Genomic DNA, 72,089 nt, shown 5'->3' on the forward strand with positions numbered 1-72,089 from the left:
CGACTATTTTAGAGCTTAGATTTGGCTGTGAAAACATACTCAAGTTGCAGGTTAATCACGTGTCATGCGCGACCTATTTTGAAGTCAATGTCAAAGCAACTTCAGACAGAAAATCCAGCATGTCACCTGTCGCTGTGACGCCATAGACATACATTACGTGAAATGACGCCATTTAGCCCTAGCCTTAGTATTATTAAATCTGCACCAGTGTGTATCTGTAATCAGGTTTGTACCTATGACACTGGCTGACTTGTTACTGTCACGGATGGTGTTGCAGAAAGCTGGAACTTATAAATAAACATCCGACTGGCTTGATCCCAAACTAAGGAGCATATGGGTGAGCCCTATAAAACCCCTAGAGCTCTCCCTGACTGCTATGCCCATGCAAAGGTCTTTATGGTAGACGATTGCATGTCCACGTACCTAATACTATGTGACACCTGAAAAACCCTATAATAGTGAGGGGACATGACCACCAGCTCCCTGCACTGAATAAGGATGGAGTCAGGGTCACCTAGAATCAAGCCAGCAAGGAAACACAAATAAAGGAAACAGAATTATATGAGGAATCAGCAGAAGTAGACTCCAGCAGTGAACAACTCATCCAGGAAGAAGTATAAACCGCAAAGTGAGGCAGTATGGGAGGGAATATAAAGGGAGACAATTAGTGTAAATAGGTGACAGCTGGGAGAAGGAAAGGAGATGACAAAGTGAGACCAAAACAAAGAACGTCATGCAAGAGGTAGAGAAGAACGTCTAACAGACCTTCTCACAGACCTGGCGGTGACAGTTACATGTGCTCTTGGCAGCTGAAGGCACCTGTGTTGGTCCCATGTTCATATGTGCCCGCACTGCTGAGAAAAATGATGATTTAATGAGCCTCTAGGAGCAACGGGGGCATGAAATGTCATCATGCCTGGCCCCGACTTCTCCTAAAGTCTTGCTCTGCGCCGTTCACTTCAATAGCCGGCTCGCCGGCAGTTCTCTTCTGTACTGCGAGCCTCTTTCCTGCACTGTGTCAGATACTGAAGTGCACAACGCACCTCAAGACTTTCGGAGTAGTCAGAACCAGGCATGATTGGGTTTACACTGCTTCGCCCTGTTAAAGTGCTGAGAGCACAGACAGAGCAGAGCCTCTAGGTGTAACGACAACACCCCCGTTGCTCCTAGAGGCTCATTTGCAAACATTTTTCTCAGCAATGTGGGCACATATGAACATGGGACCAACACAGATGCCTTCAGCTTCCGAGCGCACATGTAACAGGTCAGCCAGCGTCATAGGTGCAAATCTGGTGACTGATGCCCTTTAATCCTCTAGTTGATCTGTATTATTTATTTATTTTTAGAGGCAAAAAACTGTGTCAAAGGAACATGTCTGATCAATTTTCCCAACGAGAGCAAAGGCCTAAATATGTGTGGCAGGAGTCCATATGCATGATTGGGGCTACATGAAGTATTAATCTGTTTAATGCTCCAAAGTGCATCATTCCAACATATTTTTAGCTTCACAAACACAGTCAGAATAAACAGCTGTTTTGTTTGCTTATTTGCTTTTCGTTAAACTTTACTAAATACTGCTGTTTGACCACAATTTAGAATTAGATAAGGCGACTGGCAAGCGCAGAATGGTTTCATTAATTATGTACTATACAAGAAAAGTCATTATGTGGTGCAGAACAAAATGGTTCAAAATTAGACAGAGTATACTATTTCAAATACATTTTCTGGCGATACATGAGGCTAAAATCTTAAGCCAGAGGAAATGTAGCTTGATTGCTCAATTAATTCTAGCATCTCAGAAGCAATCATTTATATTGCAGACATGAGAATTCTTCATTCCATAGTTCTTAAAGGGATATACTGCAGTCGGGAAGCATTCCATGAAAGCTTGCATTGTTCTTGGTACCTATTAAAGTAATTTTGCACTCTTCTAAACATATGGTAGATATACAGTTATATGTAATACAGAAATATGATAATGCCTAATCGACAGAACCAAGTGGGTAAAGGATGAAACATAATACATTCCATGAAAAAGTATTATTTCTGGTTGCAAGGTGGAACTTAAAGAAACACTAAAGCTTGTAGGGCCCCACTCAAGAAAGCTTCCTGTAACGTTCAACAGGACCTTTCAATTTCTTTTTTTCCAGGTTACAGCTACAAAAGAGATGTAGTTAGCGGGGTGGGCAGGCAGCAGCACCAGGCTCATAGTGGGTTCACTCAGGGACGATTGGTGTGGATGAGCATCACTTCATACTGCATAGAGGTCCTTAGGGGACTGATACAGTTTAAGCCTGTAGTAGAGCAGGGAACCATCGGCTTACTGCCTTACTGTTTCCCTTCTTGTAGGCTTCAGGCCACTTGTATTCTGAAGGGCCGTCAAAACCTGCTAAACCCTTGGCTGTGGATAAACATCACTGTAGGTGTGGGCATTTAGTATGCAGTAGTCCGCACAAAAGTGAAGGGCACTATCCTTCTTTTGCACCAGTTCCTTGGGAGCAACCCATGAGCTCATGCACTCCCTTGTCACATGCCCTGCAAGAATCTTGCTAAAAAATTCCTTGAAGGGGTTCTCCAGGATTTTGATCTTGAATGCTTATGCTCGGGGTTGGTCATCAATATCTGATCAAATGGGTGTCCGACTCCAAGCACCCTCGCCGATTAGCTGTATGAGGAAGCAATGACGCTCACCGAAGTTATCAATATCAAAATCTCAGGGGAACCCCATTAACTTAGAACATGGGAGGAATAATACAACACAGGAGAAGTGTTATGATATCTCTTGCAAGGAAGTTTTACCTGTGCAGATAGTATGCTTCATCTAATCCATACATCTATACTCTTTGAATAGTCAGCAAACATGGTTTTGAGTAAGGTCAACAGCTGCTACAGAGTCTGCTTCAATTCTCCAAGACCCAACTTCTCCCAAACTCCACTGATGTCCCTTGGGTCCTCTTTTTCGCTAGTAATTGGACCTTCAGGCAGGTTTATGGTGGGCATTCGAAATAGCAATGTCACAGTTCCCAACCACTTGCACTTCTACCAGTACTGTCTGGGGTTGTATGGACACTTCTCAAGCACTCAGGTTCACTAGAAACACAGCTGCACATTCCCCATTGCATTGTGCAGAGCATACTACAGACAGCTCAGGTCACATATGCTTCAGGGGTAGCAGCAGGCTCCACCAGGACAGGGACCCCCTGTTAAATTGTTGTGTGTATTAACTGACAAGTGCCCAGTGATCTGTTGTCATGGTGGTACCTGTACTCGACTCCGACTGGAGACTCTCAACACCCCACCTTACAGGAAGTATTAGCTAGCGTGCTATGGTAACTGCACCAAAGTCTTTTGGACAGACTGCTCTTCCTTGAGCCCATCACCTTAGTCAGTTCCCATATCACTCATGAGTAGACCATCCAATTCCTGTAGCCCGTTCATTCCCATGATCATGTGGACTTCAGCCATCACACAGTCCCTTGATACCACTATCCCCTTTTGCCAGAACATTCTTCCAAAAAGCTTCCATCCAGGTAACCCCTACCACAGGAATGGGAAGATAATTTGCAGCTTTGAAGATTAATGGAATGACCTCTGAGCCTGTGTTAATGAAACATGTCTTTGATAGTCCATTGACCTATGCTTGGACTACCAGACAGCACTCAACGATCATCATCAAGGTAGATTGGGAACCTTTGAAAGGGCTTCCTGCCAGTTGGCCCTCACTAGCCGTGTGCCCTAAGTTTAAAGACATCTGCTCAGTAGTATTGGACTAGGCATCAGTGAAGTTCCAGGCTAGGTGACCTGGCTCACCACATCTCCAGTAACTGTGCACTCCATCCAACCCGGGCCGTTACCATGTCTCAGCCGTTGAACATGTGCACTAGGATTCAGAATCAGTGCAATCTCCTCCTCAGTTCACTATTTCAGTCATAGAGGTCTGGGGCAAATCCCTGAAAGATACCGCCAGCTATCTCTGTTACAGCTACTGAGCAAACTTTGTTCAGATTAAGGATCCGTCATGGATGGATCCGTTCAGATAATACAACCATCTGCATCCGTTCAGAACGGATCCGTTTGTATTATCTTTAACATAGCCAAGACGGATTCGTCTTGAACACCATTGAAAGTCAATGGAGGACGGATCCGTTTTCTATTGTGCCAGATTGTGTGCCAGATCTGTCCCCATTGACTTACATTGTGTGCCAGGACGGATCCGTTTGGCTCAGTTTCATCAGATGGACACCGTGTCCGTCTCCAAAGCGGAATGGAGACTAAACTAGTGCATTCTGAGCAGATCCTTTTCCATTCAGACTGCATTAGAATGCAAACTGATCCGATTTGGACTGCTTGTGAGAGCCCTGAACGGATCTCACAAACGGAAAGCCAAAAGGCGAGTGTGAACGTAGGCCTAACCCTCTTGAGCGGTGAGACATTGTCTCTCTCCTTCATCTCTCACTAACTGCATGGCTCCCTACACCACTTTTTGCAGAGAGATGTCATCCGCATAAATAGTCCTCTGTGTGGTATGGCTCCAGAACCCTGCCATGTATTGATCACAAAGTAGACGATTTACATCAGACATGGCTGTGCATCCTTCCTAGTCTTTCTTCAGCAATCAGTTCTATAGACTATTGAATGACAATAAGGAAACTGTTGCACACATTCTCCCTCTCTCTGTATTCTGGTGTAGAATTTTTTTTAAATAAAAAAAGCGATGGTTGTGGCATCACTGTACAGCTCTCAATGATGGCATCCATAGTATTCTGCTGCTCCAAGGGAGATATTCCTACTGTTTTCCTGGCAAGTTCAGATTGAGATCAGCCTGATGCTGACTGGTACACTTGGCTGACTTGCCATCAAACTTAGGCACATTCTTGCTCTCGAGGGGATGAACACAGCAGTTCATGGTCCAGAGCTGAAGTGGCCTCAGGGGTCTCTCCTCTTCAGCTCATTCCGCTAACTACACCACAGTGTAAAAGGGTCCATTCACATGTCCGCAATTTTGTTCCAGAATTGCGGACCTATTCATTTCTATGGGGCAGCACGATGTGCTGCCTGGATACGGAATTGCGTATCCCGAAAAAAAATAGAACATGTCCTATTCTTGTTCGCAATTGCGGACAAGATAGGCATATTCTATTAGTGCCGGCAATGTGCGGTCCGCAAAATGCAGTTCATGGCCATTAGGAGCCTCATTCTCCTATTGACTGGCTGACATAATTTTGGAGAAAAACCACCAACGCATTTTACAACCAACATAAAATAAACATTTAGCTAACAAATTAACCATTCCTAGCTGGAAGAAACATGCATTGCTAACCACAATCGGTGGGGCACATTTACTAAGCCTATAGATGGGATAAATGATACAGGCTGTCTAAACATGCACCAGATGTATCTCAGTGGCTCAGGGTGGAGAATAACTTTAGTACCTGGCTAGAGATTTGTCTAAACCTATTCCAACTATGGATTGGCTTAGTTTGAGACAGAATTGTGACACAATTTTGGTTCTAAATGTGGATCATTGTGTGAAAATCATTTAAAAATGTAGGTGGGTGCCTCCACTTCCCCACCAAGGTGGCCATACACAATAAATGAATGTCAGCTGAACCCTTTGATTATGGCGGGACCCCATTCAAGTCAATGGGTCCGCCCAAAAAATGGAACACATACGGAAATGCATCAGTATGTCTTCCGTATCCGTTCCGTTTTTGCGGAACCATCTATTGAAAATGTTATGCCCAGCCCAATTTTTTCTATGTAATTACTGTATACTGTATATGCCATATGTAAAACGGAACGGAAACGGAACGGAAATGGAAACACAACAGAAACAAAAAAACTGAACAACGGATCTGTGAAAAACGGACCGCAAAACACTGAAATAGCCATACGGTAGTGTGAAAGAGGCCTAATGCAGGCATCCTCAAACTGCGGCCCTCCAGCTGTTGCAAAACTACAACTCCCACAATGCCCTGCTGTAGGCTGATACCTGTAAGCTGCTTGGGCATGCTGGGAGTTGTAGTTTTGCAACAGCTGGAGGGCCGCAGTTTGAGGATGCCTGATCTAATGTGTATGTGCTGCCCCCCCCGGACTCTCCCTGACAGCAAATGTCTTCAAAATTCAAAGAATAGGAAGAATATAATATGCAAATAATTGTATCAATAGTCACCATCAGGATTCTGTGTATCTGAGATCTGTTATAGAGCCATAAGGCATACAAGACACGGTCTGATTGTAAGAAGTATGTGCAATCTCTCTCTAAAAGTATTTATTTTCTCATGTGGCTCTATAGCTGAATCATTTGCTTTCATAGTTTTCTCCCATTGTATTCCATTTTAAGCCACTATAGAGCAGTTTCCACTACTCCCAATGTCTGCTTTTTGTCAGAAATTGAGGAAAATGGGAAACAACGCAGCTAAATCTCTGTACATAAGGCATTCCTGCCACCATTAGGCCTCGGCAGAATGAAACCCTTGGCATTGTTTTCAGTTTCATAAAAAATAAATGGTGTTTATGTTGCTACAATGTGGATAATTGAATAAAAAGGGACAATTTCCACACAGTAATGTAGCAAACAAATCATTTTGCCTCCCGGAGAGAAAAACAGCATCTGCAAGAACTAGATTTTTCTGGCTCCCTGTAAGGAATGCTTTGTATTGTACTTTAGTATTCTGTACTAATTCTGTATGGTACTATTATTTGAAATTGGATTAAATAATTAGCACAACTGCAGGGATTTATGCCCAGGTCAAGTGGGATGGAAATTTTGTCTGTAAAAGTTTAGAAAGTCATTGATTTGCACAATTCTAAATGCTGTATTTAAAGGGACATTTCCATTCCTATTTTTTAAACCCAATATTAATCAGAAAGCCATTTTTAAAAGAATTTTTGCTGATTTTATTTTTCTCAGTTTGGCATTGAAAATTAGACACAAAGGGGGTCATTTATTATGCTGAAATACGCCTATACTAGGGGATGGGCCGGGAAGCCGTCTCATTCATCATTTTCTTCACCTGTTTTAGGCGTAGTAAAGGGTCTAAATGTAAGTCAGCTCAGAGTCTTATGGAGAGGCCTACGTCTCCTAATATCTTCGGCAGATACTCATCCAACTATGGGGCTTTATTAAGACCAGCGTCTAAAATGCTGGTCTTAATAAATGTGCCCCAAAATATTTTAATTCTATAGCAATCAGCACAGGGAGATAAAACTATTATATAGATAGACAATACATTGTCAGGTTACTGCTGATGGAAAGATGTTATCTGTTAGTAAAATAGTACATTAGTAGAAATAGGAAAACAGTATGACAGCTCTGTTGTTCTTTTGATAGGCCTTGATAAACATAGAAGAGTATTCTATATTATCGGTGTTATGTCCTAATTTGGTCACTCACCTGCCTTCCTTCTCTGGTCAAAGTGAATGGTCTGTCATGCAAGGCTGTTTAACATGATAAAATTCCCAACAAAATAGGAAGTTAGGGAATCATCATAGGAAGTAGAATACATGTAGTTACTTAAAAAAATGCTATCCAGAAAACCAACCACCCTTTTGTTTGTAAAAAAAAAAAAAATACTTCATATACTTCAATATTCACATATCGACTGTTAATATGTGATAAAAATTTGGATGGTAAAGTCCCTTTAATAAATTATATATGGCAAACCAATTGGTGCCTGCTACACATATAAAGAGAGAAATGCAAGTTTAAAGTGGTTTCCTGAGACTTTTGTACTGATGACCTATTCTTTGGTCTTTAGTATCTGATCGGTGGGGATCAGACACCCGGGACCCTGCTGATCAGCTGAGAAGTAACAGGTGCTCAAAGTAGTGCCATGGCCTTCTCTCAGTTTAGCTTAGGCCATCAGTTACATGGTCATCAGTTACATGGTCTAGGCCATCAGTTACATGGTCTAGGCCATCAGTTACATGGTCTAGGTGCAGCTCAGCCCCCAGGCTGAGTTGCGATACCAAGTACAGATGGCAGCACTGTGCCTGGTGAGCTGAGTGAAGGCTGCAGTGCTTTTCTTAAACAGCTGATCGGAGGGGGTTCCGGGTGATCAGATACTGACCACCTATCCAGAGGATAGGTCATCAGTAGAAAAGTCTTGGAAAACCCCTTTAATTGTAGTGAATTTTTTTTTTTACATGCATATGGTTCTCCAGGTCGCCCAACCAGCTCAGAAGACGTCCATAACAATCCTGATCAGAAGAGGCTTTGTTTTACTATTTTTTTTTGTATAACTACATATTACTGTATTGTACCAACTTCATCCTCAGGTCAGGGACTGGAGAACCTTTATTAGCTGTGGATCCATATGAGAGTATAATTTTCTCTTCAAAATACCTATATAATAATTTGGTCATAAACCCAGGGTTTTTACTACAGTATCTGTGTATAATAGCATTGCGCCTATTTTTTCACAACACTAAAATATGAGTGATATTCCTATAGCTGTATTGGAAAGCCTCTCATTGGTTAATAGACCTACTATCTTTTTGGCACACAGTTTTCTGTCTCTCCGATAATAAGACATTTAAAGGCTATGTCCACATTAATGTAGTGTTTCCGTCACAATAATGCTTATTGAATTTTTCCTAAACTGACTAGTATATATCAAATGATACAACCGGAATCAGGAGTTTTACAAAAATAGAGATACAGTACAGTTATGTAGACTGTCTGTGGACATTAAGGATACCCTTAAGTTGATGTGAGCTGAATATAACATAAGAGAGCTAACAAGGCCGAGAAAACTGTAGAGGAAGTGTGGGAGTGTGCCTAGAAGAAGTGATAACTGCGGGAGCTAGTCCGGACCCCCACCAATCAGTCTCAGAAAACTCTTTTAAATATGGAATTAACCTGCATAATTTGTCTTTTACTGGCCTTGGGGAACAGTCAGTGGGCCAGATTTATCATGACTCTGACAGCTCACTCCACTTTCACATATGGCTAAAGTCAGTTTTAGCCATGTCAGATTTATGATCGGTCCTTTAAGACTGTTATAAATGTAGTTTGACGGTAGCAGTTTATCCGTCAGTAAGCAGCTTTACAAAAGTCGCACATCTTTGCGAAAAAGCACGTATGGGCCACGTCCCCGAAACGCGTATGGGCTATACCTTATATCGGCATGCTGGTAGAAAGTCTCCCCTGGATTTAAACCGAAGTTCCTGGAACGAATAAACCCTGGCGGCACTCGAGTTCAATTAGCGCTAAATTCGCTGACGAGACTGAATACAGAGTCAGCTGAGACCAACGAGTCAGTATTGAGAGACGGGAATGAGACAAGAGCAAGGTAACAGTGAATAAGCAAATATAACTGTGTGTGGGACGCCACATTGCGGTTTACATTGCACCCTCTAGTCTCTTCCGCTATACTGTGAACCAACCAGGAGTGGAATTCTAATATAAGACATTACCCTGACCCAATCCTTGGGTAATTTATTTGAAAGAAAGACATTGGCATTACTGCAGTTTAAAGGAGCTCCCGACTTACACTTGCGGTTTATTTGAATGGACTTTAACTCATTATGACCCTTGCTTTAAATTGCTGCTATTGAACGATACTATTGATGCAGATAGTTGCTGACACTTACTATTGCCAATTGCTGCTACATTGTTGTCTGTTGCTGCTATATTATTGCTATTTATTGTTATATATTGTGCTACTGCTATTTTATGCTACTTTTTTATCTTGTTGTTTTAGTAATTGATTTTATATAATAAATATCTCACTTGTTGGCTACATATATAGAGTGCCTGGTCTATCTTTACAATTTTAATGATAAATCTGGCCCAGTATGTTTTCTGTACCTGCAGAATGTTGAGGAGGAATTTTGGACTATTCCTCCCTGCTAATGTGTTTCTGTTCATCAATATTTCTGGAATGACTTGCGAACACAACCCTCTTCAGTTCATAGCATCTTGATAAGGTTTAGATCAGTACTCTGACTTGGCCATTCCAAATTACACATTTTCTTTATCCATAATTCTTTAGTAAATTTACTTGCATGCTTTTGGATCATTTTCTTGTTGCATCACCCAACATCTCTTCTGTTTGAGGTCATGGACATCTAGCCTTATAGTCTCCAGGATGTTTTAACACACCTTAGAATGTATTGTTATCTCAATGACTGCAAGGCATGCAGGCCCTGAGGCAGCAAAGTAGCCCTAAACCATGATACTCCCTCCACTACGCTTAACAGTTGGGAATGCTTTTTTTTGCTGTGCACTGTACTTTTTCATCTAAATATAGCATTCCTTACTTATGCTAAGTTCCACTTTTATTTCATCTGTCCATAGAGCACTTTCTCAGAAGCATTCTGAGGCAAACTCTAGGTGGGTAACAATATTTTCCATCCGTCCATAGAACACTTTCTCAGAAGCATTCTGAGGCAAACTCTAGGTGGGTAACAATTTTTTTTTTTTATGCAACGGCTACCTTTATTGCATCCTTCCATGAACACCATTAATTTTTAGACATATCTATATAATAGTGGCTCACCACTCTGCTAATATGGGCCATGTTAGACAATGAGAATATAATGTCTGTCAGCCATATAGCTGTTCTGATAAAATATTACATTGCTTGATACCACTAGTAAGGTATAAAAGATATGGCTGGATGGTCTCAGTAAAAGATACTATATGTATGACAGACATAGGATAATGGACATGGTTAGTTTGTCAATGCCATATCCATTAACTTAGGTATATATTTGTAGTATTCAATAAATAAGGAGTGGTTCACTCTGACCGCAGTATAAGAAATACACAAAGGGTCTCAATAATGGTCCATATATTGTATTCACCATTGGTAATATAGTGTAAACCGACTCTACGTCTCACGTCGTAGGGACCTAGTAATGATCCATGTATTATATTCACCGTTGATAGTATAGTCTAAAAAGGCCTTACATCACATGTGGTAGCGGTAGGCAACAAGTATTTAATAGATAGCAAGCATTTGATAATAGTCTGTATGGTTTACTCACTGTTGGTGGTATAGTTTGAGCCGACCTGCGTCCCACGTGGTTATTAGTAGGACGGCAGTGAGGCTTTTCTTACCTATGCTCCTCCATGTATCATGGGTGCCACTACCTGCTGTAACCTTTCGTGTCGGCATCCCATGTGGTATCGCTGTGGGTCTTGGAAGGAAGGAGTGGGATATACTTCGAAACGTGTTTGGTATTATAGATACAACAAATACGATCCAAGACCCACAGAATAATATATTCATCCACTGCTGGAATATTTTTTCCATTGAAAGAAAATTTGGAGCGCTCCAAGGACATTGTGAATATTTTTCAATAGCTGACCGGCCTGATCATAATTTTCTGAGAACAGCGATACCATGTGGGATGCAGATATGAAAGGTTACAGCAGATAGCGGCACCCATGATACATGGAGGAGCGGAGGTAAGATAAGCCTCACTGCCGTCCTACTAAAAACCACGTGGGACGCAGGTTGGCTCAAACTATACTACCAACAGTGAGTAAACCATACGGACTATTATCAAATGCTTGCCATCTATTAAATATTTGTTGCCTACCGCTACCACGTGTGATGTTAGGCCGGTGACGCGTTATTTTACCCTACCTCGTGAGATTTCCCTACCCTCTGACTTCCTGTCGCATGAGCGATGACGTCGGGGGGCGTGTCTCACTTTTCTCCATCTGCGCATGCCCAAAAGGACACTCTAGTGAACGTCGCAAGGCTGAACTTAGCAGCACGCCGGGAACCTGCGCATGCGTCTGGGAGCCGAGGTAGGGAAAAATCACGGGTCAGTGCGCAAGCGCAGTTAACTTATTAAAATCCACCCGATATACGCGCCTGCGCAATGTGATGGTAGGGGAAAATTACGTCCCAGTGCGCAAGCGCCGAGGGTAAGCATGAATATCCATGCCAAAAGCACTTTTAACCCTTTGCAGGAGCTATTCTCATATTGGTTCTTGACTGATTGTCCTCCTATATATAGGTTCTATTATATAGGGGGTCTGTCTGCACAGTATATGGGGGGGTCTGTCTGCACAGTATATTTGGGGGGCTGTCTGCACAGTATATGGGGGGGCTGTCTGCACAGTATATGGGGGGGCTGTCTGCACAGTATATGGGGGGGTCTGTCTGCACAGTATATGGGGGGGGGGTCTGTCTGCACAGTATATGGGGGGGGCTGTCTGCACAGTATATGGGGGGGGGGCTGTCTGCACAGTATATGGGGGGGGGGCTGTCTGCACAGTATATTTGGGGGGCTGTCTGCACAGTATATTTGGGGGTCTGTCTGCACAGTATATTTGGGGGGCTGTCTGCGCAGTATATTTGGGGGGCTGTCTGCGCAGTATATTTGGGGGGCTGTCTGCACAGTATATTTGGGGGGCTGTCTGCACAGTATATTTGGGGGGCTGCCTGCACAGTATATTTGGGGGGCTGTCTGCACAGTATATTTGGGGGCTGTCTGCACAGTATATTTGGGGGGCTGTCTGCACAGTATATTTGGGGGGCTGTCTGCGCAGTATATTTGGGGGGCTGTCTGCACAGTATATTTGGGGGGCTGTCTGCACAGTATATTTGGGGGGCTGCCTGCACAGTATATTTGGGGGGCTGTCTGCACAGTATATTTGGGGGGCTGCCTGCGCAGTATATTTGGGAGTCTGTCTGCGCAGTATATAGAGGGGGCTGTCTGCACATTAAATGGGGGGGCTGTCTGCGCATTAAATGGGGGGGCTGTCTGCGCAGTATATGGGGGGCTGTCTGCGCAGTATATGGGGGGGCTGTCTGCGCAGTGTATTGGGGGGGGCTGTCTGCACAGTATATTTGGGGGGCTGTCGCACAGTATATGGGGGGGCTGTCTGCGCAGTATATGGGGGGGCTGTCTGCGCATTAAATGGGGGGGCTGTCTGCGCAGTATATGGGGGGCTGTCTGCGCATTATATGGGGGGGCTGTCTGCGCAGTATATGGGGGGGCTGTCTGCGCAGTATATGTGGCGCTGTATGCGCATCTATATGGGGGGCTGTCTGCGCATTATATGGGGGGGCTGTCTGCGCATTATATGGGGGGGCTGTCTGCGCATTATATGGAGGGGCTGTCTGCGCAGTATATGGGGTGCTGTCTGGCTAGTATATGGGGGGGCTGTCTGCGCAGTATATGGGGGGGCTGTCTGCGCAGTGTATTGGCGGGGGCTGTCTGCACAGTATATTTGGGGGGCTGTCGCACAGTATATGGGGGGCTGTCTGCGCAGTATATGGGGGGGCTGTCTGCGCAGTATATGGGGGGCTGTCTGCGCATTATATGGGGGGCCTGTCTGCGCAGTATATGGGGGGGCTGTCTGCGCAGTATATGTGGCGCTGTCTGCGCATTATATGGGGGGGCTGTCTGCGCATTATATGGGGGGCTGTCTGCGCATTATATGGGGGGGCTGTCTGCGCATTATATGGAGGGGCTGTCTGCGCAGTATATGGGGTGCTGTCTGCGTAGTATATGGGGGGGCTGTCTGCGCAGTATATGGGGGGGCTGTCTGCGCAGTATATGTGGCGCTGTCTGCGCAGTATATGGGGGGCTGTCTGCGCATTATATGGGGGGGCTGTCTGCTCAGTATATGGGGGGGCTGTCTGCGCAGTATATGTGGCACTGTCTGCGCAGTATATGGGGGGCTGTCTGCGCATTATATGGGGGGGCTGTCTGCGTAGTATATGGGGGGGCTGTCTGCTCAGTATATGGGGGGCTGTCTGTGCAGTATATGGGGGGCTGTCTGCTACATTATATAGGGAGGTCTGTGCAGTATATGGGGGGGGCTGTCTGTGCAGTATATGGGGGGGCTGTCTGTGCGGTACGGTATATTGGGGGATGTATGTGCAGCATATTTGGGGGGGGCAGTGTATTATATTTGTGGCCTGTGTGTTAGATGTGTACAACCCTATTTTAACAAAAAAATAAATAAAAATTCCCTATATCTCCTATGCCATGGCATGTTTTTTGCTACGAAACTGCAGTCATCTCGTCACTTGGAGAAGGATGAGAAGCGGCCCCCATCCAGAAGGACACACCTGCCACCAGATCCGTCTCTCACTGGATTCTGTAATCCCCGTCTGCTGTGTATATGTGCACCGTCCGTCTGCTGCACTGCGTCTGTTCTGCCATTTGCTCTAACCATTTTAATAAAAAAAAATTGTGTCACAACTCTGACCAGCATGTTCTCCTATGGAACACAAAGTACCTGAAGTGGTAAGAAGAAGCCCATGTGTGAGGCCCGCGCCCTGGCGGGAGCATTGAAGGGGCATCTGACAGGTGACGAGCTGCTCCACGAGTTCAGAGGTCGGCACCCATAGGCTGTCCACATGCTGTGAATTACATCTCCCATCATGCTGGTAAAGTATTATGGGAGGTGTAGTCCAAAACATCTGGAATAGCAAATGCGTATGAATGAAAAGCATGGTGTGTGAGTGGTCAGTAACAAGGGTTGAAGCCTTGACGTGGCGTTACTGCTCACATGTGTATCCATGTGCCAATTCAACCAATGTGAGTGACTGTAATTAATACTGATTAGGTAACTATAAATACTGTGACAATGGAGAATTAAACGACTGTATCTCCTACACACTGCTTACACCGTGACCATATCTCCTACACACTGCTTACACCGTGACCGTATCTCCTACACACCGCTTACACTGTGACTGTATCACCTACACACCGCTTACACTGTGACTGTATCACCTACACACCGCTTACACCGTGACCGTATCTCCTACACACTGCTTACACCGTGACCGTATCTCCTACACACTGCTTACACTGTGACCGTATCTCCTACACACTGCTTACACCGTGACCGTATCACCTACACACTGCTTACACTGTGACCGTATCTCCTACACACTGCTTACACTGTGACCGTATCACCTACACACTGCTTACACTGTGACCGTATCTCCTACACACTGCTTACACCGTGACCGTATCTCCTACACACTGCTTACACCGTGACCGTATCTCCTACACACCGCTTACACCGTGACCGTATCACCTACACACCGCTTACACCGTGACCGTATCACCTACACACTGCTTACACCGTGACCGTATCTCCTACACACTGCTTACACCGTGACCGTATCTCCTACACACCGCTTACACCGTGACCGTATCACCTACACACCGCTTACACCGTGACCGTATCTCCTACACACTGCTTACACCGTGACCGTATCTCCTACACACTGCTTACACCGCGACCGTATCTCCTACACACTGCTTACACCGTGACCGTATCTCCTACACACCGCTTACACCGTGACCGTATCACCTACACACCGCTTACACCGTGACCGTATCTCCTACACACTGCTTACACCGTGACCGTATCTCCTACACACTGCTTACACCGTGACCGTATCTCTTACACACCGCTTACACCGTGACCATATCTCCTACACACTGCTTACACCATGACCGTATCTCCTACACACCGCTTACACCGTGACCGTATCTCCTACATACTGCTTACACCGTGACCGTATCACCTACACACTGCTTACACCGTGACCGTATCTCCTACACACTGCTTACACTGTGACCGTATCTCCTACACACTGCTTACACCGTGACCGTATCTCCTACACACCGCTTACACCGTGACCGTATCTCCTACACACTGCTTACACCGTGACCGTATCTCCTACACACCGCTTACACCGTGACCGTATCTCACCTTTTGGACTCTTGTACACTACTATATGCACTAAAACATGTATAGTGTTAGTTAACGGGCCATATTGATCGTGCGTACAGGAGCACATGGCATCTTGATGTTGTTCATGTTGTGCCTCACAATGGGCTATTGTCCCGCATTCATATGATCTATTTTCTATTCGTGCTAAACAATAGCCCCACCTGAAGCTCGACTTGCGCAGCATCAGTGTAATCTAGGATTGTGTGTACTCCTGTTGGCATGATCAATGCCAGTGCGGGACATATGGCCCTCTTGTAGGGAATACAGTCGTGTGAAAGAGGCCTTAAAATGAGTTTTCTCATCTCAGACAATAGGGGCATATCGCTTGGATATGCCCCCATTGTCTTATAGCTGCTGTTCCCCGCACCTATATTGAGAACTGGTCCCCTAAATTGGAGTATGGCGCAATGTGCATGCTCTACCGCCCTCCACTCTTCTCTATGTGAGAGTTGTGGATTAGCAAACAGTGGTCGACGGACCCCATTAAATCTGGTGTCCTCCAGCCACAGCGCTACCTGCTCCGTTCTCAATATACAGTCATGTGAAAAAATTAGGACACCCTTTGAAAGCATGTGGTTTTTTGTAACATTTTTAATAAAAGGTTATTTCATCTCCGTTTCAACAATACAGAGAGATTAAAGTAATCCAACTAAACAAAGAAAACTGAAGAAAAGTCTTTTCAAGATCTTCTGTAAATGTCATTCTACAAAAATGCCTATTCTAACTGAGGAAAAAGATAGGACACCCTTGCCCCTAATAGCGAGTGTTACCTCCTTTGGCTGAAATAACTGCAGTGAGACGGTTCTTGTAGCCATCTACCAGTCTTCGACATCGGTCTGAGGAAATTTTACCCCACTCCTCAATGCAGAACTTTTTCAGCTGTGAGATGTTTGAGGGGTTTCTTGCACGTACAGCCCTTTTCAAGTCACCCCACAGCATCTCAATGGGATTCAAATCTGGACTTTGACTTGGCCATTCCAGGACTCTCCATTTCTTCTTTTTCAGCCAATCTTTGGTTGATTTACTAGTATGTTTTGGGTCATTGTCATGTTGCATGGTCCAGTTCCGCTTCAGCTTTAATTTTCTAACTGATGGTCTCACATGTTCTTCAAGCACCTTCTGATACACAGTAGAATTCATCGTGGATTCTATGATGGTGAGCTGACCAGGTCCTGCTTCAGCAAAGCAGCCCCAAACCATGACACTTCCACCTCCATGCTTCACAGTTGGTATGAGGTTCTTTTCTTGGAATGCTGTGTTTGGTTTACGCCAAACATGTCCTCTGCTGTTGTGTCCAAATAATTCAATTTTGGACTCATCTGTCCAAAGAACATTATTCCAGAAGTCCTGGTCTTTGTCAACTTTATCTCTGGCAAATGTCAGTCTGGCCTCGATGTTTCTCTTGGAAAGCAAAGGTTTCCTCCTTGCACACCTCCCATGCAAGTTAAACTTGTACAGTCTCTTTCTGATTGTAGAGGCATGTACTTCTACATCAACAGTAGCCAGAGCCTGCTGTAGTTCTCGAGATGACACTTTAGGGTTTTTGGAGACCTCTTTTAGCATCTTGCGGTCTGCTCTTGGGGTGAACTTGCTGGGGCGACCAGTCCTGGGCATGTTGGCAGTTGTTTTGAAAGCCCTCCACTTGTAGACTATCTTCCGGACAGTGGAATGGCTGATTTCAAAATCTTTTGAGATCTTTTTAAATCCCTTCCCAGACTCATAGGCTGCTACAATCTTTTTTCTGAAGTCCTCTGACAGCTCTTTTGCTCTCACCATGGTGCTCACTCTCACTTCAACAGTCAGGAGCACACCAAACTAAATGTCTGAGGTTTAAATAGGGCAAGCCTCATTCAACATGCAGAGTAACGATCTACTAATTATGTGCACCTGGTGTGATATACCTGTGTGAGATCTGAGCCAATTTAAGAGGGAATACATGTGAGGGTGTCCTATCTTTTTCCTCAGTTAGAATAGGGATTTTTGTAGAATGACATTTACAGAAGATCTTGAAAAGACTTTTCTTCAGTTTTCTTTGTTTAGTTGGATTACTTTAATCTCTCTGTATTGTTGAAACGGAGATGAAATAACCTTTTATTAAAAATGTTACAAAAAACCACATGCTTTCAAAGGGTGTCCTAATTTTTTCACATGACTGTAGGTGCGTGTCCCATCGGTGGTACCCACACCTATCAGACAATGGTTGCATATTCAAGCAATATGCCACCATTGATTGGGATACCCCTTTAACAGCAGTTAGTCCCTTGTGTGTCCATTGTGGTAATCACACTAGTTATGTCATAGCGTCATAGGGAAATCATTAATCAAACTGTTAAATTACAATATATTAATGAATTCCTGATGATGCTGATGGACCGTGACTCCCACAAGGGCTCAAATGAAAAGGGGCAAGATTGAACAACGAACAAGCCTTTGCTGTTCATGTGCCAATCATAGGGTCTACAATCAATAAAGAGCCAAAACATAGCTCATTACTGATGGTATTGTTCATGGTTCACCTTTGGCAATAATGTCGTTTAGGGGGAAAAAAAATACCAAGGGCTTTTCAATAAACGTACAGTAGTGACCCTATGGTAGTTGTAATGTCACCACAGCGGTAGTGCCAAAGGGTACTGTTACCCTGTACCGGCCAATGAAAACACAAATACATCGAAGTTAACTATACATTTTTTTATTTTTTTATAAATTACAATATATCCATAAAAAAAAAATATATATATATATACATACTATACAAAAAATAAAATTTTTTAGTGGAGTAGGACTGTCGGGTAGGTGGTTTGAGGTTGGCAATGGTAGCCCCCCTGTCCTCTTTATTCTCTGAGCTAAAAATACAGTCCACAAGAAAGGATGCAGGTTGAAATTGTGGGTTGTATAAGGGTCTGAGGAGGATGGTACCCGAGCATGTGTAGAGGTGGTGGGGAAAATAGTGGGACGGAGAAGTAGAAAAGAGACAGAAGGGAACACATGCCCGGGGGCTGGGAATGGGAAGGTTGTCGGTAATGGCAGTGGCGTTGCAAGGGGGGTGCGGGGGGTGCGGGCCGCACCGGGTGACACCAGTCTGATGGGGTGTCACCCGCCCCCACCGGCCGCCGGACTGACTTTGACTTACTATGTGTATTCTGACTGAGCTGATCGAGTGAAACAGCTCAGTCAGATAGCCGGCAGCAGCAGGCAGTGTAATAGGAGCCTACAGTGGAAGCTAGCCCCGCCCCTCCCCGCCCTCCAACCAATCAGAGGCAGCCAGCAGTCCAGCACTGACTCACAGCACAGGGGAGTCGCAGGGACTCAGAGAATCGTCTGAGTTTATTAGTTAAAAGAATCGTGTCACTGAGTCCCTGCCAGGCTCCCTGCTCCTGCGGCTCCCTGTCCCCTGACAAGGAAGGGGGGGGGGGGGGTGTATTGCATGTAGCAGAGCTGTGTGTTTATAGGGTGCTATAGGGGGGTATAGATTGCATGTAGCAGAGCTGTGTGTGTAACTGTGTGTGTATAGGGTGCTTGTAGCAGAGTAGGAAGCCTGGCAGGGACTCGGTGACAGGATTCTTTTAACTAATAAACTCTAGACAATTATCTAAATCCCTGCAATAACTATACAGTGTAATTACATCAGTCTGCTCCACTGCATTCACTGCAGCAGAGCTGTGTTTGCCAGGAGCGAGTCCCTCCAGACCTTCGGTTCACTTGAGAGCCGACTCAGCAAGTGAACCGAAGATTCGATGAGCTGCGCATGCGCATTGGTCTTCAGTTCACTTGCTTCTGCTGGCTCAGGAAGTGAACCGAAAATCCGATTCATGAAAAAGATCCGAACTTCCCATCTCTAAATTGTGTAAGCCTACGTGCCAGCCTACGTGTGTGCCGTGCGGTGCGTGCGGTGCTCAGGTCCAAGGAGGCGTGACTGAGTCCGTCAGTGGGGCCGCGGCGGATGGCAGCGCCTGCGTAGCTGTCTGGAGGACTCTGGATGGAGGGAGGCGAGGAGGTGGAGCTGCTCTGCTGTGGCCTGTAAAGCTGCCTCTCCAGGCTGGCAGCAGAAGAACACAGAGAAGACTGAGTGAGGCACAACTTGTTGGCCGACCCTGCTGGACTGGAGAAGACAACTTAAGGCTGAGACTGGAGCCAGGACCCGACCCCACTCCAGCCAGACCCCAGTGATATATCAGGTACAGTACTACTGATCATTCTCAGCCCAGAGGAGCTGCTGAGTTGATTGGAGGGGGGGGGGGGGCTGTATTGTAAAAGAGGGGGAGAGAAGAGATGGGGGACAAAATGTACAACGTGTCCATGCTATGGAGCCTGGAGGGGAAGAAAAGAAGTGTGCCACCCCCCTCCAACATTGTCGGTCATCATGTCACCGCACCTGATGGTGCAGACTCCAACATTGTCCCCCATTAGGGAGCATAATGGACAGGGGGCTGACAGCTGACATGGGGGGCATGATGGATGGGGGCTGACGGCTGACATGGGGGGCATGATGGATGGGGGCTGACAGCTGACATGGGCATGATGGATGGGGCATGACGGCTGTCATGGGCATGATGGATGGGGTGCTGACGGCTGACATGGGGGGCTGACATGAGGGCATGATGGCTGACATGAGGGGCATGATAGATGGGGGCTGACGGCTGATATGGGGGCTGATTTGAGGTATGATTAACATTGGGGGTCTGACCTGAGGTATAATGGAAAATATTGTTTCTTATTATACTCCTCTAAAACCTATGTGCGTCTTATAGGGCGAAAAGTACAGTCCTCAAACCAGCGATTGAAGCAGAGCGAAGATACCAGGACCACACAGAGGAGAAGCCAGCTGCTGCAGACAGAACCAGGACCAGGTGAGCTGGGGGGTCGCTGAGATGTAGCTTCGCTTGTGTTGCCAAAAAATCCTTGCACCTGCCCTGGTCACGTCCGCGTGACAGCAGTGACTCACTCACACAGGCGGCCTGCCCAGTGTCTTCAGCTTGTCGTCGTCCTCCAGTGGCCAAATTCTGCGCCTGTGCCGAGGATCTGGGTGTTCACGCCTGCGCACTGGTTTTCTGATTACTAGCAGAAGCATCGGAATATCCAGTGCGCAGGCCCGTACAGTGACACTCCTGCAAGCGCCGCATCGGAGGGCTGTTGGAGCTGCCAGCCTGCCTACCTCCTGACTTTGGCAATAGCAATATTTTTACTGCACAGTATGTGTCCCCTATATTTATATATAATAAACAAAGAGTCCCACAGTACATAATGTGGGCAAAATATACCTAATTACATAACATTCCCAATAAATAAACTTATTTTTATGTGAAAAAGGGCTATTTTACATTTTTATTAGTGATACTCTTTGGTGCCAGGGGGTGTACCCTGGCATTTTTATTATGGTACACCACCTGGCACCAAAGTGTATCACTTTAAAAAAAAAAAAAAAATAGCCATTTTTCACATAAAAATAAGTTTATGTATTGGGAATGGTATGTAATTAGGTATATTTTGCCCACATTATGTACCACATTATATAACTAAATTATTATTAACTAAGGCTACTTTCACACTTGCGTTCAGAGCGGATCCGTCTCAGAAGGATCCGCTCATATAATGCAGACGGCGGCTCCGTTCAGTACGGATCCGTCTGCATTATATTGTTAAAATATTTCTAAGTGTGAAAACGGCCTCAGACGGATCCGTCCAGACTTTCAATGTAAAGTCAATGGGGGACGGATCCGTTTGAAGATTGAGCCATATTGTGTCATCTTCAAACGGATCCGTCCCCATTGACTTACATTGTAAGTCTGGACGGATCCGCTTGCCTCCGCACGGCCAGGCGGACACCCGAACGCTTCAAGCAGCGTTCAGGTGTCCGCCTGCTGAGCGGAGCGGAGGCTGAACTCTGCCAGACTGATGCATTCTGAGCGGATCCGCGTCCACTCAGAATGCATTAGTGCTGGACGGATGCGTTCGGGGCCGCTTGTGAGAGCCTTCAAACCGAACTCACAAGCGGAGCCCCGAACGCTAGTGTGAAAGTAGCCTAAATTATTGTACCACATTATATAACTAAATCATTATATAACTAAATTATTGGTTATATGACTAAAAAATGATTGCTTCCGGGGGTGACACCATTTTCTACCGCACTGGGTGACACCAGCCCTAGCAACGCCACTGGGTAATGGTCACTGGTGTGGGATGGGGTTGTGGGGGCCGTGGACAATTTCTGTGACCCATTCTCTAAGCATGATATTAAACTCATGCAACTGCTCGGGCGTCATTGAGTCCCCCAAATTGATTATGCTTACCCCATAATGGTAGTTAGGGCTGCATTGGATCGCCAACTCTGCTCCCTCCCAGCGGCGAATCAAGGCAGCACTAAACTCCTTCTGATGTTCGTCCAAACCTTCTACAGTGTTGGAAACAACCTCTACACGGTCCACATAATCATTTTGCTTTGGCCTACCGGATCTCTGCATGCTCAGCAGGGCTCTTAAATTTGGATGTCAACCTAAGAGCCTCTGTTGAGCAGAGGGATCCGGTAGGGGACCCGGATTCTCCCGAGCAGATGCATGAGGGACAGGAGGTCTGGCGTTGGCGATCCATTCATTTTCCGCATCAGGAGGTTGTTCAGTCTCCAGAGCGCTGCTCTTAGTTCTGTATGAAAAAAATGAAATAAAAATTTACCTTTAAAAACACCATCCATGTCCGATGCTACGTCTACATTACACCATAAGTTGGCTGTCCGAAACAGGTAGCCAAACGCTCTGCTGTTACAGACAGTCCCTTAAAGGGAACCTGTCACCGGGATTTTGTGTATAGAGCTGAGGACATGGGTTGCTAGATGGCCGCTAGCACATCCTCAATACCCAGTCCCCATAGCTCTGTGTGCTCTTATTGTGTAAGAAAACAGATTTGATACATATGCAAATTAACCTGAGAGGAGTCCTGTCCCCGACTCCTCTCACATACAGGACTCATCTCAGGTTAATTTGCATATGTATCAAATTGATTTTTTTAATAAAAGCACACAGAGCTATGGGGACTGGGTATTGCGGATGTGCTAGAGGCCATCTAGCAACCCATGTCCTCAGCGCTATACCCCAAATCCCGGTGACAGGTTCCCTTTAAATTACATTTCTTTTTACATTTCATTTACATTTCTTTAAAAAATATATATAATTTACCTTCTTTGTGCCATTGTGCGTCGTCGTAAACCAAGGCCGCTGTATATGTACTCCCTGAGGTTGCGCCGGACCCAATCGGGACTGAACCTCCTTCTTATAGTCCATCCTGAAGCCGTCCTGGATAGATCAGCGTTGTGTAACCTGTTTAAATGTTGGAAAAAAAATAAGAACAATAAGAATGTTTAAAAAAAAAATTGCTGTTCTTACAACATATCTTCTGAGACACCGCATTTAAATCCCCCCAGGTCTCAGAAAGGTCAGAACATATGTCCCTCTATGGCCGCGTAAGCAGTGTGTAGGAGATACGGTCACGGTGTAAGCGGTGTGTAGGAGATACAGTCACAGTGTAAGCAGTGTGTAGGAGATACGGTCACAGTGTAAGCAGTGTGTAGGAGATACGGTCACAGTGTAAGCAGTGTGTAGGAGATACGGTCACAGTGTAAGCGGTGTGTAGGAGATACGGTCACGGTGTAAGCGGTGTGTAGGAGATACGGTCACAGTGTAAGCGGTGTGTAGAAGATACGGTCACGGTGTAAGCGGTGTGTAGGAGATATGGTCACGGTGTAAGCAGTGTGTAGGAGATACGGTCACAGTGTAAGCAGTGTGTAGGTGATACGGTCACGGTGTAAGCGGTGTGTAGGAGATATGGTCACGGTGTAAGCGGTGTGTAGGAGATACGGTCACGGTGTAAGCAGTGTGTAGGAGATACGGTCGCAGTGTAAGCGGTGTGTAGGAGATACGGTCACAGTGTAAGCGGTGTGTAGGAGATACGGTCACAGTGTAAACGGTGTGTAGGAGATACGGTCACGGTGTAAGCAGTGTGTAGGAGATACGGTCACGGTGTAAGCGGTGTGTAGGAGATACGGTCACAGTGTAAGCGGTGTGTAGGAGATACGGTCACGGTGTAAGCAGTGTGTAGGAGATACGGTGTAAGCAGTGTGTAGGAGATACGGTCACGGTGTAAGCGGTGTGTAGGAGATACGGTCACGGTGTAAGCAGTGTGTAGGAGATACGGTCACGGTGTAAGCAGTGTGTAGGAGATACGGTCACGGTGTAAGCGGTGTGTAGGAGATACGGTCACGGTGTAAGCAGTGTGTAGGAGATATGGTCACGGTGTAAGCGGTGTGTAGGAGATACGGTCACGGTGTAAGCAGTGTGTAGGAGATACGGTCACAGTGTAAGCAGTGTGTAGGAGATACGGTCACAGTGTAAGCTGTGTGTAGGTGATACGGTCACGGTGTAAGCGGTGTGTAGGAGATACGGTCACAGTGTAAGCGGTGTGTAGGAGATACGGTCACGGTGTAAGCAGTGTGTAGGAGATACGGTGTAAGCAGTGTGTAGGAGATACGGTCACGGTGTAAGCGGTGTGTAGGAGATACGGTCACGGTGTAAGCAGTGTGTAGGAGATACGGTCACAGTGTAAGCAGTGTGTAGGAGATACGGTCACGGTGTAAGCGGTGTGTAGGAGATACGGTCACGGTGTAAGCAGTGTGTAGGAGATACGGTCACGGTGTAAGCAGTGTGTAGGAGATACGGTCGCAGTGTAAGCGGTGTGTAGGAGATACGGTCACAGTGTAAGCGGTGTGTAGGAGATACGGTCACAGTGTAAACGGTGTGTAGGAGATACGGTCACGGTGTAAGCAGTGTGTAGGAGATACGGTCACGGTGTAAGCGGTGTGTAGGAGATACGGTCACAGTGTAAGCGGTGTGTAGGAGATACGGTCACGGTGTAAGCAGTGTGTAGGAGATACGGTGTAAGCAGTGTGTAGGAGATACGGTCACGGTGTAAGCGGTGTGTAGGAGATACGGTCACGGTGTAAGCAGTGTGTAGGAGATACGGTCACAGTGTAAGCAGTGTGTAGGAGATACGGTCACGGTGTAAGCGGTGTGTAGGAGATACGGTCACGGTGTAAGCAGTGTGTAGGAGATATGGTCACGGTGTAAGCGGTGTGTAGGAGATACGGTCACGGTGTAAGCAGTGTGTAGGAGATACGGTCACAGTGTAAGCAGTGTGTAGGAGATACGGTCACAGTGTAAGCTGTGTGTAGGTGATACGGTCACGGTGTAAGCGGTGTGTAGGAGATACGGTCACAGTGTAAGCGGTGTGTAGGAGATACGGTCACGGTGTAAGCAGTGTGTAGGAGATACGGTGTAAGCAGTGTGTAGGAGATACGGTCACGGTGTAAGCGGTGTGTAGGAGATACGGTCACAGTGTAAGCAGTGTGTAGGAGATACGGTCACAGTGTAAGCTGTGTGTAGGTGATACGGTCACGGTGTAAGCGGTGTGTAGGAGATACGGTCACAGTGTAAGCGGTGTGTAGGAGATACGGTCACGGTGTAAGCAGTGTGTAGGAGATACGGTGTAAGCAGTGTGTAGGAGATACGGTCACGGTGTAAGCGGTGTGTAGGAGATACGGTCACGGTGTAAGCAGTGTGTAGGAGATACGGTCACAGTGTAAGCAGTGTGTAGGAGATACGGTCACGGTGTAAGCGGTGTGTAGGAGATACGGTCACGGTGTAAGCAGTGTGTAGGAGATATGGTCACGGTGTAAGCGGTGTGTAGGAGATACGGTCACGGTGTAAGCAGTGTGTAGGAGATACGGTCACAGTGTAAGCAGTGTGTAGGAGATACGGTCACAGTGTAAGCGGTGTGTAGGAGATACGGTCACAGTGTAAGCGGTGTGTAGGAGATACGGTCACGGTGTAAGCGGTGTGTAGGAGATACGGTCACGGTGTAAGCAGTGTGTAGGAGATACGGTGTAAGCAGTGTGTAGGAGATACGGTCACGGTGTAAGCGGTGTGTAGGAGATACGGTCACAGTGTAAGCGGTGTGTAGGAGATACGGTCACAGTGTAAGTGGTGTGTAGGAGATACGGTCACGGTGTAAGCAGTGTGTAGGAGATACGGTGTAAGCAGTGTGTAGGAGATACGGTCACGGTGTAAGCGGTGTGTAGGAGATACGGTCACGGTGTAAGCAGTGTGTAGGAGATACGGTGTAAGCAGTGTGTAGGAGATACGGTCACGGTGTAAGCGGTGTGTAGGAGATACGGTCACAGTGTAAGCGGTGTGTAGGAGATACGGTCACAGTGTAAGCGGTGTGTAGGAGATACGGTCACGGTGTAAGCAGTGTGTAGGAGATACGGTCACGGTGTAAGCGGTGTGTAGGAGATACGGTCACGGTGTAAGCAGTGTGTAGGAGATACGGTCACAGTGTAAGCAGTGTGTAGGAGATACGGTCACGGTGTAAGCGGTGTGTAGGAGATACGGTCACGGTGTAAGCAGTGTGTAGGAGATATGGTCACGGTGTAAGCGGTGTGTAGGAGATACGGTCACGGTGTAAGCAGTGTGTAGGAGATACGGTCACAGTGTAAGCAGTGTGTAGGAGATACGGTCACAGTGTAAGCGGTGTGTAGGAGATACGGTCACAGTGTAAGCAGTGTGTAGGAGATACGGTCACAGTGTAAGCGGTGTGTAGGAGATACGGTCACAGTGTAAGCAGTGTGTAGGAGATACGGTCACAGTGTAAGCAGTGTGTAGGAGATACGGTCACAGTGTAAGCAGTGTGTAGGAGATACGGTCACAGTGTAAGCGGTGTGTAGGAGATACGGTCACAGTGTAAGCAGTGTGTAGGTGATACGGTCACGGTGTAAGCAGTATGTAGGAGATACGGTCACGGTGTAAGCGGTGTGTAGGAGATACGGTCACGGTGTAAGCAGTGTGTAGGAGATACGGTCACGGTGTAAGCAGTGTGTAGGAGATACAGTCACGGTGTAAGCAGGTTGTAGGAGATACAGTCACAGTGTAAGCGGTGTGTAGGAGATACGGTCACGGTGTAAGCGGTGTGTAGGAGATACGGTCACAGTGTAAGCGGTGTGTAGGTGATACAGTCGTTTAATTCTCCATTGTCACAGTATTTATAGTTACCTAATCAGTATTAATTACAGTCACTCACATTGGTTGAATTGGCACATGGATACACATGTGAGCAGTAACGCCACGTCAAGGCTTCAACCCTTGTTACTGACCACTCACACACCATGCTTTTCATTCATACGCATTTGGTATTCCAGATGTTTTGGACTACACCTCCTATAATACTTTACCAGCATGATGGGAGATGTAATTCACAGCATGTGGACAGCTTATGGTTGCCGACCTCTGAACTCGCGGTGATCACAGTACACAGGAGCAGCTCGTCACCTGTCAGATGCCCCTTCAATGCTCCCGCCAGGGCGCAGGCCTCAAACATGGGCTTCTTCATTCCACTTCAGGTACTTTGTGTTCCATAGGAGAACAGCTGGTCAGAGTTGTGACACAATTTTTTTTTTATTAAAATGGTTAGAGCAAATGGCAGAACAGACGCAGTGCAGCAGACGGACGGTGCACATATACACAGCAGACGGGGATTACAGAATCCAGTGAGAGACGGATCTGGTGGCAGGTGTGTCCTTCTGGATGGGGGCCGCTTCTCATCCTTCTCCAAGTGACGAGATGACTGCAGTTTCATAGCAAAAAACATGCCATGGCATAGGAGATATAGGGAATTTTTATTTATTTTTTTGTTAAAATAGGGTTGTACGCATCTAACACACAGGCCACAAATATAATACACTGCCCCCCCCAAATATGCTGCACATACATCCCCCAATATACCGTACCGCACAGACAGCCCCCCCATATACTGCACAGACAGCCCCCCCCATATACTGCACAGACCTCCCTATATAATGAGCAGACACCCCCCCATATACTGCACAGACAGCCCCCCATATACTGCGCAGACAGCCCCCCATATACTTCGCAGACAGCACCTCATATACTGCGCAGACAGCCCCCCCATATACTGTGCAGACAGCCCCCCCCATATACTGCGCACACAGCCCCCCCATATACTGCGCACACAGCCCCCCCATATACTTCGCAGACAGCACCTCATATACTGCGCAGACAGCCCCCCCATATACTGCGCAGACAGACCCCCATATACTGCGCAGACAGCCCCCCCATTTAATGCGCAGACAGCCCCCCCATATACTGCGCACACAGCCCCCCCATATACTGCGCAGACAGCCCCCCCATATACTGTGCGACAGACCCCCCCATATACTGTGCGACAGCCCCCCAATACACTGCGCAGACAGCCCCCCAATACACTGCACAGACAGCCCCCCCATATACTGCGCAGACAGCCCCCCCCATATACTGTGCAGACAGCCCCCCATATACTGCGCAGACAGCCCCCCATATACTGCGCAGACAGCCCCCCCATTTAATGCGCAGACAGCCCCCCCATTTAATGCGCAGACAGCCCCCTATATACTGCGCAGACAGACTCCCAAATATACTGTGCAGACAGCCCCCAAATATACTGTGCAGACAGCCCCCCAAATATACTGCGCAGACAGCCCCCCAAATATACTGTGCAGACAGCCCCCTAAATATACTGTGCAGACACCCCCCATATACTGTGCAGACAGCCCCCCATATACTGTGCAGACAGCCCCCCCATATACTGTGCAGACAGCCCCCCAAATATACTGTGCAGACAGACCCCCCCATATACTGTGCAGACAGACCCCCTATATAATAGAACCTATATATAGGAGGACAATCAGTCAAGAACCAATATGAGAATAGCTCCTGCAAAGGGTTAAAAGTGCTTTTGGCATGGATATTCATGCTTACCCTCGGCGCTTGCGCACTGGGACGTAATTTTCCCCTACCATCACATTGCGCAGGCGCGTATATCGGGTGGATTTTAATGAGTTAACTGCGCTTGCGCACTGACCCGTGATTTTTCCCTACCTTGGCTCCCAGACGCATGCGCAGGTTCCCGGCGTGCTGCTAAGTTCAGCCTTGAGCTTTTCACTAGAGTGTCCTTTTGGGCATGCGCAGATGGAGAAAAGTGAGACACGCCCCCCGACGTCATCGCTCATGCGACAGGAAGTCAGAGGGTAGGGAAATCTCACGAGGTAGGGTAGTATAACGCGTCACCGGTTTACACTATACTATCAACGGTGAATATAATACATTACTAGATCATTACTAGGTCCCTACCACGTAAGACATGAGTCGGTTTACACTATATTACCAACTTTGAATACAGTATATGGACCATTATTGAGTCTCTGTTATAAAGGAAGGATTGACAGAGGAGAACCTTGTACTGAATACAAACGTGAAGTCAATGTACTGAGACTCTTTATGTATTTATGTATTTCTTATACTGCGGTCAGAGGGAATTACTCCTTTTTTATTGAATACTTCAAATACAATGCCTTTCCCAAAAAAAGTTGCCACCAAAAAAAAAATGCGATTCTCAATGGGGTTAAGGTCTGGACTCTGTGGTGGCCAATCCATGTGTGAAAATGATGTCTCATGCTCCCTGAACCACTCTATCAAAATTTGAGCCCAATGAATCCTGGTATTGTCATCTTGGAATATGCCCGTGCCATCGGGGAAGAACAAATCCACTGATGGAATAACCTGGTCATTCAGTATGTTCAGGTAGTCAGCTGACCTCATTCTTGGATCACATACTGTTGCTGAACCTAGACCTGACCTACTGCAGCCACCCCAGATCATAGCACTGCCCCCACAGGCTTGTAGTGTGTAGGCACTAGGCATGATGGGTGCATCACTTCATCTGCCTCTCTTCTTAGGCTACTTTCACACTAGCGTTCGGCTAGCGTTCGATCGGATCCGTTCTGAACGGATCCGATCATAATAATGCAGACGGAGGCTCCGTTCAGTACGGATCCGTCTGCATTATTTTAGCAAAAAAAAGCTAAGTGTGAAAATAGCCTAGTACGGATCCGTCCAGACTTTCAATGTAAAGTCAATGGGGGACGGATCCGCTTGAAGATTGAGCCACATTGTGGCATCTTCAAACGGATCCGTCCCCATTGACTTACATTGAAAGTCTGGACGGATCCGCACGGATCCGCACGCCTCCGAACGGCCAGGCGGACACCCGAACGCTGCAAGCAGCGTTCAGCTGTCCGCCTGTCCGTGCGGAGGCGAGCGGAGCGGAGGCTGAACGCCACCAGACTGATGCAGTCTGAGCGGATCCGCCTCCATTCAGACTGCATCAGGGCTGGACGGCTGCGTTCGGGTCCGCTCGTGAGCTCCTTCAAACGGAGCTCACGAACGGAAACCCGAACGCTAGTGTGAAAGTAGCCTTACCCTGATGAGCCCATCACTCTGGAACAAGGTAAATCTGGAATCATCAGACCACATGACCTTCCAATCTTTATGCTCCCTAGCAAATTGAAACTTTTTTTTCTGGTTTGCCTCACTGATTAGTGGTTTTCTTACGGCTACACAGCTGTTCAGTCCCAATCCCTTAAGTTCTCTTGGCATTGCGCGTGTGGAAATGCTCTTACTTTCACTATTAAACATAGCCCTGAGTTCTACTGTTGTTTTTCTTTGATTTGATTTCACCAAACGATCACGATCATTCAGGATTTTTTCCCCGCCACATTTCTTCCTCGAATACGATGGGTCCCCACTATCCTTCCAGTTTTTATAATGCGTTGGACAGTTCTTAACCCAATTTTAGTAGTTTCTGCAATCTCCTTAGATGTTTTCTCTGCTTGATGTATGCCAATGATTTGACCCTTCTCAAACAGACTTACATCTTTTCCACGACCACGAGATGTGTCTTTCAACATCGTTGTTTAAGAAATGAGAAGCAACTCATTGCACCAGTTGGGGTTAAATAACTTATTGCCAGCTGAAAGATAATCGCCCATGCAGTAATTATCCAATAGGAGGCTCATAACAATTTGCTTAGTTAAATCCAGATGACGATTTTGGGACAGGCAGTGTATATACCTAAGTTAATGGATATGGCATTGACAAACTAACCATGTCCATTACCCTATGTCTGTCATACATACGTATAGTATCTTTTACTGAGAGCATCCAGGCATATATTTTATACCTTACTAGTGGTATCAAGCAATGTAATATTTTATCAGAATAGCTATATGGCTGACAGACATTATATTTTTATTGCCTAACACTGCCCATATTATATTTTATTTTATTATTATTTTTTGGGGGTCCTTTTGGGGTTTCATTTTGGGTTGTATTTATTATTAGTATTTTATATTTTTACAGATGTACTAATAAATGCTTATAAGTTTTGATGTACATACATCTAATCACTGTTTTTGAGTGGTTCCAAATGAAGAGTGCATGTCTACAATTTATTATATAACCATTCATTATTAGTGTTTCCCTAACAGTGGACACATGACGTTTGGCCATTAGTAGAGTCTTTTGTAAGTTTTTTTTCTCACCTTTTTAAGAATTGCCCATTGTGCTCTTGGAAATGTGTCACCAAAAAATGTATCTGCCAGTTAAAACCAGATAGTAATAATTCCTTTTTTCCTAATCTGTTTTTATTTTTTGATTGTTGATTTATTTAATTTAATTTTCTGAACATTATTATGGGGGCAGCCATCGGTCTGAGCTGTTCTTAACAGAATTTGCAAAACATTAAAAATTGCTTTACGGTAGCTCCATGGTCCATAGACACAATGGTCAGGAGGGGACCTCCGTGACTTCTATGGGAGAGTTTTCCCTGCATACTCTGTGACCTGTGCAGAAGTCATTGTACAGGGAAAGAATAGATGAGCTCTGACAATCACCTATTGTGAATGGTGGATCCTGTCTTATCTATACACAGAGGTGATGTCATTACAGGCTGGATTAGAATGAGTTAACTTCAGTAAAGAGATCTGTGCAAACCAAGAAGTGGTGCCAATTATTAAACTTAGTGGCCAGTGAAAAAAACTGCAGGATTTTGAGTTTTAGTTTAAAGGGGTTCTGCAGTTTTTTAAACTGATGAGCTATCCTCTGGATAGATCACCAGCATCTGATCGGCGGGGGTCCGACACCCGGGAATTCTGCCGACCAGCTGTTTGAGAAGGCAGCGGCACTGGCAGTAGCTCCGCGGCCTTCTCGCTGTTTACCGCAGGCCCAGTGACGTCACAACTAGTATCAATGGCCTGGGCGTGGCTAAGCTCTGTTCACTTGAATGGAGCTTAGCCGTGCCTAGGCTAGTGATACTAGTCGTGACGTCACTGGGCCTGCGGCAAACAGCGAGAAGGCCGCGGAGCTACTGCCAGCGCCGCTGCCTTCTCAAACAGCTGATCGGAAGGGGTCCCGGGTGTCGGACCCCTGACGATCAGATGCTGATGATCTATCCAGAGGATAGATTATCAGTTTTAAAAAACTGCAGAACCCCTTTAAATATAAGGAGTGGCATGGAAAATTTAAAAGAATATCATAATTTATTTATTTTATGTTAAATATAAAAAAGTTATTTAAACTGCAAGTCATTTTCTGATGATACATTCCTTTTAACAGCAAGTCAAGGGAAAGTAGTAGTAGTTCTTAAATGTCTCCATTTGTAAATAATTGATCTAACCTGGATTGATGTACTGTGTCCACGGTTAAACAAATTATCTACAAGGGGTCTTTAATAATGCTTTGGTAGCCTTTTCCAGCTTTATCACATAACACATCTTCTGAGGTCTTCTGAAAGTTGTTTGCATCGAGGCACAGTAACCAATCTTTCTTGAGAAGAACATATTTGTCAGTGACTAGGCTTTGTGTGCCTTTATTTAAATGACAATGCACCTGTGAGATCCATACTTCCAGTCTCATCTCCTTAATTAACCTTTTTCCCATTAGGTGTTGGAACAGTCATTAATACAGAAGTCCCCTTACGTTTTCCTTCTGCACTGTGAATGTTTATTAACTGGGCTCAATAAAATATAAGAAAGTAACAACTGTTTCTGTGTTATTAGTTTAGTTACATTGTGATTGCCTGTAATTGTGAATTATTTGACATTCAGACCCTATTTTATTAGTAATCAATGCAGAAATCAAGGTTATTCCAAGGGGGTTCACTCATTGTTGCAACTATATTCAGTGACCAGAACAGATTTCATCAGATTCCATTATTGAAGTGCAGGGAAACCTTTCCCAAATGTTTTTTCGGAGAAGGCCTTTTGCAGTTACATGATGTAATTACACTAGTGAGAAAGTTATAGGGCTGAACATTTTAAAACCCATTGACCACTTAGGTACATAACACAGCCAGATTATAGGTAGATAGTACTTGAAGAGGTTGTCTGCTTTGTGCAATCTCTACCTGCTAGTATCTTAGATGAAATCTTGCAGTACGTTTTTTATTTCTCTGCAGCGCCACCACAGGAGAAATTAAGCATTACACAGTTCCATTTCAAATCAATGAGTTGTGTAATCCAGATAGGAGTACTCGGTCTCTTCCTCAGTAAACTCTCCCCTCTCCGATTTATCTTGAATGCAGGAGCGAATTGGCCATAGACCCAACAAGGAAATTTCCCGGTGGGCCAATGCCCAGGGGGCCACTGAAGCTCTCTTGATGGCTGCAGGCCAGGTACATAATGATAATAATAATAATAATAATAAAATGGATTTATATAGCGTCACCATATTCCTCAGCGCTTTACAAATTCATAGGGTTCATGTACGAAACAAAAGGAACGGGGGTGCCAGCAGGCCCAGAAGCAATGAGCGCTTCCATCAATACAGATGAAAGCGCTCATTGCTGAAGTGCTGACACCCACATACTGCAGCGGGGCAGGGAACGGAGCGCATAGTTCCCTGCCCCGCTGCCGACCACCACCATAGGCTTCAGGTCTAGTAGGCCTGGAGCCTATGCGGTAGTGAAATCCCGGCGCAGGCGCGCGTGATGACGTCATCGCGCGTGCCTGTGCCGGGACTCAGCAACACAGTGCCGGGACTCTACGAGCAAGCGCAGGTAAGTATTTAGCTTTTCTTTTTTTTTTCTTTCCTTTTATGTGCCAACTTTGGGGGACATGAGGGGGCCGGGGTGCATACATGACAGAGGACGTGTGGGGGGAAAATATGATGGGATACTGTGTGGGGGCAAATTATTATATTTTATTTTATGTGCCAACTTTGGGGGACATGAGGGGGGTGCACACAGGAGGACGTGTGGGGGAAATGGTGGGATACTGTGTGGCACAGTGGGGGCAAATTATTATGGGAGGATTACTATGTGGGGGGAAAATTACTATATGGGCAATGTGGGGGACACTACTGTGTGGGGGGCAGCGTGGGGGCACTACTGTGTGGGGAGACACTACTGTGTGTGGGGCAGCGTGGGGGACACTACTGTGTGGGGGGAAGCGTGGGGGACACTACTGTGTGGGGGGCAGCGTGAGGGACACTACTGTTTGGGGGGCAGCGTGGGGGACACTACTGTGTGGGGGGCACTACTGTGTGGGGAGCAGTGTGGGGGACACTACTGTGTGGGGGGCAGTGTGGGGGTCACCACACTGTGTGGGACACTACTGTGTGGGGGAAATTGCAGTGTGGGGGAAATTACTGTGTGGGGGCAGCATGGGGGCCTTTCTATTGGGGAGGCACTGTAGGGGCCATTCTATTATTTCTGGGGACACTATACAGGGATTATTACCTGGAGCACAGTATTGGGTGTTATTATTATTGGGGGCACTCAATGGGACATTATAACTGCTGTGGACACTATAGGGACATTTTGGGTAATTTATCAAACTGGTGTACAGTAGAACTGGCTTAGTTGCCCATAGCAACCAATCATATTCCACCTTTCATATTTGACAGCTCTTTTGGAAATCCAGTTCTACTTTACACCAGTTTGATAAATGACCCCAATTATGTCTATTAGGTCACAATTTGTTCAGCAGTATAGTACCTGGGACATTGGGGGGCACAACTGTGGATGGCAGCAGGATGACACTGTGGGGATACCAAAATGGGGGGGGGGGGGTTGATAGAAAATTTTTGAAATCTAACGTGTCTGTGTTACAAACTCTGTAGAGACGAGATGCGGCTGAAAGAATTTGTCATGGCGATCTAACGGAGGAGAAGAGGAAAGAGAAGGTCTACATAACAGGAGATGTCCCTGGATGTAAGAGGTATGTGGTCAAGTATTGGGGGGGGGGGGGGCAGAGAAATGACCCGTCCCGGGTGCCAAACACCCTGGGCACATGGGCACAGCACTAGTCTTGAATAACCCCTTTAATTAAAAAAAATATACAGTTTTAGGCACTCCCTATTTTTTCGGTGGCCTATCACACCCCCTAATCTAACTCTTCACTCCCCCCTTCATCATCTTTCTTCTGAACCTAATCCATCATCAACTGTCCACACCCCATACACTCAAAGGCACTACAAATATTGTCTGGTGACTGGCTATTTCAGCTTCATATCCACTATTTTATTGTGTTAAAGGGGTATTCCTATCTCATTGATCCTATTTTAATTTGTTATAGAAGTGCCTGTGAGCATTTTTTTGTAATTACGTTCCTTTAGCAAATCCCTACCTATCTTGGAAAAAAAATCTATCAATCCTACCCCACTGTTGTCTTCTGGTATCCACCGCTTGTGGGCCGCGCCTGCGTAGAACACATTTTCTTCCCCCAGCCGGGTAGCACATACAGAGATGCGCATGCTCTGTATGCAGAGCAGCTCTGTACTATACTCCGCCAGGAAGAACTCACCACTGTGCATGCGCAGCGGCGTGGGTGTTCGTGGTTCTGTACTATACTGGCCAGGAAGTAGTCACCATGGCGCATGCGCGGCGGCGTGCTCGTTAAAGACAGCGATGCGTGGCCCGGCCGGGACGAGCCTTCAATCAAGCTCACTAAGACCGTCCAGCCTCACAAGCCGGAAACCAGTAAGTGAACAGCGCAGCTCGCAGCAGGTGAGTATGAAATTGCTAGATGGGACAACCCCTTTAAGATGGCCGGAAAGTTTTGCCAATGAAGTTGAAGCTGACACAAAAATTGGTGTTTGTGTATGTGGTCAAGAAAAAATAATTCATCAGTTAGTATTCTGCATTTTCATTACCTAGTACAGAAACCATATAATTCTCCAGTGATCCTGGTGTGATAAGCATCTGACAGTTTTTTGCATCAATATTTTAAGTCCAGACCAACAGAAGGAAAACGTTTGTCAAAAACTGATGCACCCAGGGACGTCAAAGATGACCAAAATAAAGTAGCTGCTCTTCAAGGAGAAGTAAAGGTTTTCATATTGCTAGGAAATGTTAAAACTCATTTAAAGAAACCTTTTAAGAAAGGAATTCCCTACCATTCATCTGAGTCTACTGGACTTGTTTTTGATGAGTTAGTCCAGGGAATTACCTACTACAAAGTGATTTTATCTTGCATCTTATGATGTGTTCTTCAAGTGTGACATGGCGTGAGGGGCAGCGGGATGGGGAATTGGAGACAAAGGACCTTATTCTGTATACATGGCAAAACAGATACTTGACAGGAAGGATCACGTTGCATGAAGGAACCCTGGGTAAGAGAGACAAAGTGACTGCTGAAAGACCAGCGAGATGGATATACTAACTAGGCCATAAAGACAAGTGACTGCTGAAAGTCAAGTGACTGATGACTGATTGGTGCACCATGTTAGAATGTTCTTTTTTCAGACATGGATGTACAGTAACATGTTGAGTGACTGCATAGGTGAAGCATAATATAGAAGATCTCAGAGATACTGGGATAAATTGTTAATAGGATGTATATTTACAGTAACCACTTAAGCCATTTGCTTGGATTACATTCTAAGATTAAACTTTTAATTTTTCAACTCAAAATTATTTTGAGCCCTAGACAGGTTAAAATTTCAAATCTGCTAAACCACAAGAGGGAGCTCAGGAGCATAGTGCATGCAATTTATACATTGAACTCAGTAATATAGTGCAGTGCATTGTACTCCTATGCTCCCCCTGGTGGGTTTGCAAGCATGTAGAATTTTAGCAATTAACCCTAAGGATACCAGAGTTTTTTTTAGTTTTTTTTTTCATTTTGTTCCTACGGTGTTTCCTATTTGGCAAAACTGACCTGTGCCTTTCATTCTCTGGGTCAGTACAATTACAATGCTATAAAACACGTGGATAGAGTTGAGCGAACACCTGGATGTTCGGGTTCGAGAAGTTCGGCCGAACTTCCCAGAAATGTTCGGGTTCAGGAAGTCAATGGGGACCAGAACTCTTCGGCACTAAAAAGGCTGTAAAATAGCCCAGGAAAGGGCTAGAGGGCTGCAAAAGGCAGCAAAATGTAGGTAAATCCCCTGCAAACAAATGTGGATAGCGAAATGAATAAAAATAAAAATAAAATAATTAAAATGAACCAATATCAATTGGAGAGAGGTCTCATGGCAAAGAATCAGGCTTCATGTCACCCACCATTGGAACAGGCCACTGTCAGATATTTAGGCACCGGCACCCAGACAGAGGAGAGAGATCCCATAGCAGAGATTCAGGCTTCATGTCATAGCAGAGAATCAGGCTTCACGTCACCCAACACTGGAACAGGCCACTGTCAATATTTAGGCCCCGGCACCCAGACAGAGGAGAGAGGTCCCATTGCAGAGAATCAGGCTTCATGTCATAGCAGAGAATCATGCTTCATGTCACCCAACACTGGAACAGACCACTGTCAGATATTTTTAGGCCCCGGCACCCAGACAGAGAAGAGAGGTCCCATAGATGAGATTCAGGCTTCATGTCATAGCAGAGAATCAGGCTTCATGTCACCCAACACTGGAACAGGCCACTGTCAGATATTTTTAGGCCCCGGCACCCAGACAGAGGAGAGGTTCATTCAACTTTGGGTAGCCTCGCAATATAATGGTAAAATGAAAATAAAAAATGGATTGAATGAGGAAGTGCCCTGGAGTACAATAATATATGGTTAAGGGGAGGTAGTTATAAATGTCTAATCTGCACAAGGGATGGAAAGGTCCTGTGGGATCCATGCTTGGTTCATTTTTATGAACGTCAGCTTGTCCACATTGGCTGTAGACAGGCGGCTGCGTTTGTCTGTAATGACGCCCCCTGCCGCGCTGAATACACGTTCAGACAAAACGCTGGCCGCCGGGCAGGCCAGCACCTCCAAGGCATAAAAGGCTAGTTCTGGCCACGTGGACAATTTGGAGACCCAGAAGTTGAATGGGGCCGAACCATCAGTCAATACGTGGAGGGGTGTGCACACGTACTGTTCCACCATGTTAGTGAAATGTTGCCTCCTGCTAACACGTTCCGTATCAGGTGGTGGTGCAGTTAGCTGTGGCGTGGTGACAAAACTTTTCCACATCTCTGCCATGCTAACCCTGCCCTCAGAGGAGCTGGCCGTGACACAGCTGCCTTGGCGACCTCTTGCTCCTCCTCTGCCTTCGCCTTGGGCTTCCACTTGTTCCCCTGTGACATTTGGGAATGCTCTCAGTAGCGCGTCTACCAACGTGCGCTTGTACTCGCGCATCTTCCTATCACGCTCCAGTGCAGGAAGTAAGGTGGGCACATTGTCTTTGTACCGGGGATCCAGCAGGGTGGCAACCCAGTAGTCCGCACACGTTAAAATGTGGGCAACTCTGCTGTCGTTGCGCAGGCACTGCAGCATGTAGTCGCTCATGTGTGCCAGGCTGCCCAGAGGTAAGGACAAGCTGTCCTCTGTGGGAGGCGTATCGTCATCGTCCTGCCTTTACCCCCAGCCACGCACCAGTGATGGGCCCGAGCTGCGTTGGGTGCCACCCCGCTGTGAACATGCTTCATCCTCATCCTCCTCCACCTCCTCCTTATCCTCTTCCTCCAGTAGTGGGCCCTGGCTGGCCACATTTGTACCTGGCCTCTGCTGTTGCAAAAAACCTCCCTCTAAATCACTTCTAAGAGACTGGCCTGAAAATGCTAAAAATGACCCCTCTTCCTCCTCCTCCTCCTCCTCCTGGGCCACCTTCCATCATCGCCCTAAGTGTTTTCTCAAGGAGACATAGAAGTGGTATTGTAACGCTAATAACGGCGTCATCGCCACTGGCCATGTTGGTGGAGTACTCGAAACAGCGCAACAGGGCACACAGGTCTCGCATGGAGGCCCAGTCATTGGTGGTGAAGTGGTGCTGTTCTGTAGTGCGACTGACCCGTGCGTGCTGCAGCTGAAACTCCACTATGGCCTGCTGCTGCTCGCACAGTCTGTCCAGCATGTGCAAGGTGGAGTTCCACCTGGTGGGCACGTCGCATATGAGGCGGTGAGCGGGAAGGCCGAAGTTACGCTGTAGCGCAGACAGGCGAGCAGCGGAAGGATGTGAACGCCGGAAGCGCGCACAGACGGCCCGCACTTTATGCAGCAGCTCTGACATGTCGGGGTAGTTGAGAATGAACTTCTGCACCACCAAATTCAGCACATGCGCCAGGCAAGGGATGTGCGTCAAACCGGCTAGTCCCAGAGCTGCAACGAGATTTCGCCCATTATGGCACACCACCAGGCTGGGCTTGAGGCTCACCGGCAGCAACCACTCGTCGGTCTGTTGTTCAATACCCCGCCACAACTCCTGTGCGGTGTGGGACCTGTCCCCCAAACATATGAGTTTCAGAATGGCCTGCTGACGTTTACCCCGGGCTGTGCTGAAGTTGGTGGTGAAGGTGTGTGGCTGTCTGGATGAGCAGGTGGAAGAAGAGGAGGAGGAAGCCGAGTAGGAGGAGGAGGCTACAGGAGGCAAAGAATGTTGCCCTGCGATCCTTGGCGGCGGAAGGACGTGCGCCTGGGTCCCAGCCGCCACTACATTTATCCGGTGTGCGGTTAGGGAGATATAGCGTCCCTGGCCGTGCTTACTGGTCCATGTATCTGTGGTTAGGTGGACCTTGCCACGGATGGCGTTGCGCAGTGCACACTTGATTTTATCGGATACTTGGTTGTGCAGGGAAGGCACGGCTCTCTTGGAGAAGTAGTGGCGGCTGGGAACAACATACTGTGGGACAGCAAGCGACATGAGCTGTTTGAAGCTGTCTGTGTCCACCAGCCTGAATGACAGCATTTCATAGGCCAGTAGTTTAGAAATGCTGGCATTCAGGGCCAGGGACCGAGGGTGGCTAGGTGGGACTTTACGCTTTCTCTCAAATGTTTGTGAGATGGAGAGCTGAACGCTGCCGTGTGTGCAAAGCAGTAATCAAAGCAAAAGGTGAGATGGTGACAGAGGTGGTGGTGTTGGTGGTACATCCTCTGTTTGCTGGGCGGCAGGTGCCAACCTTCCTCCAGAGGCGGAGGAAGAGGCCGAGGCTGCAGCAGCAGAAGAGGTAGCAGGGGGAGTCTGAGTGAGTTCCTTTTTTTTAAGGTGTTTACTCCACTGCAGTTCATGCTTTGCATGCAGGTGCCTGGTCATGCAGGTTGTGCTAAGGTTCAGAACGTTAATGCCTCGCTTCAGGCTCTGATGGCACAGCGTGCAAACCACTCGGGTCTTGTCATCAGCACATTGTTTGATGAACTGCCACAGCCAGGGAACTCCTTGAAGCTGCCTTTGGGGTGCTCGGTCCCAGATGCCCACTGCTCCCTCTTTTGCTACGCTGTTGGCTCGGTCTCACCACTGCCTCTTCCTCCGAACTCTGAAAGTCAGTGGCACGACCTTTATTACATGTGGGGTCTAGGACCTCATCGTCCCCTGCATCGTCTTCCACCCAGTCTTCCTTGCTGACCTCCTGTTCAGTCTGCACACTGCAGAAAGACGCAGCAGTTGGCACCTGTGTTTCGTCATCATCAGAGACGTGCTGAGGTGGTATTCCCATGTCCTCATCATCAGGAAACATAAGTGGTTGTGCGTCAGTGCATTCTATGTCTTCCACCGCTGGGGAAGGGCTAGGTGGATGCCCTTGGGAAACCCTGCCAGCAGAGTCTTCAAACAGCATAAGAGACTGCTGCATAACTTGCGGCTCAGACAGTTTCCCTGGTATGCATGGGGGTGATGTGACAGACTGATGGGCTTGGTTTTCAGGCGCCATCTGTGAGCTTTCTGCAGAAGACTGGGTGGGAGATAATGTGAACGTGCTGGATCCACTGTCGGCCACCCAATTGACTAATGCCTGTACCTGCTCAGGCCTTACCATCCTTAGAACGGCATTGGGCCCCACCAAATATCGCTGTAAATTCTGGCGGCTACTGGGACCTGAGGTAGTTGGTACACTAGGACGTGTGGCTGTGGCAGAACGGCCATGTCCTCTCCCAGAACCAGAGGGTCCACTAACACCACCACGTCCGCGTCCACGTCCCTTACTAGATGTTTTCCTCATTGTTACCGTTCACAACAATAAGAAAAAAATTATTTGGCCCAATGTATTGAATTCAAATTCAGGCCTTTTTTTACAGGCACCTAACACTATTTGGCTATCTATTTAGGTACCGTATAACACTAATACAGGCACAGCAGTAACGACAGATTTAGCTGAATATAAATTGTAGGCCTAGTATTTAGGCCCTGGATGACAGGTTTACGTTTACGGACAGAATTAGACTTGGAAATGCACGGTAGCGTGTGAAGTTATTGAGGATGACCCTATCAGCACCTTCAATGTAATATACACTTTTATGGATAGTTTTAAACTTGGCCTGCTACAGCGGAAAACCACTGATTTAGGGAATTGCTAATTTGGGAATTGTATTTCAACCCAGAAAAAAATATATCCTTTGCCAGACAGCAGACAGTATTACAATTGGCTAGCCACAGCTGAAACACCAGATTTAGGGTACTGCTATTTTGGCAATTGTATTTTACCCCTCAATAAAATAGTAAGCACAGCCAAGCCCCTGATATAGGATATAGCAAAAAAAAAAAAAAACACTATTGGTTAAATGTATTTGCTGGCAGCTGGTGCTGGCGCACCACAAGTCACAAAATGGCCGCCGATCACCCCAGAAAAAAGTGACAGAAAAACGCTCTGGGCAGCCTAAAAACAGTGAGCATTTAAATAGCAGAGGTTGAATGATTCACAGCTGTAGATCAATCACTTCATTAAGTGTTTTGGAAGAGTAAATCCCTGCCTAGTCTCGCCCTAACAGCAGCAGCTGCATCCTCTCCCTACACTGATCAGAGCAGAGTGACGTGCGGCGCTACGTGACTCTAGCTCAAATAGAGGCTGGGTCACATGCTGCACTGGCCAATCACAGCCATGCCAATAGTAGGCATGACTGTGATGGCCTCTTGGGGCAAGGAGTATGACGCTTGTTGATTGGCTGCTTTGCAGCTTTTCAAAAAGCGCCAAGAAAGTGTCACAAAAGCGCGAAGAAAGCGACGAACACCGAACACCGAACCCGGACTTTTACGAAAATGTTCGGGTTCGGGTCCGTGTCACGAACACCCCAAAATTCGGTACGAACCCGAACTGTACAGTTCGGGTTCGCTCATCCCTACACGTGGACTAACAGGCACTCAGTCACCAGGAACTGTATAAAAAATAATTGTTTATGAAGATATAGAACATAAAAGATACTATTAATAAAACCAACACATAGATTGCTACTTTCACGTCTGCTTCAGCAACAGTGGTGTGCACGATAATTATCTCGGCAACCAAAGAGGACAGGGATATTTACACTATTATACAGTTTTGATTCTCTGTCATGTATATAACAAAACAATATATCAAAATGCCTCCTTTATCATTGAGAATCAAATCTCACATGAGTGGTTTTCCTGTCCTACTCAGTGTAGTTGGTATAGCTGAGAAGGACAGGAATCCATCCAATTAAATAACCATAGAACTGTTGAATCCAAAAGAAGAATGTATTATTAATATCACTATTATTTCATTTAAACTCCGGAAATATATATAACAATAAAATATGCATAAATAAAATGTCCCTCCCAAAGAAAATGTCCTAAAATGTTACCACTTTGTTGACATTGTTGACAATGTAACATTTCATCATTCATAATAGAGAGTGTTATACAATGTACGGTATATAATATAACAACAGAAACAGATCAATTGGTTATCTATATACCACCCACATTGAAAAAAGGATTCAACATCTACACAATATAGATTGTGAACATTGATCAACTATATTTGGATGAAGCTTGCCTAATCAATTATTATATACATGGATTCATGGATGAGATCGAACTGTTCCACTATCATTTATATTTTTTATATTTTTTAATAATTATAAACATTGATTTACAGTAATAATCACTGCCATTGATTTTCTCATGTATATTGATTTATGAATGTTTGGACTCCAACAATTTTACAATCATGATTATTGATTATGGGTACAAAAGGAATCATGATACATAATTTTGGGACATTTTCTTTGGGAGGGACATTTTATTTATGCATATTTTATTGATGTATATATATATATATATATATATATATATATATATACAGTACAGACCAAAAGTTTGGACACACCTTCTCATTCAAAGAGTTTTCATTTTTTTTTCATGACTATGAAAATTGTAGATTCACACTGAAGGCATCAAAACTATGAATTAACACATGTGGAATTATATACATAACAAAAAAGTGTGAAACAACTGAAAATATGTCATATTCTAGGTTCTTCAAAGTAGCCACCTTTTGCTTTGATTACTGCTTTGCACACTCTTGGCATTCTCTTGATGAGCCTCAAGAGGTAGTCACCTGAAATGGTTTTCACTTCACAGATGTGCCCTGTCAGGTTTAATAAGTGGGATTTCTTGCCTTATAAATGGGGTTGGGACCATCAGTTGCGTTGAGGAGAAGTCAGGTGGATACACAGCTGATAGTCCTACTGAATAGACTGTTAGAATATGTATTATGGCAAGAAAAAAGCAGCTACATAAAGAAAAACGAGTGGCCATCATTACTTTAAGAAATTAAGGTCAGTCGGTCTGAAAAATTGGGAAAACTTTGAAAGTGTCCCTAAGTGCAGTCCGCCCCAGGAAAGGAAGACCAAGAGTCACCTCTGCTGCGGAGGATAAGTTCATCTGAGTCACCCACCTCAGAAATCGCAGGTTAACAGCAGCTCAGATTAGAGACCAGGTCAATGCCACACAGAGTTCTAGCAACAGACACATCTCTAGAACAACTGTTAAGAGGAGACTGTGTGAATCAGGCCTTCATGGTAGAATATCTGCTAGGAAACCACTGCTAAGGACAGGCAACAAGCAGAAGTGACTTGTTTGGGCTAAAGAACACAAGGAATGGACATTAGACCAGTGGAAATCTGTGCTTTGGTCTGATGAGTCCAAATTTGAGATCTTTGGTTCCAACCACCGTGTCTTTGTGTGACGCAGAAAAGGTGAACGGATGGACTCTACATGCCTGGTTCCCACCGTGAAGCATGGAGGAGGAGGTGTGATGGTGTGGGGGTGCTTTGCTGGTGACACTGTTGGGGATTTATTGAAAATTGAAGGCATACTGAACCAGCATGGCTACCACAGCATCTTGCAGCGGCATGCTATTCCATCCGGTTTGCGTTTAGTTGGACCATCATTTATTTTTCAACAGGACAATGACCCCAAACACACCTCCAGGCTGTGTAAGGGCTATTTGAGCATGAAGGAGAGTGATGGGGTGCTGCGCCAGATGACCTGCCTCCTCAGTCACCGGACCTGAACCCAATCGAGATGGTTTAGGGTGAGCTGGACCGCAGAGTGAAGGCAAAAGGGCCAACAAGTGCTAAGCAGCTCTGGGAACTCCTTCAAGACTGTTAGAAGACCATTTCAGGTGACTACCTCTTGAACTACTTTTTTGTTATGTATATAATTCCACATGTGTTAATTCATAGTTTTGATGCCTTCAGTGTGAATCTACAATTTTCATAGTCATGAAAATAAAGAAAACTCTTTGAATGAGAAGGTGTGTCCAAACTTTTGGTCTGTACTGTATATATATTTCCGAAATTGAAATGAAATAATAGTGGTATTAATAATACATTCTTCTTTTGGATTCAACAGTTGTATGGTTATTTGATTGGATGGATTCCTGTCCTTCTCAGCTATACCAACTACACTGAGTAGGACAGGAAAACCACTTATGTGAGATTTAATTCTCAATTATAAAGGAGGCATTTTGATATATTGTTTTGTTATATACATGACAGAGAATCAAAACTGTATAATAGTGTAAATATTCCTGTCCTCTTTGGTTGCCGAGATAATTATCGTGCACACCACTGTTGCTGAAGCAGACGTGAAAGTAGAAATCTATGTGTTGGTTTTATTAATAGTATTTTTTTTATTTTTTATTTTCTATATCTTAATAAACAATAATTTTTTTATACAGTTCCGGTGACTGAGTGCCTGTTAGTCCACGTGTTATATATCTATAACTCCATTTATGGACATTGGGGTAGTCCACTAGCGGTGCACCGAAGTCCAGTGACCAAACAGGTAGAGCCACTATAGTTATATATATTTTTTCCCTCACAATTACAATGATACCACATACGCATAGGTTTTATATGTTTAAATCCTGAAAAATTGAATAAAAACTTAAAATAAATAAATACAATTTTTACATCACAATATTCTAGCCCCCATAACTTTTTTTTATAGTTATGTCTACTGAGCTGTGTGGAGGATCATTTTTTTGTAGGATGATCTGTAGTTTTTATTGATACTATTTTGGAGTGTGTTTGTCTTTTTGATCACATTTTTTATTCAATTTTTGGGGGTAAGAAAAGCAATGAAAAAAATTGAAAATCGGCTATTTTGTTATTTATTTCTATTATGCCATTGGAAAAAATATTTTTCTATTTTAATAATATGGGCTTTTTCAGATGTGGTGATTCCCATAATGTTTATTTTATTATTAATGTATTTATTTTTGTATTCTAAGGAAATGGGAGTAAGTTCAATTTTTACATTTTTTTGTAGCCCCTCTAGGAGGCTACAAAGTCTACTATTTTTTTTTTAAGATTGTTAATATACAAACCATAGGAAAATAGTAAAATCTCTAATTGCTGATCTCTTATGTTGAAATTGCAGCTCTAATACACTGGGTCTCTTCAGAGAGACCCAACATATTAGAATGAATTACCGGCATCTCTGATTGCTGCAAGAGGGTGCCGTTCTTTTTGGTATTTAGATGCCATGATCACACTTGAACACGGCATCTAAAGGTTGTAATGACCGTGATCAGCATTATTGACAGTTACAGAGAGTAGCCGCTGGCCTCTGCTGTTTGAAACAGCATAGAGCCGCATTCTATGTCGCCCACTGCACTCGCAAGCTGCCACCATGTTTAAAGACCATACCAGTGCCATACATGTACGGCGGTGGTATCGAAGAGGTTAAAGAGGGCCTGTCAGTTTTCCCTAGAGGTCTCTTTTAGTAAATATTTGTATTTCAAATAAAATTATTTGCTAGCATCTTTTCTTCCAACTGTAAGTGCTCTTCCTCTGTTATTCAGTGTAATGCAAGCAGTTTGCAGGGGTGCTGCCAATTGGGGGACCCTGCACAGTCTTACACTGGCGGCTCTGACTGGATATCAGACTGTGCAGGGAGGGACACCCCCCCAACTGGTGGTGCCCATCTGGACCTTCAATGCAAGCTGCTAGCAATTCATTCATAGCTTCTAGCAGGAATAATAATGGAATGGCACAACATAGAATCAAAGAAATAGATGCTCCAGAATTGTTATTACATGAGGAAGGCAGGTAGTAGTATTAAAACAGACATATAAGTAGTGGTGACAGGTCTACTTTAACCCCTTAGTGACTACCCATACGCCTTTTTACGACGGTCACTAAGGGGCCTTAAGCCGTGCAGCGAGGAGCGGGGACCCAGCTCTCACATGAGAGCCGTGGCCCTGCTCTAACAGCCCTGACCGGCAGGAGTGCCGATCCAGGCTGCTTAGCACTTTACATGCTGTGGGCAATGGTGCCCGCGACATGTAAAGTGCTGACAGAGGGAGTGGACTCCCTCTGTCTCCCATCGTCACCCCACAAATGCGATCGCGGGGTGCCGATGTGTGTGTAGGCTGCCTGGGGTCTGATGTAGGCCTCAGATCAGCCTTGAGTAGTTTCCAGCAGGCTGCGCCTCTCTGGCACGGCCTGCTGGTCAATGTCAGAATAGCATTGCCATTAAAATGCAATGTGCTATAGGGTGTCATGGAACCATGAACCAGACGTACAACAAGAGATAAGTGGAAATAAGAAGGCTTTATTGAAAATCAAGCTGTAAGCAAAAGTCCAAACGGATGGCTAAACCGAAGCAGGGTCTTGCGTAGCCAGAGGTCAGGAACCAGAGGGGTAGTCAGACGAAGCCTGGATCAGGAACCAGCAGGGTAGTCAGACAAAGCCAGGATCAGGAACCAGCGGGGTAGTCAGACGAAGCCAGGATCAGGAACCAGCGGGGTAGTCAGACTGAGGCCAGGATCAGGAACCAGAAGCAGCAGCAGTCTTAGAAGCATGTGAACACAGGAGGACCAAGCAAGGAACTGAAGCCACAGACCTCCTATATATATGTGCTAGGCATCCAGCTCCTCCCAGTGGGAAGGAGAAGCCGCAGGGTGGGAGGCTACAAGAAACCCAGAAACCAAGATGGCCGCCAGCACATGTCAAACGAAGGAGAACGGCAAGAAGGTAAGACCATGACAGTACCTCCCCCTCAAGGGCCCCTCCTCCGCGGAGTAAGGAACGGTTTCTGAGGGAAGCGTGCGTGGAAGGCTCGGAGCAAAGCAGGAGCATGGACATCTGCGGAGGGAACCCAGGAACGCTCCTCTGGACCATAACCACGCCAATGGACCAAAAACTGCAACCGACCGCGGACCAGGCGTGAGTCCAGGATATTGCTCACCTCATACTCCTCACGATTGCCCACTTGGACCGGACGAGGCCGAGGAACCGAGGAAGTGAAACGATTACACACCAATGGCTTCAACAGGGAGACATGAAACACGTTGGAGATCCGCATGCCAGGAGGAAGCGCAAGGGCATAGGCTACCGGGTTTACCCTGCGAAGCACTCGGAAGGGACCAACAAAGCGAGGCGCCAGCTTGGGAGTGGGCACTCGAAGGTTGAGGTTGCGGGTGGACAACCATACACGGTCTCCGACCTGGTAGGAAGGAGCGGGCGCTCGTCTGCGATCAGCCTGGAGTCTCTGGCGCTGCGCAGAGACCTCAAGGGACCTCTGGATCTGTACCCAAGAAGCACGTAGGACGGAAAGGTGATCCTCCACAGCCGGAATATCCTGGGGAGAGAATACCTCCGGTAACACGGCAGGTTGGAACCCATAATTGGCCATGAAGGGAGACGTCCCAGAGAAAGAGTTCACTGCCGTGTTCCTGGCAAACTCAGCCCAAGGCAGGAGGTCAACCCAATTGTCTTGGTGATCGGAGACATAGCAACGAAGGAATTGCTCCAAGGCCTGATTGGATCGTTCTGCGGCCCCATTGGACTGAGGGTGGTAGGCCGAGGAGAAAGAGAGATGAATCCCCAACTGGGAACAAAAGGCGCGCCAGAACCTGGACACAAACTGACTCCCCCGATCCGACACAATCTCCTTGGGCAAACCGTGCAACCGGAAGACCTCCCTGGCGAAAATCGTGGCCAACTCTTGTGCAGAGGGTAACTTCTTGAGAGGAACACAGTGGCACATTTTGGAAAACCGATCCACAATCATGAGAATGACCGTATGGCCTCGGGATGCAGGGAGGTCCACAATGAAATCCATCCCCAGGTGTGACCATGGGCGCTCCCCGGTGGCTATGGGTTGCAAAAGGCCCAACGGAAGGTGCCGAGGGGACTTACTCTGGGCACAAACGGAGCATGCCGCTACATATGCGGCGATGTCGGAACGTAGAGAAGGCCACCAGAACAGACGTGAAACAGCCCAGGACAGCTGATTCTTTCCAGGATGCCCCGCGGCCTTGGAGTTATGGTAGGTTCGCAACAACCGAGTGCGCAACTCCTCAGGCACAAAACATCTGCCGTTGGGTCTCCCAGAGGGAGCACCAGATTGAGCCGCCAAAATCTGCTCACCCAGGGGAGAGGTCAGGCTGGTGCGAATGGCGGCCAGGATCTGATTCGGAGGTATGACCGAAGTCGGAATCGACTCCTCCCCGGACAGCTCGGAGTACTGCCGTGATAAGGCATCCGCTCTGATGTTCTTGGAACCGGGTAGGTAGGAGACCACGTAATTAAAACGTGACAAGAACAGAGCCCATCTGGCCTGACGTGGTGTCAATCTCTTGGCCTCAGAAAGGTAGGTCAGATTCTTGTGGTCCGTCAGGATGAGAACCGGAACCACCGAACCCTCGAGCAAGTGCCTCCATTCTTTAAGGGCCTGCACGATGGCCAATAACTCCCTGTCACCAATCTGATAGTTGCACTCCGCGGAAGACAGTTTCCGGGAGTAAAACCCACAAGGAAGCAGAGGACCCTCTGGTGTTCTACGCTGAGACAGAAGGGCGCCTACTCCCGTCTCAGACGCGTCCACCTCGAGGACAAAGGGCAACCCAGGGTTGGGATGCGACAGAATCGGAGCCGACACAAAGGCGGACTTTAGAGCCTCAAAAGCTCGGATGGCCTCGAGCGGCCAGACCTGGAAATTACTGCCCTTCCTGGTCAGATCCGTGAGAGGCTTGGCTAGCATAGAAAAGTCCCTGATGAACTTCCGATAATAATTGGCGAAGCCCAAAAAGCGCTGCAGGGCACGGAGACCACTGGGCTGGGGCCACTGTAAGACAGCCGAAACCTTCTCAGGATCCATGGAGAACCCCTCAGCGGAAATGATGTAACCTAAGAAGGTTACCTGGGATCGGTGAAATTCGCATTTCTCAAGCTTACCGAACAGCCTGTTCTCTCGTAACCGTTGCAACACTCGTCTGACATCCATAATGTGGGCCTCCATGGATTCAGAATATACCAAGATGTCATCCAAATAGACCACCACACACTGCTGCAACAGGTCACGGAAAACATCGTTGATGAATTCCTGGAAGACTGCGGGCGCATTGCACAACCCAAAGGGCATAACCAAGGATTCATAATGACCGGTCCTGGTGTTAAACGCGGTCTTCCACTCATCGCCCGCCTTGATCCTTACCAGGTTATATGCCGTCGAGTTTGGTAAAGACCGTGGCCCCTTTGAGGCGATCGAACAGCTCGGAAATCAAGGGTATCGGGTAAGCGTTCTTGATCGTGATGCGATTGAGACCCCTGTAATCGATGCAAGGCCTCAACTCACCGCCCTTCTTTTTCACAAAGAAAAATCCAGCCCCTGCCGGGGACGAGGATTTGCGAATGTGTCCGCGTGAAAGCGCCTCCCTCACGTACTCCTCCATGGCCTCATTCTCCGCTACCGACAGTGGATAGACTTTGCCACGAGGAGGAACGGCACCAGATTGTAACTCTATGGCACAATCGTATGGGCGGTGCGGAGGTAGGGCAACCGCGCGCACCTTATCGAATACATCCCGGTACTCTTCGTATTCAGGAGGCAACAGAGAGTCCGAGGAAGTACACAGCAACTTGACAGGAACATGGATGCAACTAGCCCCACACTGCGGTGACCACGAGAGGATCTCGGCCGATCTCCAATCGAAAGTCGGATTATGCTTCTGGAGCCAGGGGTACCCCAAGACCACCGAGTAGTGTGGAGACGAAATAACCTGGAGACAGACCGACTCTCTGTGAACGGCACCAATGGCTATCCCCACTGGAAGGGTCTCATGAGTCACGTGTGGCGGCAGAAGGGGTCTGCCGTCTATCGCCTCAAGAGCCAGTGGGGAACCTCGAGGCTGCAGAGGAATGGAATTGGCGGCAGCGAACACACTATCAATGAACAAACCACCAGCACCAGAGTCCACCAACGCCTGGGTCGTCACCGAGCCCCCGACCCAGGAGAGGACAACAGTGATCAGTGGTTTGTCAACACGGGAAACCGGGGACGAGGAGACTCCACCCAAGATCTGCCCCCGACAGGATCTCAGGTGCGAGCGTTTCCCGGACGGTTCGGACATGCCAACCGAAAATGCCCACCGAGACCACAGTACATGCATCGGCCCTCGCGTCTCCGGAGTACCCTCTCCCCCTCGGACAGGCGAGCAAACCCCAGCTGCATGGGTTCACCCCCAGACAAGTCATCCCCAGGAGGCGTGGGAGGAGAGGGAGGCACGGGTGGGACAGCAAACATAGGCGCCAATCTGTTAGAAGACCTCCGCAGGCTCTCCTTAAAGGAAGGTCTCTCCCTGAGTCTGGTGTCAATCAAAATCAGGAAAGAAATAAGAGACTCGAGCTCCACTGGTAGGTCCTTAGCTGCAACCTCATCCTTCAAGGCATCCGAGAGACCATGAGGGATAGTGCATTGCATTTTAAAAGCAATCAAAAAGCCGTCTGTTATAGTCCCCTTGTGGGACTATTAGGTGGCAAAAAAAGTAAAAAAAAATATAATTTATTCAATAAAAAAACTCCCATAAAAAAATACACTTTTTTCCATTGAAAATACGCTTTTCAATGAAAAAAATCTTCCCCATATGTTTGGTATTGCCAACGACCCGGACTACATAAATATTGCGTTAATTATGCCCTGTGGTGAGCGCCGTAAAAAAAAATAAATAAATAAAAATTGCTCATTTATTCTTAGTTGCCACCGAATAACAAGCGCCATTTACTCCAAAATTATACCAATGAAAAATACAAGTCGTCCCCCAAAAATCAAGTCCTCACACAACTCCATATAAAGAAAAATAAAAAAGTTATGGGTCTTGGGATGTGCCAATGCAAAAAAGTTGTAAAACGCAAACAAAACTATATGTATTTGGTATCACTGTAATCGTACTGAACCAGAGAATAAAGATATTATGTTATGTATACCGAAAAATAAACGCCAGGAAAATTTATAATGCAAAAACGCAGTGGCAGTATTGCTGTTTTTCCCATCTCCCTCCCAAAAAGAGTTAATAAAAGTTAATCAGAAATTTATGGATTTGTGTCATATAGCTTTGCAATATATACATATATTATGGACCTGTGTATACAGCACCCTGCAAAATCTATAGGCCCTAGTGAAACAAAATTGTGTCATGTTCCTTTGGAAGCTGTATTATTTTAAAGCACCATACAGTGGCACATGGAAAGGAGAAGAGAGACTTACAGTCAAGTAAGGCCGGACTAGAGGTTTACCCTAAGGGGAGGCCTTCATGAGGAATTTTGGGTGCAAGGGGCCTGGTAGGTGTAGGGTTAATGGAAGGCAGGAAGCGGAGGGGCGGGATAAGAGGGGTGGAGTTGGGGGGGGGACCTTATTTAAGGGGCTTAGCCCGGTGGCCATTTTATTTCAATTTGAAAAAAGCGTACAGTGGGACCTACCATGCAGTCCGTGGAGGAGATGATGGAGCGGTTGCGGGCGGCAGGGGAGGCCCGTGGATCGGAAAGGCTGCAGGGGCAGCTGGCTAGTTTACTGCAGGGGGAGGCGGCGGGTATAGCTGGCCCACCGCCATGTGCACAACGGCTGCACGGGTCCGGCCACCGGCACGCCTTAGCCCCGGTGAAACCCCCAGGGTTCGGCGCAGGTGCAGGAGCACCTCTAGGGACCCCCCACAGGCAGGGGACGGTGGGCGCATCTTGTCCCCGTCCTCCAGAGGTGGGAGGAATCCGGGTGCGCAGCGGAGCCCCGAAGGAGACAGGGCTCCCCCCTCCCTGTCTTCACCTGCAAGCAGCTCGGGATCCGGAGCTGGGTCTGCGGGTTCCTTGCTCCCCCTAGTGGCAGGAACATCCGCTCGGCGAGGGAGAGTGAGCAGCAGGAGGACAGAGCCTGTGCCAGGAGTGGCCACTAGAGGGCGCAGGGCTCCAAGGGATCACGGGCAGGTGTCTCCTGGCCTGGGACTGCAAGAGGATGTAGTGAGGGCTGAGGATTTGGGGAGCGCACCCAGCATGGACGTTGCTGGGGTGCAGATGTCGAGCGGGTCGAGCACAGCCGAAGAATACGTGGAGTCGTCTGGGAGGACCCTTCGTCCAGGGTCAGGATCAGCGGCTGATGGGTTCACAGCGCCCAGGCAGCCAGGTGAGAACATGTGGAGTGCTTTGCAGACATTAGTTAGCAGCCCGGGGGGGAAGGGGGCTGGGGGAGGTCACGGGGAGATGGTGGGGGGCTTGGGGCAAATTTTGACTAGTTTGGCGGGATGGGTTTCAGGGTTGGGGGTGGCAGGTTCGTTGCCGTTACCGGCATGGAGGGTCGGTGGGGGTTTGGGTGTGGCGGCTGGGGGCGCACAGTCTCGGGGGAGGATCTGTGTCGGTTCAGACACAGGTGGGCGAGGAAGAGAGGCCTAAGGTTGGTGACGCGGCAAAAGAGGAGGTGTACGTGTGTTTTGAGGGGCCGTTGGCAGCGCACTTAAAGCAAGACGTTCGCGAGCGGATATGGCGGGGTGAGTATGTTGAGATTTTTTCACTTCTGCCCCTGGAGCGGTTTAACCTGGATAGGGAACGACAGGGAAAGAAGGAGGAGGAAGAAAAACACCGGCATAGACTCATCCTGCATACGTTCGCCAATTGGTGGCAAGCGTTTGCGATCTTGGCGAGCGTCACTGGGGAAAAGACGCCTGAGTGTTGCTCGGCCTTGTTTTTCTACTGGATGCGATTGTGGAGGCATACAGGGTATATGGGGGTTCCGGGTGGCTTGGGTACGACAAACAATTCAGGCAGAGGAAGGCGGTTCCTCTAATATTCGGTGGGACCATAAAGATATGTTTATGGCTGCGGGTGACCGCACCGGGGCGGCAGGGGCAGTCCTTTTGGGGGGATACGGAAGGGGCACCGGGACAGTCTACGGTGTCAGCAGCGTCCGCCAGGGGTTTGTGTTTCCTCTTTAATGAAGGCAACTGCAGGTTTGGAGCAAAATGCAAGTTTAAGCATGAGTGCACAATTTGTGGGGGTACACACGGGGCTAATCGGTGCTTCAAGGGCGGTAAACACAAAGGGTCAGACTCGGCTACAAAAGGGTCGGACTCCAGTTCGGATGGAAAGGATGGAGTGGTACTTAAATTGGTATCCCAGGCGAGAGGCGGCGGAATTGTTAAAACACGTTTTTTCAAAGGGGTTTCATATTCGGTCGAACCCATTGCCGGGGGTCGGACCGCGAAAAAAAATTTGGTCGGCTTTAGAGTGTCTGGAAGTAGTCTCTAAAAAATTGGCGAAGGAGGTTGCCTTGGGCAGGATGGATGGGCCATTTGAGGAAGCGCCGTTAGCTGGCTTGAGGGTGTCGCCGCTGGGGCTGGTGCCTAAAAAAGAGCCAAACAAGTTTAGGCTTATACATCACTTGTCTTTCCCAAAGGGGGCGTCGGTCAATGATGGTATCGATCCGGACATTTGTTCGGTGGTCTATACGTCATTTGATGCGGCTGTGGCGTGGGTTAAAAAGCTGGGTCCTGGGACTTTGTTGGCTAAGACCGATATTGAGGCGGCCTTTTGGTTACTCCCGGTTCACCCGGATAGTTTGCACCTGTTGGGTTGTTTTTGGGATGGGGGTATTTTGTAGATAGATGTTTGCCTATGGGTTGTTCCGTGTCATGCGCGTATTTTGAGGCATTTAGTTCATTATTGGAATTGGTAGTGGCTGATGTGGCGGGGGGTTCATCCATTATTCATTACATGGATGATTTTCTGTGTTTGGGACCGGCGGGTTCGCGGGTTTGTTCTCTTTTGTTGGCTACATTGCAGTCGGTTTTTGCGGAGTTTGGGGTGCCGTTAGCTGTGGATAAGACTGTGGGTCCGGCGACGGAATTAAGTTTTTTAGGTATTGTGATAGATACGGAAAAAATTGAATGTTGGCTTCCGGAGAAAAAAGTTGCTGATTTGTGGGAAGGAATCGATAAGGCGAGACAGTCATCAAAAGTTTGGCTGCAGGATCTGCAGTCTCTTTTGGGGAAGTTGAACTTCGTGTGTAGGATTATGCCTATGGGCCGAGTTTTTTGTTGGCGGTTGGCGGCCGCTACGGCGGGGATGGTTGCACCACATCATTTCATTAGGTTGGGGCGGGAGTTAAAAAGGGATTTGGAGGTGTGGTCGGGTTTTTTTTAAAAGAGTTTAATGGTAGAACGTTAATGATGGGGGGAGGTGGTAGATAGTTTTGATTTTGAGTTATTTACGGATGCAGCTGGTGGGGTGGGGTTTGGGGCTTATTGTCATGGTCAGTGGTGTGCGGCTCGTTGGCCAGAGTCTTGGGTTGTGCGGGGGTGGGTCAGGAATTTGGCGCTCCTGGAGCTTTTTCCCATAGTTCTCGCAATGGTGTTGTGGGGGGATAGATTTAGGAACAAGAAGGTGCGGTTTCATTGTGATAACATGGGGGTGGTGCAGGCGATCAATGGTTTGATGGCTTCGTCTCCTCCCGTGGTTCGCTTGTTGCAGCATCTTGTGTTGCTTTGTATATCGTTTAATGCATGGGTGGTAGCGGTTAATGTGCCTGGGGCTTCTAACAGCATTGCGGATGCTCTTTCTCGTTTGCAGTGGGAGCGGTTTCGGCAGTTGGCTCTGGAAGCGGAAGGCCTGGAGTGTCCGGGGTCGCTGTGGGGACTATTGGAGGTACTGTAGCGGGGTTGTTGCAGGCTTCTTTGAGCGCAGATTCCTGGGCCGCGTACGGGAAGGCTTGGAGAGAATGGGAGCAGTGGTGTTCAACTTTGGGAATGAGAGTAGACGAGGGGGGAGATACCTTTACTGTTGTTCTTGGGGCACGGTAAGAAGCAAGGTTGGACGGTGGCTCAGTTTAACAAATGTGTGGCGGGCCTGGCATTTGGTTTCAAGTTGCGGGGCATGGCCGACATTACGAAGGCTTTTTTGGTGAGACAGGTATTGAAGGGTTGGAGGAGGGGTTGGCGGACGGAGGATCAAAGAAGGCCAGTGTTGTTTTCTTTACTGTTGAGGATTGGTAGACAGGTCGACGTAGTCTGTAGTTCCGGGGGTGAAGTTTGCTTGTTTCAGTTGGCTTTTTCGTTGGGCTTTTTTGGGGCTTTTCGTTTGGGGGAATTGGTGTCCAGGAGTGTTAGGGCTGCGGGTGGTCTGTATGGGGAGGATGTGGATTTGTTTCAGGACAGGGTGGTGGTCAGGCTGCGAGCATCTAAAACGGATGTGGAAGCTAGGGGGCGGTATGTTACCCTGTTTTCGGTGCCAGGGTGCTTGTTGTGTCCAGTGAGGTGTTTATGGGTGTATAGGGAGGGGGTGTGCTTTGATGGTGGCCCACTGCTGAGGCATAGTGATGGATCGTTTCTTTCCAGGTTTCAATTTGTGGCGGTATTTAAAAAATTTCTTGTAGGGGCTGGGGTGGACCCAGCAGATTTTACGGGTCACTCCTTCAGGATTAGGGCAGCAACTGAAGTGGCTAGGTTGGGGTTGTGTGATGATGTTATTAAAAGAATTGGGAATCCATCAGGTTCCGGTCATATGTGCGCTTGGGTAGTTTGTAAGGGGGGTGATGGTGACTTGAAGAGTAATGTGTTTTTTCTTTTGTTTGTGATTTTATTGCAGGCTCTAGTCCGGCGCTAGTTTGGATCATGGGACACTCGTTTGTTTTCTTAGGGGCGTTAAGGGCTGATGTTCGGGAAAATGGACGTCAATTGGCGTTTGGGAGAGATGTTGCGGTCGTGAAGTGGCTAGGATCTAGAGGTATGTTGTGGGGAAGTGTGCTGAAGGAGGTTCATCGGTTGGTCAGGTTGGACAGAGCTCTGGATATTTTAGTGCTCCATGTTGGGGGCAATGATTTGGCGGTTAGACCGGCGAGGGAATTGATCAGGGATATTAAATTTGATCTCTTACGGCTTTGGTTATTGTTTCCTCTCATGGTCACTGTATGGTCGGATATTGTGCCTAGAAAAACTTGGCGGGAGGCACGGTCTGTCGAAAGGTAAACAGGGCGACTGGGCGGTTTGTGGCTAAGAGTGGGGCGGTGGCAGTTAGACATGTGGATCTTGAGTCAGGCCTTGGCGGGTTTTGGAGGGCAGATGGTGTTCACCTGAATGCGGTTGGGATTGATCTGTGGTCACTGGGACTACAGGGTGGGATTGAGAGGGCCCTAGAGATGTGGAGGAACGCGCAATCATGAGGTTTGAGTGGTCAAGTTGCGTGTTGATGGCGGGGGGAGGTCTTCGGAGCTGGTGGAATGGGTTGGTGCTTGAGAATGAGAGGGCCTCAATGGTGGGGCTGGACTCTCCGGATTAGACACTCGGTTAATTGGTGAGGCATCCATCAGTTGGTGGCTCCGAGCTTGGTGTTTACAGCTGGAGAAAAGGTGGATTGTCCAGTTGGTGGTTGTTATGGATTTATACATGTTGGGGCTTCTAGGACCTCCCTCGCCTGGGTTAATTTATTGTTAATATATTTGTATTATTGTTTAATAAATAATGGCTGCTGTGTTTTATTGGTAAGGGGCACGTAAAAGGGTAAAGATGGAGGTATTACGGGTAAGGGTAGTTATCAAGGGCCCGAAAGGGTCACCAATAATTAGCTCATGTAGGCTCTGTACATATAGTTTTGCTAAGAAGTAAGTCCTTGACTTCTAAGTATTTTTATAATTGCACAATTGTCCTCTGTTTACAGCTTCTGTTTGGATTTTTAGCAGTTGAGGTGAAGGAGATGTTTCTAAGCAGACCGAAGCTAAGGGTACTTTCACACTTGCAGCAGAGGATTCCGGCAGGTAGTTCCGTCGCCGAAACTGCCTGCCGGATCCGTCAAAATGTATGCAAACTGATGCCATTTGTCAGGATGACAAAATCATTGAAATTCCGGATCCGTCTCTCCGGTGTCATCCAGAAAAACGGATCCGGTATTTATTTATTTTTCAATTTTTTTGCGGTCTGAGCATGTGCATGCTGCGGTATTATCTCCGTCCTGAGAAGTCAAAAAGACTGAACTGAAGACATCCTGATGCATCCTGAACGGATGACTCTCCATTCAAAATGCATTAGGATAAAACTGATCAGTTATTTTCCGGTATTAAGCCCCTAGGACGGAACTCTATGCCGTAAAAGACTAATGCTTGTGTGAAAGTACCCTTATTCTGTATTCTGTCACAGTTATAAACAGGGTATACGTGTGGAATATGGGATTGTAGCGATCTACTGGCTTTATGCACATGGCTATGCCGTATTTATGAGGCCTTACTGCTGAAGGGGTTGCGCGGAGGTGCAGATTCTAGACACTGAAAAATAGTAAGCACAGAGCATTTCTCTCCAGTGTGGTATGCATATAGAGAAATGATCTCATCATGTAAGGTTACACAAACATATTCATTTATTGTGTTGACTTCTATGATGCTGCAGAATAGAGAGGATGACAGTGACATAACTACGGTACCCCCTTGGACCTTCATAATGTAGTAGTCTAAAAGTGGAATTTCTCTCGTTAAATTTCATTCATTCTTTCACAGTAGATGTATGAGATGTTTGTATACTGTACCTGTCTGTGTTTAGATCAGTCAAAATGTAAACCACCCAAGTAAAGGGTGATGTTGTGGGAATACAACCTCTTCATGTGGGGCCTACTTGGATTTCCGGTAAAGACCTAAGTATATTCATACCCAGCTACCTACAGGAGGTGGATGCCTGGTAGACACTTGGACCAGTCAGATACAGACAGGTGGTCCGTCCCAAGAGAGCTGAAGTCAAGTAGTATACTAAGCTGATTTGGGAAGAATATAATACAGTTCACCAATATATTCATTATTGTATTATTGTGGATATGATTTTCCTTTCAGCAGTTTTAGAGGCAATCATTAAATTTGAAGAGCATCTACCATTAAACCGGGCATGCTGGTAGGGTAGATCCTGCTCTTGTTTAAGGCTCAAACCATTTCAACTCTGCCTTCCCCACTTGGCCATATTCCCCTCCCCTTGATTTACAGGATTACGCATTCTCACTGTCTTCCTGACTGGCCCTATAATCCTGTGCATATGCCAGTGAATGTTCAATCAGATCTCAGCATCAGGGAAAGCCACCTCAGATGCACTGCACATGTGCTAGGCAGGACGAGGGAGTGGTCATGGGTCAAAAGTACAGATGAGCAAAGTTCTTAAAAATTCCATTTGGCTGCTTTGCTAACAAACAAAAAAAATTATAAATTGCATTTGTTTGTAGGTAGTGGGCGCAATGTCAGAGGACGGCAATTGCGCTGCCCCCTCATTAAACCCCTCAGATGGAGGGGTTGATCAGTTAAAAAAAATATTAAATTATACTTATCTTATCCATTTGAGCTCAAAGAGGCTGCCGTGGCGATCTTGCTTGAAGATCCAGCAAGAAATCTTGCATGGTGCGTGATGACTTCATCAAGCTGGGCGGCATGGTGATGTCATATGTCACCGCGTACAAAACTTCACTCTGGAAATTCAAGCAATATGGCCACATCGACCTCTTCGTGCTTAAATGGATGAGGTGAGTATTAGTGTTGGGGACACTAAGTTTACTTGAGCATCACGATGCTTGGCACATCGCAGTGTTCGACCGAATACTGAGTGTGCTCAAGCGCAATGCTCGAGTCTCCACCCCGCACATTTGTTGACTGCTACGCAGCCAATAAACGTGCAGGTAAGTACTGCCATTCACTGTAATGTTGTAGCCATGTTGGGTAATGGCATTACAGTGATTGACAGGCTGGAACGTGTCATCGGGTACTATATAGCACCCGATGACGCGTGTTTGGCTCAATCTTAGTCAGGGAGAGCTGGAGAGCTGAAGGGACAGATAGTGTAGGGATTGAAATAGGAATATTTTTGCTTTTATACTTGTTATAGATCCAAAAGTCCTTTTAAGGACTATTGTGTGTGGCAGCAATATAAATTTTTTGTGCAAACTGCTCTAAATTGCTAAAACTTGTTAGAGACCCAAAAGTCATTTTAAGGACTATAGTTGTATCTGGCAGCAATATATATTTTTAGCGCAACCTGCACTAAATAGCTTGCAATTATTTAGCCGCTGCAGACAGCGACATTATCTGCGCTACATCTCCTGTGTTACGTGTGCGCAGCCTAAAAATATCTGTGACATCCAGTGTACTTTTTCTGTAGACGGTGACCGCTGCGGACAGCTACAATACATGCGCTACATCTCCCGTATAACATTTGTGTATCCGAAATATCAGTGACATTCAGTGAAATTTTTTTGCTGCTGGTGGCAGCGACATTACGTGTGCTACATCTCCTGTATAACGTTTGCCCATCCTAAAAATCTGTGACATTAATTCAGTGTAAGTTTTTATTAGCCGCTGGTGACAGCGACATTACTTGCGCTATACCTCCTGTATGACGTGTGCGCATCCTAAAAATATTTGTGACATTTATTCAGTGTAATTTTTTATTAGGCGGTGGTGACAGCAACATTACTTGCGCTATACCTCCTGTTTAACGTGTGCACATCCTAAAAATATCTGTGACATTCTGTGTACTTTATTTGCGCACACACTTACAAAACCTGTGCTACTGTACGTGTGACATACTTGCAAGCATATATACCATTTAATATGCGCAAGGCGAGCAGTAAAGGACGGTGAAGTGGCCGTGCTGCTGATTGTGCACTCAGAGGCCGTGGCCCTGGGCGCGGTGAAACTGTGCCTGCTGCCAGAGCACAAGAAACACACTCATCCACAATACCTAGCTTCATGTCCCAGTTTGCAGGGTGGCGCAGGACATCACTCTCGAAGTCAGACCAGTGCAACCAGGTGGTCGGTTGGATTGCAGCAGATAATGCTTCCAGTCGGTTAAGCAGCACCCTGTCTTCCACAAAGTCCAGTCTCAGTAGCCAAGAGTCTGGTCAACAGAATCCTCACCCTGATCCTCCTTCCACCTACCATGGAGAGTCTTGGCAAACATGCCTGCTTAATGACGGACATGAGAAGATCTTGTGCCCTGATTCCCAAAATCTGGACCATCCAAAGTCAGAAGAAGATGACGGTGGGGAATGGCAATTAGTGTTTCACGAGGTGGATGATGATGAGACACAGTTGCCAATAAGTCAACAGCAATTAGTATCTCAAGAGGTTGATGATGAGGATGAGACACAGTTGCCAATAACTGAGGTTGTTGTTAGGTCAACAAGTCAGGAGGATGACTAGAGTGAGGACTGACGATTAAGTCACTGACCCAAACTGGGAAGATGGCAAGCCGAGGGAGGACAGCAGTAGAGGAGGGGGGGATCCGCAGCACCGCAACAGGCTGGTAGAGGCAGTGGGGTGGCAAAATAGAGGAGCCGGACAACACCAAACAGGTCCGCAACTGTTTTCCTTGTGTTACGTGCTGGCCAATCCCCTGTCCAAGAGGCAAGACGCATGACCAGATGCTTCCCGCCATGCACCTGGTCCTTCGCAAACACCATCAGCTAGCATATCCACTACTGTGTACCAGCACAGTTGTCTATACTCCAGGCCTTTGAACGACAGAGCAAATACCCAGCCACCCACCCACAGGCCATAGCGCTAAATGTGCACCTTTCCAGATTGCTGGCCCTGGAAATGTTGCCATTTAGGCTTGTGGACACTGAGGCTTTCCACAGCCTGATGGCGGCGGCTGTCCCGCGGTACTCTGTCCCCAGTCGCCAATATTTTTCATGGGGTCCCGGCCTTGCACCAGCATGCGCCCGTAACATCTCCCATGCTCTGACCAATGCAGTTATTGGGAAGCTCCACTTAACGGCTACCTTTCCCTGATGGCACACTGGGTAAACGTTGTGGAGGCCGGGAGAGAGTCGTACCCTCGGATGGCACAGGGTTTCCGCCGCTACCTACGTTAGTGGCATCAACCTCCCCCCCCCTTTCCTCCTCCACTTCCGCCTCTGAATTACTATCTTGCAGCACCAGTCAGACATCAGTCAGTAGCTGAAAGCAGTGTAGCACTGCAGTGGGGAAGCAGCAACAGGCCTTGCTTAAACTGAACTGCTTAGGTGACAAACAGCACACTGCCGCAGAGCTGTGGCAGGGGATAAGGGACCAGACCAGCTCTCGCCACTTAACCTACAACCAGGCATGGTTGTGTCTGATAATGGCCGTAACTTGGTGGCGGCTTTGGAGCTCGGCAAGCTTACACACATACCATGCCTAGCTCACATGTTCAACCTAGTGGTTCAGCGGTTTCTCAAAATCGACCCCAATTTGCCTTAGCTACTGGTGAAGGTGCACAGCGTGTGTGCCCATTTCCGCAAGTCATCGACATGTTCTCCTGGTCTGGCAACGCTGCAGCAGCGCTTGCACTTGCCAGCTCACTGACTGTTGTGCGACGTGAGCACGCGCTGGAACTCAACGTTCTACATGTTGGCCAAGCTTTGTGAGCAGTAGAGGGCAGTAGTGGAATATTAGCTGCAACATGGTCATCGCTTGCACTTGCCAGCTCACTGACTGTTGTGCGACGTGAGCATGCGCTGGAACTCAACGTTCTACATGTTGGCCAAGCTTTGTGAGCAGTAGAGGGCAGTAGTGGAATATTAGCTGCAACATGGTCATCGCCTTTCCAGTCAGTTTACTCTTTTCACAAGCGACGAGTAGTCATTGATGTCTGACCTCTGTGAGGTTTTATGCAACTTTGAGGAATCAACACAGACGGTGAGCGGCGATAGCGATATTATCAGCGTAAGCATCCCATTTCTGTGTCTACTCAAATACTTGCTGCTCACAATTAAGGCGGACGCTTTGCATGTGGAAGAGGTGAAAATGGGGGAAGAAAGTACACAGAGTTATAGCCAGACCACCCTCAGTTCGTCTTCTCAGCACGAATAGGATGATGATGATGAGGAGGAAGAGCAGGACACAGTTGCCTCCCCTACAGAAGGTAGTACCCATGGAAGTGCAGCGTGCCAGGGCTCCCTAAGGATGGTGCAGGCGTGAGCGTACTAGTGATATAATGTTTGTGCTTAAATTGTATTGAAACTATAATTTGGCATTCGGGGCACTAGAGGCCACTGTTGTGCAGCTACAACCAGCACACTCTGGGATTTGCATATATAAAACAGGTGATGACTCATGCGGGCTGCTTCTGAGTGAACCAGGAAGTGCTGATCTGACATGATGGAAGCAATGTTCTGTGAGAGACTGCATCCTATTCCATCTTGGCTTCCGGGTGTCCAGGAGTGAACGGACATGCAGAGGAAGACTAGTTGTTGTCCCTTACTTGGATCTGGCTCTTTGAAAGAGAGATTGTTCCAGGAAGACAGTGTACATCGTGTGGGCAGAAGTCTGATTACCAAGCAAGGTCGCACGGTTGCTGAGAGTTTGGTGGCTATCCCAAGTAAGCGGCATCCTCAGGCTCAGAACGGATGCAGGTCAGTACACCTGGTAACTCATTGTCTTATACTGAGTGGCGCCTGAAGTAACAGAGACTAAGCCTAGGCCTGAACATAGTTAGATAGTTAGGGTTATATGTTTTGCTAGGTCGGACAGAACTGTTCTGTGGCGCAGTATTTTGACTTACAGGCTCTGCTGCGTTTGCCACCGGCTAGGTGTGTCCTCTTTAGTGGTACAGCACGACTTGCAGGCTCTGCTGTGTACGCCACTGGGTTAGGCCTGTCCCTCAGATTGGGACAGTGACTGGGAGCCAGGGGCATAGCTTAGTCGGTGTATATTCATATTGTTGTGTTATTACTATTGTTAAAGTAAAGTCTCTGTTCCTGCATATAAAGCTGGTGTCAGTGTCGCTTTTCTTGTCTGTAACTTCGCTGTATCCTGGGGAACCCACCCCGGTACACGGCTTACACATACAAAATTCTATGATAATCCTATTATCAGGTGATGGCAGATGTCTATGAAAAGTTAGTACACGCTTGAAGCATTCTGGCACTAAAGATGCATATATACAGTACAGACCAAAAGTTTGGACACACCTTCTCATTCAAAGAGTTTTCTTTATTTTCATGACTATGAAAATTGTAGATTCACACTGAAGGCATCAAAACTATGAATTAACACATGTGGAATTATATACATAACAAAAAGGTGTAAAACAACTGAAAATATGTCATATTCTAGGTTCTTCAAAGTAGCCACCTTTTGCTTTGATTACTGCTTTGCACACTCTTGGCATTCTCTTGATGAGCTTCAAGAGGTAGTCACCTGAAATGGTCTTCCAACAGTCTTGACGGAGTTCCCAGAGATGCTTAGCACTTGTTGGCCCTTTTGCCTTCACTCTGCGGTCCAGCTCACCCCAAACCATCTCGATTGGGTTCAGGTCCGGTGACTATGGAGGCCAGGTCATCTGGCGCAGCACCCCATCACTCTCCTTCATGGTCAAATAGCCCTTACACAGCCTGGAGGTGTGTTTGGGGTCATTGTCCTGTTGAAAAATAAATGATGGTCCAACTAAACGCAAACCGGATGGAATAGCATACAGCTGCAAGATGCTGTGGTAGCCATGCTGGTTAAGTATGCCTTCAATTTTGAATAAATCCCCAACAGTGTCACCAGCAAAGCACCCCCACACCATCACACCTCCTCCTCCATGCTTCATGGTGGGAACCAGGCATGTAGAGTCCATCCGTTCACCTTTTCTGCGTCGCACAAAGACACGGTGGTTGGAACCAAAGATCTCAAATTTGGACTCATCAGACCAAAGCACAGATTTCCACTGGTCTAATCTCCATTCCTTGTGTTCTTTAGCCCAAACAAGTCTCTTCTGCTTGTTGCCTGTCCTTAGCAGTGGTTTCCTAGCAGATATTCTACCATGAAGGCCTGATTCACACAGTCTCCTCCTAACAGTTGTTCTAGAGATGTGTCTGCTGCTAGAACTCTGTGTGGCATTCATCTGGTTTCTAATCTGAGCTGCTGTTAACCTGCGATTTCTGTGGCTGGTGACTCGGATGAACTTATCCTCCTCAGCAGAGGTGACTCTTGGTCTTCCTTTCCTGGGGCGGTCCGCATGTGAGCCAGTTTCTTTGTAGCGCTTGATGGTTTTTGTGACTGCACTTGGGGACACTTTCAAAGTTTTCCCAATTTTTCGGACTGACTGACTTTCATTTCTTAAAGTAATGATGGCCACTCGTTTTTCTTTACTTAGCTGCTTTTTTCTTGCCATAATACAAATTCTAACAGTCTATTCAGTAGGACTATCAGCTGTGTATCCACCTGACTTCTCCACAACACAACTGACGGTCCCAACCCCATTTATAAGGCAAGAAATCCCACTTATTAAACCTGACAGGGCACACCTGTGAAGTGAAAACCATTTCAGGTGACTACCTCTTGATGCTCATCAAGAGAATGCCAAGAGTGTGCAAAGCAGTAATCAGAGCAAAAGGTGGCTACTTTGAAGAACCTCGAATATGACATATTTTCAGTTGTTTCATACTTTTTTGATATGTATATAATTCCACATGTGTTATTTCATAGTTTTGATGCCTTCAGTGTGAATCTACAATTTTCATAGTCATGAAAATAAAGAAAACTCTTTGAATGAGAAGGTGTGTCCAAACTTTTGGTCTGTACTGTGTATATATATATATATATATATATATATATATAAAAGAAAAATGGACAGCACTGCAAAGGCTATAAAAGTGTAAAAAGTTTTTTTACCCATGTGGAACAATTCAGCAGCGACGTTTCGGCTCATCTATAGAGCCTTTCTCAAGCAAAAAACACATGTGACTAGTGGCAAATATATATTCCAACCAATTAATCTCATAAATACATAAGTGATAATTGTGATAAACATTGAATAAAAACATATAAAAAAAATTGATTAAATGACATAAAAACAAGTGATGTTCACATACTTTTATCATATTAGGTACATAACATTGGTGAAAACATAACTGTGTATCAAACACACTGTACTTATAATACATTAATTAATGTGCAGCCTTGTATGTGCGTAATCATTACCAGGTGATGTGAATAAAAACGATGGCGCAACGAGCCGGGATATGAGAGAGAACTAACGAGTGTACATACCCACCAGGTATAACAACGACCTCATGTATTCAAAAGCCGAAATCTTGGAGTGTTGTAAAGTGTAGTGCGTCTGCACCAAATGCCGTCAATCTTTCAACAGGAAATGGTCACACGGACCTCCGTTGGAGTCTGCGCACTACAGCAATGAGCCCACAGCAGCCATCTTGATAATGGTAACTGTAAGGCAAAATACTGGCGCATGCGCATCTATGCAATACTCCACGAAGCGTCATCTCAAAAAAGGCATAATGCCCAAAGCCCTTTTATTACAAAGATGAAAATACATGTTATGGTGTACACGAGAGCCAGGGGAAGGTGACCTCTTGTCAAAGACATCAAACCTCACCCCTGTTGGACCATCATTCTATATGCGCCCAATACGCTAGTACCAAGCGCACACAGTATTATGCCCAAGACCTAGCTCCAGCACCAAATGAATGAGGGTTCTCCTCACATTATCTATCAATATAATAAACTCAAAGGGAGAAAGTATTAACTATTGAATTGATTGGTTGGATTATATATTTGCCAATAGTCACGTGTTTTTTGCTTGAGAAAGGCTCTATGGATGAGCCGAAACGTCGCTGCTGAATTGTTCCACATGGGTAAATACACTTTTTACAGTTTTATAGCCTTTGGAGTGCTGTCCATTTTTCTTCTATATTTTCCTGGGTTATAAGCCTACACCCTAGCACCCATCCCCCTCTTTTACATTCATAGTCAGTGCTGCCAATTTTTTTTATATATATATATATATATATATATAGTTTCTATGAGCTATCCTTTAAGGGCGATCTTCCTTGTGGCAGGCAAACACATCTGCTTCATTATTTGGCAGGATACTCTTATAAATGGTGCTTTTCAAAGACAACCCCAACAAGAGACCCCCACTGGAAGTTCGTCTATTAATATCCGGAGATATATAAAGAAATCTGAGCCCTCCAAAGATAAAGACCCGGATTTTCAGCCATTCAAACTGGTCAGTACAAGTATAAGTTCATTTCTCGCGATATTACACCCTGATTGTATAACCGGATCCGAGATTTGTGGATAACGATCGAGAGAGACCAGTGACGAACGAACCAGGTGGGACGCTAAACACTGAGAACCACGGGAATATGAACAAATACCGTGAGTAAAAATCAAAAGGATTGAATATTGGGACTGCAGGATAATCAACATTCACCTGTGAGTAACAACTCTGTGTCCAATTAGATACTTTATTGAATATTTATATCGGACAATTCAGAATATTTGAAAAGGTGCCTTGTATGGATTTTGCATGTTATATTGCATATAAGAAAGGAAAATGCCAATACTATTATAAGGAATAGACTGACACTTTTGGCTTGCAATATTCTTGCACATTCAGGACATATGGCCCCCTTCTTTTTGGACTTTTATTTGAGTTTTTATTGAAGTTTTCGATTTTAGGTATTTTTTAGGGATTGAAGTTGTTTCCGCTGCAGCGATTGTCATTCTAATATTGGATTGTAACGTTGTATTTTAATATATTTTGCCAATTAAATATTGTATAACAACACTATTACTATTGCTCTATTTCCATGCGAGGGAGTGCCAGTCTCATACTACACTCTTATAAATAGGTTTTTCCACTATGACCCGGAAGGCTTGTGTAGTGGATAAGGACAATTTTAGCCTTAAATCATCCAGTTGTGTCCAGGCGCTCGGAAAGCTACTCCTGGTAACTTGTGCTAATGAGGTCCATAAACTTAAGTTTAGCTGTTACCCTCGCTAGGCTCCGTGCATCGTGGTGTATAGACTCACTATCTGGTGCTTGTCTTCTGTAAAAAGTCTACACACCCCTGTTAAAATGTCAGGTTTCTGTGCTGTAAAAAAATGAAACAAAGATAAATGATTTCAGAACTTTTTCCACCTTTAATGTGACCTATAAACTGTACAACTAAATTGAAAAACACACTGAAATCTTTTAGGTAGAGGAAAGAAAAAATATAAAAATAAAATAATATGATTGCATAAGTGTGCACACCCTTAAACTAATACTTTGTTGAAGCACCTTTTGATTTTATTACAGCACTCAGTCTTTTTGGGTATGAGTCTATCAGCATGGCACATTTTGTCTTGCCCACTCTTCTATGCAAAAACACTCCAAATCTGTCAGATTGCGAGGGCATCTCCTGTGCACAGCCCTCTTCAGATCATCCCACAGATTTTCAATCGGATTTAGGTCTGGGCTCTGGCTCGGCCATTCCAAAACTTTAATCTTCTTCTGGTGAAGCCATTCCTTTGTTGATTTGGATGTATGCTTTGGGTTGTTGTCATTCTGAAAGATGAAGTTCCTCTTCATGTCCAGCTTTCTAGCAGAAGCCTGAAGGTTTTGTGCCAATATTCATCAGACCATAACACCTTTTCCCACATGCTTTTGGGAGACTTCAGACATGTTTTTGCTAAATGTAGCCTGGCTTGGATGTTTTTCTTTGTAAGAAAAGGCTTTTGTCTTGCCACTCTACCCCATAGCCCAGACATATGAAGAATACAGGAGATTATTGTCACATGTACCACACAGCCAGTACTTGCCAGATATTCCTGCAGCTCCTCTAATGTTGCTGTAGGCCTCTTGGTAGCCTCCCAGACCAGTTTTCTTCTCGTATTTTAATAAATTCTGGAGGGATGTCCAGTTGCTGGTAATGTCACTGTTGTGCCATATTTTCTCCACTTGATGATGACCTCACTGTGTTCCATGGTATATCTTATGCCTTGGAATTTATTTTCTACCCTTCTCCTGACTGATACCTTTTAACAATGAGATCCCTCTGATGCTTTGGAAGCTCTCTGTGGACCATGGCTTTTGCTGTGGGATACAACTAAGAAAATTTCAGGAAAGACCAACTAGAGCAGCTAAACTTTATATGGGGTTAATCAGAGGCACTTTAAATGTTGGCAGGTGTATGCTGACTGCTATCTAACATGATTTTCAATGGGATTGCTTAATTCTCAACACAGCTACATCCAGGGCCGGCCTTAGGTGTTCAGGCGCCCTGTGCGAGATAACCTTGTGGCGCACCCCCCCCCCCCCCAAAAAAAAAAACAAACACTGCTTGTTGCTGGCATCATGGCATAGGCTGGCTGACTATCCAACCAAGTAGTTACCAGCCCTCACACCCCAAAGGCCGGTGTAATGTTATACTTCCCTAGTTCGTGAGATTTCCCTACCCTCGTCACTTCCGGTCGCACCGGACATGACGTGAGGAGGTGTGCCGCGCAGGCGCACAACGACAGGTTAGGGAAATTTCACAGCAGAGTGCGCATGCGCCAGGAGCCTCGCCGGCGGTTAGGGTAGGGAAAAACTATGGGCCAATGCGCAGGCGCAGTGATCGGATGGATGTTCTCAGCTGAACACCGGCCGACACTGCGCATGCATCGGGAGCCTCACCAGCGGTTAGGGAAGGGAAAAATTACGTACGGGCCAGTGCTTTTTCCCTACCCTAACCGCTGGTGAGGCTCCCAGCGCATGCGCAGTGTCGGCCGGTGTCCAGCTGAGAAAATTTGTTTCCTATGTAGTATTAATAACTAAACAATTAAATAATAAACATATTGCATTGTCTACTTACCGCCAGGACAATTAGATGATCTGGACTCTGGCTGCAGTCTGGCTCTGGGGACTCCATTGTCACTCTCTTCCCCCCCCCCCCCTTCCCTTGTCACTCTCATTATCCCCGCCCTCCCTTGTCACTCTCATTATTTCCCCCCCCCATCACTCTCATTATTTCCCCCCCCATCACTCTCATTATTTCCCCCCCCATCACTCTCATTATTTCCCCCCCCATCACTCTCATTATTTCCCCCCCCATCACTCTCATTATTTCCCCCCCATCACTCTCATTATTTCCCCCCCATCACTCTCATTATTCCCCCCCATCACTCTCATTATTCCCCCCCCATCACTCTCATTATTTCCCCCCCCCCATCACTCTCATTATTTCCCCCCCCATCACTCTCATTATTTCCCCCCCATCACTCTCATTATTTCCCCCCCCCATCACTCTCATTATTTCCCCCCCCCATCACTCTCATTATTTCCCCCCCCCATCACTCTCATTATTCCCCCCCCCCATCACTCTCATTATTCCCCCCCCCCATCACTCTCATTATTTCCCCCCCCCCATCACTCTCATTATTTCCCCCCCCCCCATCACTCTCATTATTTCCCCCCCCCCATCACTCTCATTATTCCCCCCCCCCCCCATCACTCTCATTATTCCCCCCCCCCCCATCACTCTCATTATTTCCCCCCCCCATCACTCTCATTATTTCCCCCCCCCCCCCATCACTCTCATTATTTCCCCCCCCCCATCACTCTCATTATTTCCCCCCCCCCCCATCACTCTCATTATTTCCCCCCCCCCCATCACTCTCATTATTTCCCCCCCCATGTCACTCTCTTTCTTTCCTCCCCCCTCCCCACTCTCTTTCTTTCCTCCCCCCTCCCCACTCTCTTTCTTTCCTCCCCCCTTGTCACTCTCTTTCTTTCCTCCCCCCTCCCCCCTTGTCACTCTCTTTCTACTCCCACCTCCACCTCTAGTGTAGCGTGGCCGAGCTCTGTTAGGTCCGCGGTACAGGAGCATTTGTTTCCTGTACCCGGCCGGACTGACAGGAAGTGCACACTAAGTGAGCACTTCCTGTCAGTCCGGCCGGGTACAGGAAACAAAAGCTCCTGTACCGCGGACCTAACAGAGCTCGGCCACGCTACATTAACAGGCGCAGGATTCTTTAGACTAGAGCGGCAAGCGCTCAGCCTCAGCCACTCAGGCGGCGCAGAATGAGGGGCGCCGCCAGCCGCCCCCAACTTATATAAGCAACTTTTTTTTTTTTAAGCCGCAACGGGCGCCGGGCGCCCCCTGCTGAATATAGGAGGAGGGGGGGGGGAGAAAACATAAGTGCCGCCTCGCCTGCCCATATTACATTGCGGGCTGTCGGCCGCCCGGCGCCCCTGTTGCTATGGCGCCCTGTGCGGCCGCACAGCCCGCACACCCCTAAGGCCGGCCCTGGCTACATCCCCAGTTATAAGACGCTGTGCACAGTTATGCAACCACATAATTTTAGTTTAGTTTTTTTCTTCCCTTTACCTAAAAGATTTAAGTTAGTTTTTCAATTGAGTGGTCACATTACAGGTGGAAAAAGTTCTGAAATTATTTATCTTTGTCTCATTTTTTACAGCACAGAAACCTGACATTTTATATGTAGACTTTTTATATCCACTGTATATATATATATATATATATATATATATGTGACATGGAGGTGATCCTCAAAAACATTATGGTGCATGGAAATACAGTGTATTCAATACACCATAAAAGCCACATTTAGAGTGCCTTTATGTTCAGCCGCTTTCCTCTGATGGAGTAGAGAAGTCAGGGGCAATCCAGGCCTTGTTCATTTTTATAAGAGTCAACCGGTCAGCATTTTCAGTTGACAGGCGGATGCGCTTATCAGTTATCATGCCCCAGCAGCACTAAATACCCGCTCTGACAAAACGCTGGCGGCGAGGCAGGCCAGCACTTCAAAGGCGTAGAGCGCCAGTTCGTGCCACATATCCAGCTTGGACACCCAATAGTTATAAGGCACACAGGGATCACTGAGGATGCTGACACTGTCTTCTACGTACTCCTTCACCATATTCCAAAATGTTTCCCTCCTTGTGACACTAGGCCGCGCATCAGGGTGAGGGTGCTGGCGGGGTGTCATAAAACTGTCCCAGGCCTTAAAGAGTGTTGCCCTGCCTCTTTGGGAACTGCTGTGTGTTCCCCTCGTCTCCCCTCCTCGGTTGAGCACCCGAGCATCCCAAGGTCTTCTACTCGAGCACCCGAGCACCAACACAAGTGAGTATGATTATTATTATTATTATTTTACCACCATTTCTGGAAAAATTCATTTGTTACCACGAAGCATGAGGAAACTCGGCTTCGCGGTAAATCAAATTTTCCCTGAAATTCTGATTGTAGTCCACTTTGGATACTTCTATTCGCTCAACACTAGTTAAAGCGGTACTCTGAGGGTCTACACCTGCCCCTTAGTGCACTGAAGATCTTATCATCATATGCAAAAAAACAAGGCAAGGATTTAAAACGAGAGAGGGGAATGCTTCACTCACCAGGATCAACCCTACCAGAAGCATTATAAAGTGTTTTTACAAAGATCTAAACTTAGGATAGGGGATAAGTATCAGACACTGAAAATCAACTACTGGAATTCCCACTGACCACAAAAAAAACGGGTTCCTGAATGTATGAAGTGGCAGCATGCATGCTTGACTGCTGCTCCATTCATTCCAGTAGCTGAGGACCCCCATTCTTGTGATCCATGGGGGTCATATCGGTCGGACCCCCACCAATAACATGCTTTGAAAACCTTTAATATAACTAAGGCAATGGCTTAATGTGGACATGAAGGAAGACAAATCATTGGTATACCGTATTTTTCATTTTATAAGAAGAGGGAGGAAATGCCAGTGCATCTTATAAAATGAATAT

The 72,089-nt window shown here is 46.5% G+C and overlaps 1 long non-coding RNA gene across 1 annotated transcript; it reads right to left on the reverse strand.

Annotated features, from left to right (window-relative positions):
• Positions 1 to 22,306: 22,306 nt before the first annotated feature.
• On the reverse strand, positions 22,307 to 27,192 carry LOC122938106. The gene is made up of 3 exons (XR_006389976.1): positions 27,097 to 27,192; positions 22,897 to 23,037; positions 22,307 to 22,366 (listed from the first exon to the last, which is right to left on the reverse strand). It is a non-coding gene; the product is annotated as an uncharacterized LOC122938106 (long non-coding RNA).
• Positions 27,193 to 72,089: the final 44,897 nt, after the last annotated feature.

This window comes from Bufo gargarizans, chromosome 5, assembly GCF_014858855.1.
Source record: "Bufo gargarizans isolate SCDJY-AF-19 chromosome 5, ASM1485885v1, whole genome shotgun sequence".
NCBI classification, from domain to species: Eukaryota; Metazoa; Chordata; class Amphibia; order Anura; family Bufonidae; genus Bufo; species Bufo gargarizans.